General features: G+C 40.9%; 3 protein-coding genes across 4 annotated transcripts; 2 read left to right on the forward strand and 1 right to left on the reverse strand.

Annotated features, from left to right (window-relative positions):
• Positions 1 to 794: 794 nt before the first annotated feature.
• Positions 795 to 2,484, forward strand: LOC132794023 (alpha-amylase A). The gene is made up of 2 exons (XM_060804240.1): positions 795 to 1,017; positions 1,083 to 2,484. The coding sequence occupies exons 1-2, from the start codon at positions 841 to 843 to the stop codon at positions 2,388 to 2,390; spliced, it is 1,485 nt and encodes a 494-aa protein (XP_060660223.1). The 5' UTR covers positions 795 to 840; the 3' UTR covers positions 2,391 to 2,484.
• Positions 2,485 to 19,829: 17,345 nt separating this feature from the next.
• Positions 19,830 to 21,462, forward strand: LOC132790462 (odorant receptor 42a-like). 2 transcript variants are annotated; one of them, XM_060798991.1, is made up of 3 exons: positions 19,830 to 20,676; positions 20,741 to 21,098; positions 21,179 to 21,462. In XM_060798991.1, exons 1-3 carry the CDS (start codon positions 19,901 to 19,903, stop codon positions 21,269 to 21,271), a joined length of 1,227 nt encoding a protein of 408 aa, XP_060654974.1. In that variant the 5' UTR covers positions 19,830 to 19,900; the 3' UTR covers positions 21,272 to 21,462. The 2 variants fall into 2 exon arrangements, with proteins under 2 accessions (XP_060654974.1, XP_060654975.1); XM_060798992.1 differs by having other exon boundaries at positions 20,034 to 20,676; positions 21,162 to 21,462.
• A 184-nt stretch (positions 21,463 to 21,646) lies between these two features.
• LOC132790464 (odorant receptor 42b) lies at positions 21,647 to 23,837 on the reverse strand. Its single transcript, XM_060798993.1, has 3 exons — positions 23,066 to 23,837; positions 21,801 to 22,158; positions 21,647 to 21,723 (listed from the first exon to the last, which is right to left on the reverse strand). The coding sequence occupies exons 1-3, from the start codon at positions 23,830 to 23,832 to the stop codon at positions 21,649 to 21,651; spliced, it is 1,200 nt and encodes a 399-aa protein (XP_060654976.1). The 5' UTR covers positions 23,833 to 23,837; the 3' UTR covers positions 21,647 to 21,648.
• Between the last annotated feature and the right edge of the window lie 48,252 nt (positions 23,838 to 72,089).

Consider the following 72,089-nt stretch of genomic DNA (forward strand, 5'->3'; position numbering starts at 1 on the left):
TAGCAAAACAAAAATCCAAATTAAACATGCCATTGAGTCTATACTTCGCAGTAGTTAGTAGCTAGTTAGTATGCGTTACTTTTTTGCACCAACTGTGTTTGTGTGTTGAATAATTGGCGTACAAAGTGCGCCATCGATAAGAAGAGGCAATTTCAATGTTTTTCTTATTTCTTATTTTTTCCCCGCGATGGCAAATATATGACAGTCTTAGAGAGCTACTTATTTACTATATATAAAATATACTATATTTGTCTGTCTATAAAGAAGGTATGCGTGCAAATCAGCGCGAAAACATCGCGAGTTATAAATAATAAACAAACACTGTGACATGTCCGCTGATTTGTATGCTATGATTTGCAATGGACGCAGACCACCACAGACCCGTAATGCACGTCGGTGATGGCGATGACGATGACGAGCTAGTCATAATCAGTGTGGGCCTTTTATTGCCCACTTGTGTTAATCGAAAGTTCTCAACGAGTCAACCGGACCGTCAACAAAAAAATCAACAGACCAATGTTTTTTTTCTATATATTTTGATGATAAGCAAAACGGGGAGCACACGACTTCGACTTCCACAGTATCCGTATCTAATCTGTGTGTTAGACCCCACTGTATGAGAAGGAGTGTGCTGTTGGCCCTCCACCCTCTCCACACCCCGCGCACAATCAATCATTGATATTTGTGATAAGCTAAGAATTTGCATCACAAATCATTTTGTATACCTTCCGACCAAGTAGTTTTCATTCCCAATCATATTGTTTTTCGTTATAAAAGGTCTACTTGGTTGCAGTTTGAGTTCAGTGTGAAATTGTAGTCTCAATCGAACACAACACAAAAATGTTTCTGACCAAGGGTCTCATCTGTATTGCCTTTTTGGCGCTGGCCAATGCCCAGTTCGCCACCAACTATGCCAGTGGACGCAACGGCATGGTGCATCTGTTCGAGTGGAAATGGGATGACATTGCTGCCGAATGCGAGAATTTCCTGGGTCCCTATGGCTATGCTGGCGTGCAGGTAAGTTCAAGAGTTCAACACTTCGCAGCCACCAGATGCCTTTTAATTGGGCTACTCGATTGTAGGTGTCGCCCGTCAACGAGAATGCCGTGATCGGTGCCCGCCCCTGGTGGGAGCGTTACCAGCCCATCTCCTACAAGCTGACCACTCGCTCCGGTAACGAGGCGCAGTTCGCCAGCATGGTTAGCCGTTGCAATGCCGTGGGTGTGCGCATCTATGTGGATGTCGTCTTCAATCACATGTCTGCCGATGGCAACAGCTACGGTACTGGCGGCAGCACTGCTGATCCCAGCTCCAAGAGCTTCCCCGGTGTGCCATTCTCCTCCCTGGACTTCAACCCCACCTGTGCCATCACCAACTACAATGACCCCACCAATGTGCGCAACTGTGAGCTCGTTGGTCTCCGCGATTTGAACCAGGGCAACTCTTGGGTGCAGGACAAGATCGTTGATTTCCTTAACCATTTGACTGAATTGGGTGTTGCTGGTTTCCGTGTGGATGCCGCCAAGCACATGTGGCCCGGAGATTTGGCTGTCATCTACGGTCGTCTGAACAACTTGAACACTGCTCACGGTTTCAGCTCGGGTGCCAAGCCCTACATCTTCCAGGAGGTCATCGATTTGGGCGGTGAGTCCATCAGCAAGTCCGAGTACACCGGCATGGGCGCCGTTACTGAGTTCCGTCACTCCGATTCCATTGGCAAGGTGTTCCGCGGCAAGGATCAGCTGCGTTATCTGACCAACTGGGGCACCGCCTGGGGCTTCGCTGCTTCCGATCGCTCTCTGATCTTTGTGGACAACCACGACAACCAGCGTGGACACGGTGCTGGCGGCGCTGATGTGCTCACCTACAAGGTGGCCAAGCAGTACAAGATGGCTTCCGCTTTCATGTTGGCCCATCCCTTCGGCACACCCCGTGTGATGTCCTCCTTTGCCTTCGATGACACCGACCAGGGACCACCAACCACCGATGGCCACAACATTGCCTCCCCCGTCTTCAACAGCGACTTGTCTTGCAGCGGTGGCTGGGTGTGCGAGCACCGTTGGCGCCAGATCTACAACATGGTTGCCTTCCGTAATGCGGTCGGCGATGATCAGGTCTCCAACTGGTGGGACAACGGCAGCAACCAGATCTCCTTCAGCCGTGGCAGCCGCGGTTTTGTTGCCTTCAACAACGATAACTACGATCTGAACAGCTCTCTGCAAACTGGCTTGCCCGCTGGTACCTACTGCGATGTCATTTCCGGCCTGAAGAGCGGCTCCAGCTGCACTGGTAAGACCATTGTCGTTGGCTCCGATGGACGTGCCAACATCAACATTGCCAGCAATGCTGACGATGGTGTCGTTGCCATCCATGTCAATGCCAAATTGTAAGCGCTGTGCTTTGTGCTGTGTAAAGAACACAATGAGATTGAGATTACATTGAGATTATATACAAATATACAATACATATACGAACATAAAAGAAGACATCGACTTTTATTTGTTGTTGCTGCTGTTGTACCTGTTGAAGAGGTTGTGGTTGCTGGTCAAGTTAAGGTTGTTCGAGTGCGTGTCGTGTCCAGACATCCATCCCTTCACAATTAATAGCACAACAACCCAGCGAATTTATGTGACTTTTCTATCAAATTAATTAAATTTCACAATACACACACACAGACACACAAAAAAGACGCTCTCATAGATGGGTCTTTACCGATAAAAGTCCATTACGCAGCTGACAAATCCAGGTGAGCGAGAGAGAAAGGGTTGAGTTGAGTTGAGTTGAGTTGAGTTGAGTTGAGTTGAGTAGTTGGCAAGGATAAAAGGACAGCTGCTGCTTCGCAAAATGAAATGGGGGAATGCCAAGGCAATCTGGTCAAAGGATTGCAGTTGGTGACACTTCTAATGCTGATTTACGCAATGCATGGCCATAAAAACATACATAAATAGAACACATTATCCGGCAACTAACATGCCAAACATATCGCACAACATTATCATTTGTCAGCTTTCGCACTTGCATTCTCTCTCTCTCTCTTTCACTCTCTTTCTCTTCTTTCATCTCGATCTTTATACCCGTTAGCCATAGGGTAGATGGGTATTACAACTTTGTGCCAACAAATGTAAGTAACAGGCTTAAGGAGATATATCCGATCCTATAAACAATAAGTATTCTTGATCAGCATCAACGCTAAGACTACGAAGGCATTTTAATCTGTAGATAAGTACCTAAACTAAAAATTTAGTTTCCATCACATAAAAAATATAAAATTCGAAAAATAATCTGTGACAGGCAACTGTTCGGTTTTAATTGTATTCTTTGGACACAATTCGGTATATTTTGTTCTCTATATATACTTTGAATGGTAGGTATATTTGGTATCTGTTGGTATTTATAAGATTTTACTAATAAAAATAATATGGTATTTTTCAAATGCAATTGTTTATTTTGTCGGTATATTTTTAGTATTTGTAGGTATACGTATTTTATTTTATTTTTTAATTTATTGTGTTTATTTACAATCTATCTAATTGATAATAAGTAAATTTTATGAATAGGTATACGTATAGTGGTATTTATAATAATATGGTATATTTACATATACTATATACGGTATGTATGCCGTTTATTATGCTGCTATATTGGGTATATTTGTAGGTACATTTTACCTTTGCAATGTTCTGGATTTATTGAAAATGGCTAACGGGTATTCCACAGTCGAGAACATTTAACTACAGCTTTTGCACTTGTTTCCGACTCGTCTGGCTAGACACAATGGCAAGTCGAGTGAGCCTGAGTTTTGCCTTGCCTTGGCTTGTATTTAAATCTGGCAAACAAATACGAGTTTTCCTCTCCTGCAGTAATATGCATTTTCAGCAAGCTTTTGAGGTACATCTGCTATCTAGTTCCTCCCCTTCCACACCTCCACCCCCACCTACATGTCTTTTGCCCTTGGTAGGAACGAGTCGAATTGTGTTGCATAAAAATATGCACTCATAACTTGTGTCCAGGGCTTGGCTTGATATGAATGAATGTGTGCAACTCTATCAAAGGATTTTCATGTCATTTACTAGAGGTCAAGTGACTCTCAGTAAGCAAATACACACACACACACAGAGTGCACATACTAATTCAGACAGCAGTTGTGCTTTGTGTATATTGCAGAAACTTGGCTTGCATTTGGCTTATGTGTGTACAAAGTTGAGTTTCCTGCTACTTTAACTTCCTGCTGACTCTCGCAGTCTGTCTGTGTGTGCATATATGTGTGTATTGTAAATATATACAAAACAGCGCATAATTCTTAATAAAGTCATAAAATTGCAAAGTAAATCAGTTTTCTGAGCGAACGCAGCGCAGATAAACTCGACTTTTTATTACGCAAAAACGCAATTTTCATATGCTTCATGCAAGAAGATTGTGATTTAGAATGTCTATGTATATGTTTATGTGTGTGTGTGTGTGTGTGTGTGGTTTTTCACTGCTTCAACTTTTTGCATATGTGTTGTGTGTGTGTTGTGCCAAGGCAAATCCATCTGCATAAAGAGCAAAAAATTACAAGTCACATCAAACATTGTGTGTATAAAAGCCCGACCATGTCTAGATTGCGGTTTTCCCTCTTCGTTGCTTTTCTGTATGTTTATTTTTTTCTTTTGCCTTTTTGCTTTATTTGGGCACAAAAAGTAACGGAGTTGGGGCAGCCCCTGAGTTGATGTCTAACTGACGGGACCCCAGGCTCCACTAACAGGGCGACACAGAGAACGAGAGCTGAATTTGGCGGCTGCGACGATGTTTGCGGTGTTTGCCTCTAGTCGTAGCCGAAGCTTCTCGGTTGGCATGTACAAAAATAAAATTAATTTAAAATTGCTGACAAAGGAGAGAAACGTATTTCTCATATTTATGCAAAATATCCAAATATCAAAATATGAAGCGAGATTCTTGTCGTCCTTGCCGCTGACGTTCTTAATGTTTGTTGCTGTTGCTGCTCTGGATATTGGCGCCACTCACGTGTGCAGTCCCCAAAAGCCGACATCAAAAAAGCGGAGCTAAAGGACTGCGACAGCCTTTAAAATGTGCGCTTCATTTGCCATTGTCTGTGGTCTCGCAAATAGCCGAAACGTGTTCCATATTGTATATTGAATGTGTTCTTGTCTTCCCTTTTTTTTTCGAACATGCTTTAAAGTCATCAAATTTAACTTGACAGCAGCTCGTGTTTTCTTTTTGATTTGTTTTCTTTCGATTTCTAATTTTAAGAACTGTCTGTTGGATTCGCTTTGAAGCGAAGTATGAGCACTCTGCCAGCACATGCTTTAAATGTTGACGTCAGTTGGATAACATTGCAACCCTTTGCTGGTAAACATGCTCTGACAGCCTGTCAAACAAGTTGCAAAGCTGACTTTTAAATATTAATGCCATGATGGACGCTGCTAAGAACCTCTGCCATCTGCCAACTTGCACACACAACGACCAACATACCACAGACAACATACAACATACAACAACTCAAGAGGGGAACACACAAAATGATATGTGAAGTTTCAAGAAAAATTGAAATTGATTCAAACGTGAAGGGAGCGACCACACTGTGATGATAAGAGAGATTATATTTAATTGCCAGTTAGTTGAAAATATTGTTTCAGTGCTCTGTTGCGCTGCGCACATTCGCACCACATTCAATCAAAACTCTAAGGCCACAGCGCCGGAATAACAAGTGTGGTGCACAAAATGGACGCTGGATATTAGAGCTTTTAAAAATTACATTTACCGACATTTATCTTCAATTTTTTATGCGACTCCCCAAACAGAAACAGCAACAGAAACTGAGAGCGTACACAGAAAAAAAAAACAAAAATGAAGCAGAAAAACAATTTGATTTAGCTGCAGGCAAATATTAAATGCATGTACACAGAAGAGCAGAGAGGGAGCAAAGAGAAGGGAACGAGTTCACAGTTCAAAGTTCAGAGCGGGACAACATCAAAATCAACGAGCAACAGCAACAGCAGCAGCAGCAGCAGTAAAACCAACTGGCAACTGGCAACGGGCAAGGACGCGCCAGGATGCGGCCGCGAATTGTAGCCATGCTGACAGGCAGCGGAAAGCACATTTGTAACGATAACGTTCATTTATATTTCAAACTACGATGTGTGTGCGAGAGAGAGAGAGAGAGTGTGTGTGTGTGTTGTGTGAGTGCATCTATGTGTGACCATTAATTTTGAGCGCGTTTAACATGAAAACTACATGGCACAACTGATTTCGTGCACCCAGTACAAACATTGGCCAGCAACACACACACATAGACAGATAGACAGACAGACACACAAGGCAGATAGTTCATGCCCGCGAGCCAACAATGAAACAGTTATACTATAAATAAGTAAGCAAGCGGGCGAAAAAAAAACCGAGAAATAAAAATGGTTGCGAGGAAGAGAAAGCAAAGACAAACAAAATAAAACGAAATAGCAAACCAAATGTAATGGGAAAAAGCGCAAAAAGCGGGTCAGTGCGCACAAAATGGCAGCAATGATGACGGCGGATGCCGCCGCCGACGACAACGACAACGGCAACAGCAACAGCAAGAGCAACGGCGACGACTACGACGACGACGAACGGAAACTGACGAAAGAGTAAAAAGCAGCAGCAAGTATAAAATGCAGATATTGCACAGCAACCACTACACACAATTCCCATCTTGCTCCCCTCTTGCTGCAGCTGCACGACATTCGTACGTCGTAGATCAAGGCGTGACGCGTATTTTACGCAAAATGAAACAAATAAAAAGAAAGCGCAAAGAGGAAGAAACCCAAAAGCAAATGTGTGCAGACAAAATAATATACAGCATGGCCACAGCACACAGCACGCGTTGTTTTCATTGCGCACACACACCAACACACATGCATCGGCAACTCTAACTCACACTGCCACACACGTCGTATGCGTAACGTGCAAATAAATAAGCGCGCTTAAAAGTACGCAACAGAAAAGAGCAACAAAACATTTGCGTTCGTTTTTTTTTCTGCATTGTTTTGCACATTTGTAATTGAGTGAATAATGTGCGCGAAAAGAAAGAACAGAAATAGTTAAATCGCCATGCCCAATTTAGCTGCATAAATAAATGTTTCTAGTTAATTGTTTAATTGCCAGCGAAAATGACATGAGCTTCTTTAAGCGCCGCAAGCACAAATTGCAAATTCAATTCATCGTTTGTGTGTATGTTTCTGATTGCTACGTCTGTGTGCATGTGAAATGACAAGCTGATTGCTATTACGCCTTTGGTGTGTGTGTGAGTGTGCGTGAGTCTCACTGGCTAACATCAAAACCGCTAATTACCGCGTCCCGCGCCTTAAGGCGACAGTGTTCCTTAACACCATCATCATCGTCATTAGCATCTTAGTGCGATATACAAAGCGCATCACAGTAGCTCGTGACACTTTGCTCAACCTGCACTTGAGCTGGCCAACCAATTGCGTATTGCATATTGGTATTAGTGCAATGTCTCTTTATGATGTTCGGGTGCAACAGCTGTGCCAAAGTTAAAGACATAAATTTAAATTTTTGACAAGTGAGTTGTGAGGCAAAACTTTGGCTTTGATTTACAACGTGACAACGTTTCGATATTTCAGAGTATTGTTGTTAAAGTTAATTAGTTTGTTGTCACAGCTGTTAAATTACAGCATTACGTTACAACCTAAGGGAATGCAATGCAGCGTAGACAAATTACGCATACGTCAGGTGTGCGCTGATGCCGTTGCCATTGCCGTTGCCGTTACCGATGCTGGGATTGTCCCTCGGGCAATTAGGTCAGTGCTGCTGTTGCTGCTCTTGCTGCTGCTCATTGTGTGTTCAACAATTGAGGTGGCGCATTCGCACTCGTTCTCTCAATTGGAGATATATGGGCCTCGAGTCTGCTGTTGCCACATTGACAAACAGTCTGTCGGATCTGACTAACACTTTGGCTGCCAAATGTCATTGTCAACGATGGCAACACACACACACTCACACACACACTTGGCCACTTTTTCTGCTGCTGCTGATGTTGCTGCTGCTGCGTTGACATGCACGTTATTAGGGCGTCCTTTGGCAAAAGCCATTTCACATGCTGCATTGCTGATGATGGGACGAAGAGACAGACGTCAACTACTACGAGATGACTATTTGCTGATAAACAGCATTTCTCTGGCCTGTCCGACCAACAATGTCAATTACCAACGTCTCTACACGAGCCTCTCATGTCGAATTATCACTCAGCATCTGCCTCTGCAGCAGATTTGCACATCCTTTTTTACCTTCGAATTTGCTTTCGAATTTTTTTTCTCTGTGCTGTTTCTTCGTCTCCTGCTCCTTCTTCGTCTTCGTCTTTTAGCTATCTTTACTTCGAATGTGTCTTTCTATTTTAAGTGCTATGCAAATAGCTCGGTTGGCCCAAGGGCTGCTGTTGACGCTGCTGTTGCTGTTGCTGTTGCTATTGCTGTTACCGCTTTGCTTTGCGACTGATTTCGCCTTTTATTCCTTTGTCGACCCGCTTTTAACAGAAAGCCATTGCCATTCATTCAGGCCATTTCCATTGCTTCTACTCTGATGTGTATGTGTGTGTGTTTGTGTTTAACTTGCGGCCAGCTTGTGGCGTGTGCATGTGAATGTATGTGTGTGTCTGCGTGTTAGCCATTTACTTTTTATTGGTCAAGTTAAGCATTTTGTGTTTAGCATTTGAACACTTGAAATTGTTTGTCGATTTGTTTGCTATTTGTTCACAGCCAACGACGATGACTACGACGACACTATTGAGAGAAAAGCTCAACAACAGGTCTAACACCAAGGCTTGGAACTTTTGTTTGCGCATATGTAATCCATTCACTTGGAACAGACGAATTTCTCTGGTCAGATTATAAAAAGTTTATGTACTGATTTATGCAAAGAGCTTTCCTGTGAAAGATTTTTTCTCAGATTTTAATTTTGTGCACATGTTTCTATTCACTTAAAATAGTAATGAGCGAAAGTATTTCGAGGTGTTATTGTTTAGGGTTTTTAATAAAAGTTCATCAATTATTAAGAGATGTAACTTCGTATAGAGCTGTGAAATTAAAAGAAACACTACTTAAAATACAACCTTCGCTAAAATATTTGCCTTAAAAATTTGCTGGACATAACATCTCAATTTAATTTGTATTATTTTATAAAAAGGGACCTCAATAATATGTCAAAATACCATTAGTATTATTATCAGCAAAAAAATGTAAAAATAAAAAGTGAAACTAACTTTAATTTCGCAATTAATTAAGTTAGTTTCGCAATTAATTTCATATTAGTAAACACAAGAAGATTTAACTAACATACAGTTATATAATTGATGAGTTAAACATGCGAATAGTCTCGAAACGTAAAATACTTAATAAAACTCTTAATTTGTATACGTAAATGAAATTCAATTGGCCTGCAATTTGGAAAGCTTTTTATCTCAAACCGAAATAGCTCAAATAGCTGTCAATGCGGATTCCAGCAAATAATTTTGCTGTTTTTTTTTTCTTGATTCTTTAAATTGTCAAATACTTGCCCAAAGCTATGCATAATAGCAGATATTTGAGTCGCACATGCACCAGCATATAATACATATATCTGTATATATGTATGTATATAGTTCACTCGTTGTGTTTTTATACCTGCATAGATTTGTATCTAGCCTCGTTTTGCCTGGCGACAGTTGATATTCAGTTCGGTTCTCATGCCTGTCCTCTGCCCCACTTTGCGTCTCTCTCTTTGTCTCGGTGCACGGCAATTGCGAATTCCCAGAGGACTGTTATCATTTATTGCATTTCACGGTGCAGCAGATATTTTGCTTTATTATTATGCTCGTTATGCTCGCTTTTGGTTACGTTGTCAACACAACCAGCGGGCAAACAGGTTTGCTGCTACTCGCTGTTCGACAATGTAAATGTTTGCGATGTCGAAGCCGAAGCCCAGGACCAAAGAAATAATATATGCTTGCGCATAAATAAGCGCATTTTAGCATGCAATTGTGGAGGTTGTGTTTTTACTTTTTTGGTAATATTCTGCCAGGAATTTCAGCATTTCTAGCATGGAATGTGACCCAAAAGGTTTAGAGCAATTGCTGGCATAGAACGTTCGGTCAGTCAATCAATCAATCAATCAATGCATAGTGGCGTGAGTATAATTAATGCCAGCCACACTCATATAACGATCAGAGGCCATTTAAGTCGAATGCTCACCATTTAATCAAGTGCTCAATTTGTGATTTGTGTGAGATTTGTGTGCAAATCCACAGCTGACAAACTTGATGCGTTTGCTCAGCCCTGTTCTGCTCTGTTCTGGGCAGGTTTAACGTTTCGAAGGAGGGCATAAATTAACGCAAAAACCACAAACAATTTGAGTGGTTGAGTGGATGAGTGAGCTGAAATTGATTTGCACCTAATAGCTTACAGTTGTGACGGTCTTAGCTCTCAGCCGAGACAAGTTAAGTGGATTAGAACTTTGCCAAATGCTGCTCAAATTAAAAACTAGTTAGCAGCAAAGCAGCAGTAAAGACAGTAGCAACAGAGAAAAAAGAAATACACGAAGATCGCAGAAAAGAACCAAAAGCGGCAAAAAGAGCTAAACTAGCACGTCTGTTGATAAATTACTGAGACACAGACACAGACAAGAAAACAACTCTGAACTCGTCTGAAAACTAAATTAACCAGTGTATGAACTCAGCTCAAGCACAAGCTCAAAGCCCGAAAAAGCAAAGTCGAAGCTGAAGCTGAAGCCAAATGCAAAACTTTGCACCAAAAAGTGCGCAACAAAGAGAAAAGAGAGAAAGAAGAAAATAAACCCGAATGGAAAGAATAAAGTAATACGCCATTTAAATGCCAGCCACGTTTGCGAACGATGTGAAAAGTGGGCCTATTCTTTTTTTGTGTCTTTGTTCGCCAGCAAGAAAAGCGCAAAAGCCGCAACACATCATGCTAAATACCACAACGAAATATTTGCAACATGTGGCAAGAATCCCAGCAGCAAGTAGCAAGCAGACAGCAGGCAAAATGTTGCTTAATAAAATTATGAAGCACTTCACGAAAAGTTGATAATTTTTGGCGAACAAAAAAGAATAAATGAGAAACAATAGCAACAAGAGCTAAACACTTAAAGTTTAAGTGTAATTGAAAACGACAAAAAACTCAACCAAGGAAATGCTTCCAAACGCATCGCAACCCACTGTGTGTGTGTGTGTGTGTGTGTGTGTGTGTGTGCGTTTATATGTCAGCCTCAGACCAAGCATTAATTTAACTTTATGTGGTCTCGGTTCAAATAAACTTCGAGTTAAACTTTGCAAATTATATACATAAAAGCTGCCATAAGCCGAGCTGAACGTACATCGTATGTCGAAGATTGCAAAGAGAGCAGCGCAAACGCTTAAACATTTGCGTATGCAAATATTGCGCATACGCCACGTTTGACGCCCCCAGGTGGAAAAGTCAGTCAAACGTTGTGACATGCAAGAGTTTCTACGTTTACTTTGTACATTCACTCGAAATATCAAATTTTGTTCCTATAAGCGAATGATTTCTCTGAAATGAAATGAATCTTTCTCAACGTATTTCATCGATACTCGATATTCGCTTTAAGGATACTAAGGTTTTTATTTAGAATATAGAAATTATTGGTAATCTGTAGCACATGCTTAAAAATACATTTCTTAGAAATAAATAATTTAAGTCGTTGTATTTGCGGTAGAGAAATTCGATTTTTAAAATAAAATTCAATCCCAAATGCAACACAAAATATATTTTCATCTTTCAAACGTAATTATAGTTTATCAATATTTATTTATTTTTAATAATAATGCAATTGCTAAATCTAACAAAATGGTGATTTCATTCAGCAAAGTGAATATTATTTCGATATCCAAATATGTTTTGATTTCTTAAATCCTGAATTAATTGCATCAATTGAAATTCACTTTGAGGTATTAAGGTTTTTATTTAAAATGCATAAAATTGGTCAGAGAAATTATGGGTAATCTGTAGCCCATGTTTAAGAACACATTTTAAGTGTTTAAAATGCTAAGAAATTTGTTAAGGCAAAACGTATATTTTTTAAATTCGTTTATGCTATGAGAGCAGGAGTTTTAAAATCAATAATATAAACTTAAATTTTGTTGCAATTTACAATTTTTAAATTGTTGAGAGAATTTATAGTTCATCAGTATTTACATTTTACTTCTTTAGTTTTAAAGCAATTTACATTGAAATTATTTAAAATAGGTAGAGTAAGAATAGCTTAATATGAGTATAGATTCAATATAGCAAAATTCGTTTAAAGTTATTAAATATTGTATTAGCAATGTTTAGCATCGACCCGAGAAATTATAGTTAATCTGTTTCGCAATTCTGGTGCTCAATTTCAATGTGCTGTTCAGTGTGGCATTTCTTAAGCTGTCAGTGCTTGAATGTCACTTTGATTCTTGCCGCGTCAAGCACCTGATACATTTGCTAATACTCTGTGTGTGTGGGAGTGCGTGTGTGTGTGTGTGTACATGTGTGTAGCGCGCGTGCATGTCTCATTTCAGCTGCTAATACGTTTGACATGCCGCACATGCAAATCTTATCATCTAATCGACTTTCGCCCCTCAAAACTTCCTGATGTCAAATAACAAGAATTCAACGCTTCAACTTTGCTTTTACGCGGTCCCTTTTTTTTTGCTTGCTTTTGGCTTTTCTTTTTTTTTTGGTTGGTCTGAGCATCAGCTTCCGCTTTTGGGTTCGCCTAAATGAACTGCCAAAGAGCTGTTTCATTCGCTGTCAGACGCTGGGTGACAAAATTTGTAAATGGATTCGTTGAAAGCAATCGCGGAGACTACAAAAATACACTTGTGCCCTATGCTTTAATGCGATGTATTTATATAATTATAAATAATTATAATTAAAGAGTGTTTCGTCTTCGTGTTCAGGACATTTATTTTTACCTTTTGTTTCGACTTAGATTTGCAGACATTAGGCTTGTCATTGTTGCGAACAAATAATATATGTGCACTTAATTGTGGATCCTGTCAGGTAAGAGGCCTATGACAACGTGCGGGAAAGCTTTTGTCAGACTCGAGGGGAAAAGTTGTGTGTTCTGATGACCTTTTTTGTGTGCTCTCCGTCTTATCACACCACATTGTTAGCTGTTTTATTTATGCGCAAAGTTGTACAATCAAGTTGTGTTTTACTGCAAAATGAAAATAATTATTTCAAGTTGTTTCGCTGGGGGGTGGGCACTGCAATAATTTTTGCTCTCTGCGGAACATAACTCAACGAGGGCACAAAAAATAAATGAAAGAGAAATGCAAATGCAAATAGCAAAAGGCTGCGAAAGTTTGGCGGAACTTTTGTTGGTATTTTTTCATTGTCGTGACAGAATCTAATTAAAGGCAACATTCAGACGACAAGCATTGCTTGGCGTTTGTCAAGGACTTCATTAGCCTCTTGACTGACCTTGGTCAATCAATAAAGTATCGTTCTACCTGTTGTATACATATTAAAAATGTAAATTGACCATCAAGCGATATGTATTAAAAAGATCTATCAGGCGAACATAAAGCAGCAGCGAGCAGAAATATAACAATTTAAAATGCGCAATAAAAGTATGCTGCAAAATTTTAGTTGTGCAATCCAAAAAATAATACATCCTAAAAGTATGCCAAAATAAATGTTTGCAATTTCCAATTTCAAGTGCAGCAATACTACCAATAATTCTCATCCTAAAAGTATGATTTAAAATAGCATCGCCGAAATTCTGATATAGAGGTAAAAGTATGCTGCACGCAACATAAAAATTGTCCAAGATTAAAAAAGTGTCCTGTATTTCGGCAATTTGAATGCCGATTGTGGTGTCCTTTGACACAAGAATTTCTCGCATAATGACAACTGATGGCTGTACTTAAAAGTACCGAAATCCTTACGGAATCCTAGATAAAATGTATACAGAAATAAGCGTATATCTCGCTCCTTATTGATTTTCGCGAGTCCTGAATAAATCGAAGCGTACTCGCGATGACCTATACTCTACCAAATGTGGACCCGATCATTCCGATGATTCTTGAGTTATCCTCAATTTATTAATTTACATATTTTTGGTTTATCCAAAGGAACTGAAAAATTACAACAACAATCCGATTGAATAAAAAAAAACATGGAAGTTATTCACAAAACATTGCTTCAGACAGCCCTTCTCACTATTTCCTACAGAGCACAAATCGGTGTTGGAAAACGTGAGGTTCTCTGAGAAAAAATGGGAATTGCGCTAATTGTGTGGAAAAGGACAACTATTGATGGATTAAGAATTGATAACACTACAACATACAGTTGAAGTTATTGCTAATTTATGCTAACTTCATTTTCAAAATCCTTTCCAAAGTGAAAATTGTTCTTCAAAATCCATCTTAAAAACCTTTTAAAAAATTACAATTTTATTAATTATTTACATTTAACATATAGTACAAACATACGAAATTATTATCCATGACTTCATTTTTTTATTAATAGCTTTCAACATAAATAAAAGAATAACAAAGTTCACTGAAAAAAATATGCCACCTTGCCCGCGTGCTTTCGGATGCAACAGCTGACTTTACAGCTGTTATGCTCAAAAGATATATGTACATGTTTTTGGTATGAGCCATAACAGTTTGATGTTCTGTTAATGCATTGACATTCACATTTTTCTAATTGGAACATTTTTCAAAAACGCTTAAATGCCAGCTAAAATGAAAAAAAGCCCCGTAGTGCACTGTCACCCAGGTGCGTTTTGCTATTAATTTTATGACTGTTTGCAAGGAGTTTGTTCATTTCAAATTCAGCCAAAGCTCTCTCTCTCTCTCTCATCTCGACACGACAAAGAGATAAATATCACCGGGATTGCGATACACAAATTCAGACGAATTTTAATAAATGTCAAGCTCTACAAGCGCGTATGCTGTTTACTTGCAAAAGTGATTGATTTATGTCACAATATTTGCTGGCAAAGCCATTGCTATGTTATATATATGCTGACTGTGTATGTCTGTGTGGGGCTTAAGCAAACAGGTAACAATTCATTGCCCCCTATATGAAATTAATTTCAGCATTCTGCTATACAGAAAACATATTTATTTATATGTATGTACCTATCAAAAAAATAAATAAGAGAGAAAAAAACTGGAAAATAGTTACTCATCGGTTGCAGTTATTAAACTTTGAGCATGTCAAAATGTCAATTGTCAGACACAGAAACAAATTCGATTTGCGGTAGCGCATTTTGTGACTGCATTTGCAGTCAGTTTTCTCTCAGTTCTCGGTTACCAAAAGGCCAGGGCAAACTGTCAAAGCATTGCGAAATCTTCAAGCCAACTGTCATAAATGTCGACATCATTAAAATGTCATAAAGTTGTGCGGGCGGCACACTCTTTATATATATTATATATATACTTACTTTTATGTATTAAAGCAGAGTAGCGAAAGTGTGTGCAAAGAGAGAAAGAGAGAGGGAAGAGACGTTTGCTAAAATGTGCAAGAATTTCGCGCACTTCCGTTACATTTCGCATCCTTTTTGGCTGTTTATTTTTTGGCGGCACTTCCTTTAGACAAACCACTGCGGATGCAACCAACAGCCCGGCAGATCCAACAGGCCAACATCCACCATCCACCATCCAACATCCAGCGACCCACCGCAAGCTGAGGCAACGAAATGACAAAGCAAGTTGCAAAAACTATTTCCCTTAAAGAGCCACGCACACACACAAACCAATATACACTCACAGACTGACAATGAGCGTAAGAAGTTCATGAAATTTTCATTTGATGAAAATACTCGTACTCGTACTTCAACTTGTATTTTTATAGCCACTGGCTGTTTGGCTGTTTGCTGTTGGCTGCTGACTCAGATGTGCCTCAGATGTGATGGCATTTAAAAGTTTCGAGTGTTTATGGCATAACAAGTCTATTAAAGTTTACCCCTAATGGTCGTGTCAAATGAAGCGTTTACTGGTTGGTTTGTTGTGCTCTGTGCAGTTTCTCAACGTCTCAACGCACATTAATCATACGCACAGTGTGCGATTGCGGGAAATTAATAAAGAACGAAAGAAAGGATAATCGCAAATAAATCGAGCTACAATTCCGAAAAGCCATAATCGTTTGTTTAGACCTGGATCAATTCACTCAATCCAGTCAATAAACACGCTCAAATCGAAGCCATTAAAATATATTTTGAGGGCATTTTATTTTGAAAGCTAATTAAGTGCGGCCATTAGACATGGCGGGCGACGCGACGCGACGCAACGTTGTTGCCATGCCAACTGAGACTGGCTGGCTTCTCTCTTTCTAAGTTCGATTAATGAGGCGCAACAAGCAAGCAACACACACACACTCACACTCTGAGAGGTCAGAGGCGTGGCATCAACATTGAATTAAAGTTCAATTGGCCAAAGCACGCCAAGGGTCGTTAATAAAGCTACTAATAGCCGCCATGTCAGGACTCAGTACAGAGTACAGAGTACTCGAAGGCTGGCAGCGTCCGGCTGGATAAGACTTACAAACAAGCGATTTTATTTAGGTGCGGATCAGAGTTTATTATGCGTGTCATGGCTTCTGCTTCAATGGTGACGCGGCTTCGGCTGCTGCTGCTGGGTGTCTGCTTATCCAATTCAATTTTATCTGATAAGGATCGAATATGATACTTATTTATCGCGTGCAAAGTCCATTCAAAAGATTGCTAATAAATGCATAAAACGTATTGCGATGTCATAATATTTACCTTTGCCTGGTTGATGCTAGAAAAATACTTGCCTTTTAATCCTGGCTGGAGTATAAATAATACTTAAGTGAAAACATTCAAGCGCTGTTGGCGGGCAAATAATGAAAACTCGCGAGCGAAGGACATTCTGCCATAGCGTGAGTTAATTGGTGAGAAGCAAGTGAAAGACACAGAGCCCAACACAAATATTATTACGTTCGCCTCCAGCAGCGAGCTCGAGGATATGTAGCGTTCTCTCTCTCTCACTCTCTCCCGTTCTCCCTTGAACGAATAAGAAGCAGCTATGCTGCTGTACTGAAATGCGACTCAATGTTTATTTACTCTGAAGTCAAATGCTCTAGAGCAGCAGCTGCGCTATCGTTTTGAAGTTGACCCCAAAGCCAACTGTTGATTTGAGCCAACTCGAGTTGGCTAATATCAACATTTGGCTAGCTGTGCTGGTGTCGGTTTTGGCTGTCTGTCTGCTGGCGGCCTCGAAGTACTCCTGGCATCGACTGCTTCCGACTGCGCCTCCTGATATACTTACTTGTTGCTGAGGTTTCAAGTGCAAATGAGTTTGCTTTTGGCAATAAAATGCGCCACCTGTTGCCCTTCGGCCCGTCGCGATGTTCTCTCCACAAGCTGTGGCAAAAAAAAAAAAAAAACAGAGAAAAAGCAACAGCTAGAATGACAGTCGACTGAAATTAAATATTTGCGCGTCTGACATCCCAACTTGATGTTGATTGCTCATGCTCAACCTCAAAAAACAAAAAATAAAAAAACCAAAAAAATAAAAATAAAATGAAAAGCCAAAGCAAAAGCAGGAGCGAGCTGGCGTGTTTGTTTTTCAACATGATACCCTGTATCCAGTTGCAAAAGGTAATATGCCGACGCAATTTAATATATTCGTGATATTTTATATCTTTCATACATACACACACACATAAAAGCAACTGCATACACAACAATTCAATTATCGGTGCTGATTAAGCTGAATTGACATATTCAATTTTATTATTGGACTTTTATTGCCGCAACTTGAACCCTTATCAAAGAAGGTCAATTGATACCACAGCTCTAGTTGACATATTTATTTATGCGCACACTTATAGAGCTATTTAGATACATATCGATGCCTGTCATTAATATCATAATTCAATTTATAATCTGCCTACTTAGAAATCCTTTTTGCTGTTCCCAAGAAAAGAGCAGAGTAAACAAAAATAAGAAATGCTTGAGTCAGTTGCAACCTATTTAAAGAGGTAAAAAATGATACAGATTTCTAATGCTCACAATAATACAATTTAATCTTAACGATATAATTAGAATGTGATGTTTAGTTTAAATGCCAACATTGTTGCTTTAATTGATTAGAAAATGAGTAAGGAAGTAAGTGAGTAAATGCTCGACTGTGAGATACCCGCTACACATTTTGAATAAAAACAAAACAGTGCTGCTTAATTTTTAAAATATACTTTTCTACTATTGGTACTAAAAAATATCGAAAGCTTCATTTGGGTTATTGAAATACTACTACATTCAAAATATACCATAGAGTTGAAAATATACTGTGGTCGTATAAAATTATTTCTTAAATAACTTTTCAATTTTACTGAGACGTTACTGTATGTTCCAACGTCCTCTTACCCTACGGGTATAAGAAGTGGCTAACTGAATTAAGTTAGCCACGCTTTTTTTTTGGTAGCCCTTTTAAAGCATTTGACACTTGAAAACGAGGCCGAGCATTTAAAGTGGCTCATTAAAAAGTTTTCCGATTATGTTGCGACACCTTTTGCGAATTCTGTGAAGTTCGGGTCTGTCACAGTTTGTTAATTAAAGAAAGGACAAACTGCAGCTGATCCCAATTCACGCAATGACAATACCTATTGCTGTCCCTCGCCATCACTTGTCAATCAAAATTTGTATACGGCCACCACGCAGCAACAGCTGTTACAGGTGCAAAGGATTGATTGCCATTTGGCAATTTAAGTGCCTGCAGATAATTTAAAGCGGTTGGCGTAATCGAGTAACGTTTAATGATGGAAATGGGAATTAAATGCGTCTGAATAAATTATATACCAGTTTTTTATTTGGTAATTTAAAACATTTTCATTGTAAAAAAATGAAAAACTTAAAAAATATTAAAAATGTTACAAAGGTGTATTATCAATGTAATATTCAAAGGTAACATATTAAATAATATTGAGTGGAAGATGAGAAATTAATTAAATAGAGAGTCATGAGTTTACCATTAAAATACAATAATAACAATAATTAAAAAAATTAAAAAATCGAAATTTTGTTTGATGCCGTATTAAATATTTACATAAAAGTACTACAATCTCTCTACAATTGTTATAATTAAAATTGTGCGTCATATTCTATAGTTGTAGCACCTGAAGCAATGAGTTAATTAATCTGTGCATGATAGTAAAATAATAAGTTTAAAGAATACCTAAATTAACAGCTGCCAATGACATGTTTTGCCAGCGCTAATTATTTCCTGTTTCCGCAAAACGATTTTAAATAGTCCGCATTTGAAGCACTTTAATGAGGAATTTCAAGGAACTATCATCCGTATTTTTCTGTTAAATTAAATCCATTTAAGATGACAACAATAATCAGAAGTGTGTTTAATGCGCCATAATCGCATTTTTGTCTTTTAACGGTAAACACATACATATGTGTGTGTATTATTATTTTTGTATTTTATCAATTAAACGGCTTCCATTATTTAACTTTTTACGTTTGCGTTGAGCTGTCTTACATTTAATACAATGCTTTAACACATTGCTTTTGTTGTTGTTGTTATTTTAACTGATGTTTAATTGCAAATTGAGCTGCTGGCTGAAGGTTATGTGATACGCGGCGTATACGTAATTAATTGAAAATTTCATTTTGATGGCTCAGATAATAAATGAATAGGTAGAAAAGGATTCGCCACATCAATTATTCTGGCTGGCAAGTGTAAGCTTTTATACTTTTCTCAGCTGTGCTGTGAGCTAAGCTTTAATTGATTTCAAAGTGTCATTCATGAATTTTACACATAACAGACGCATTGATGAGTTTATAATCACACCTTTGGGCAACATGCATTTGCTCTATATAAAGCCTTTGAGCTAGACAGCAGGAATTTTATTGGCCAACTGTCAGTTAACGGGGCAAAATGGTTGTTCGCAAATACTTTCCGAGCATGTACACGGAGGAGGATAGCGCGCCCGCAAAGTCTAGGAATGCAACATTGTATTTGTTGCGGTGTGTCTTCTTGATGGGCATCAGAACACCGCCGCAGCGATTCTTTGTGGTCTACTGCCTGTGGTCGTTTGCATTGAATCTCTGCTCGACATTCTATCAACCGATTGGCTTTATGACCGGCTACATTAGTCATCTCTCAGAATTTACGCCGGGTGAGTTTCTCACATCGTTGCAGGTCGCATTCAATGCCTGGTCCTGCTCCACGAAGGTCGTCATCGTTTGGATACTTGTAAAGCGCTTCGATGTGGCTACCGAGATCCTGGATGAGATGGACAAGATGCTCACGAAGTCGAGCGAACGCAGAAATGTGCATCGAGCTGTTGCGCTGAGCAATCGCATATTTTTCTTTTTTATGACGGTTTACATTGGCTATGCCACAAGCACATTCATCAGCGCCATTTTCATGGGCCGACCACCGTATCAGAACTACTATCCATGGCTGGATTGGCGGGCCAGCAAATGGCAATATTGGCTGCAGACGGGTCTTGAGTATTTTGCCATGTTGGGCGCCTGTTTCCAAGACGTTTGCGTCGATTGCTATCCCATTAATTTCGTGTTGCCGTTGCGTGCTCACATGGCAAACTTTGCGCAACGTTTGCGTAATTTGGGCGACGATCCCGACGAAAGCGCCGATGAGCGTTATGCGAAACTTGTCAAGTGCATCAAGGATCACAAAGTCATACTGCGGTGAGGAGTTCATTGAATTTTCCTCTTGACTGCCGAAATACATATCCCACATTGTTATTTACAGTTTTTGCGATACGCTGCGTCCCATGATTGGCGGCACCATCTTTGTGCAGCTTTTGGTCGTGGGTCTCGTCATGGGCTTTACTCTGATCAACATTGTGAAATTCGCCGACTTTGGCTCTCGTGTTGCGGCCCTTTCATTCATGTCAGCGGTGCTGCTGGAAACTACGCCGTTTTGCACGCTTTGCAACTATCTCACCGATGATAGTCTCAAGCTGGCGGATGCGCTTTTTGAATCCAATTGGATTGACCAGGAGAAGCGCTACAAGACCACATTGACACACTTTTTGCATAATCTGCAAAAGCCAATTGTTTTTATGGCCGGAAATGTATTCACCATTTCCGTGGCAACGAATTTAACCGTAAGTGAATTAGCTGCCAAAAGGAAAATGATTAGAGAATTTACTCTCACTGTTAATTTGGAGTCATTTTATACTTGTAGGCCAGCAAATTTTCGTTTTCCGTTTTTACCTTGGTGCAAAATATGGATATAGCGGAAAAATTGGGAAAGCTCTCGAAGCCGCATGAAAATTAAACTATCGGGCAACTGCGTGAAACATGATTAATTAATTGGAATACTAATGCTATTGAGAATATTTAAACATGCCTTTTCAGTTGAACATAACATCGTTTTGGACTGTCGAAATTGCAATAGCAGACACGCAATTGTTTTTATATTTATTTTTCAACAAAATTTATTTCTACATTGTTTTGCTGTGGTTGTGTCTCTGTCTAATACATAAGCAGCTTAAACAATTTTAACAAATAATTTGATGTCAGAATATTAGATTGTTAAATTTAGCATTAGAAATAGATGCGAGTATTTATTACACTACGTGCACAGAGTATAACTGTTGTATCACTTTTTCTTAAGAGGCCAACAAATAAATAGCTGACTGCATCCAATAAATTTTAATCGGTTTTAAATTTATCTGCAATATTCATTTGCTTCGTGATGGTGATGACCGAGAAAGCGAATTTGGCGACCTACATTAAATAATGAATGCACATCATAATAACAATAATCGTTATCGGAAGCATTGGGCTTTTGTTTGGCGACTTACGCTTATGTTGCTGCTCATTGAGATTTGAAAGATGCCGCCGGCTATGAAAACGATGGGCTGCTGCACATTGTGTAGAAAATACAATAGAGTCGACTGGTATCGCGAGCCGGAATCTATCCAATTACTTTGAAAGATGGCGTGCGACAGCGCCGCACAGTCATCCATAATGAGGTTGCAGGTGTAGCAGAAGGGGAACGTCTGCAGCAGTATGGTGATGACAAACATGAACGATGCAATCCCCGTCCAGATATCCGAGAAGAAGAACACATTGATCAGCGTGAGGCCGAGCACAACGCCAATCAGCAGAAACTGTGTAAATATTGTGCCCGAAATAACAGGACGAATCAAAGCGCAGTATCTAGTTGAGGAAAGATTAGAAAAAATGATTTAATAAGTAATTTACCAGTTAATTTTAAGAAAGATCTTTTTGAAATAAGTGAAATTATGAAATATGCTTAAAAATATATTCTGCATATATACGAAAAATGTACCACAAAAATACTGAATCATGACAAAGATTATGCTTTCGGTATTTTGATATAGTACTACATTTACAATACTTTTGTGCAATCCAGTATATTTTAGTACTCTATAAATATACTATATTGTACAAAATTATTTCTTAAATAACTTATACAATTTTTATCTGATCACAACCAAACTTTTAGGAATCATAAATATTGTAATTGTTAGTGTATGTTCCAAAGGTCGATACAAGCTTTAAAATTACGCTTGTTATTTGATTTTCTAAACTGCGGGCGCGTAATTGGGCATGGCAAATAGTTGAAACAAACTTGTGTTGGGTGCAAACATTAAGAGGGCGGGCAAAAAAAAAAAATATATCTGTTTCTCTTAGGGTTCCTGAGATTTATGTAGGTGTTCATACGGACAGACGGACTTGGCTGTATCGTAAAATAAATATGTATAGATTAATTAAACATTATAACTTGACAAATATTCAATTGAATGAAAAAAAAAAATAATTTAAAATAAATTAGATATTATTATTATTGTTTTTGAAAATTGATAATTATAAAGAAATTTAGTTTAAAATTGATTGATAAATTAATCATTTTAATTTGAGAAACATTAAATTAATTTAAAATTAAAATTAAATTATATATAAAATAAAAATAAAAATAAATAAATTAAACATAATTTTATAAAAATTGTTCTTCTCAAAAAGAGAAAAATGACTGAGTAATCAATATGATTGAATTTAAATACACTTTAAGATAGAACAAGTTTGGAATTCATGAGCTCACTTCAAGATTAGCTTGTGATCTAGCACACAGTTGACCAGCGCCTCGTAGTTCTCCTCCTCGGTCATGTTCTCATCCGTGCGCAGTCTGCGAATGCGCTCTTTGAGAATATCGAGATGCGTACGTAAAATCAATGTGTAGACCAACGGATAAGTGTCCGAGAGCTGATCCTGCAGCACGGCTCCCGACATGACCATATACTCAAAAGTCGAGGCAATCCACAGCTTGAGAGTGCCGTCATGCCAGTCAATCAGTGGATTGTACAGTTGCCAGGGCGGACGACCGCTCAGCACCGAGCTGAGATACGTGGAGCCCGCATAGCCGCAGTAGACAAAGGTGAAGATGAGGAACGCATGATTGCTTCGGGCCACCACACGATGGATTTTCTCGCGCTCCTCATCGCTGGTGCAACGCACATCCAGTTTATCGAGCAAATCTCTGGCCTTGACCAGTCGCCAGAGCTGTGAATATGTGATGGCCACCTTCACCGACGATCCGTAAGCATTGATGCACACCTGCAGCGAGGTGAGAAACTCGCCGGGTGAAAACAACTTGATCTGCGTCATGTAGCTGCCGAGGAATCCAAGTGGCAAATATGTGGTGCACCAAATGAACGTAGTCAGTGTCCAGGTGAGATAGACGTAGCGCCAAATGCCCGACTTCGGTGGACGCCAGCCAATGAATTTCATCGCCCGATACAAGTAGATGCAGCCATCCTTAGAGTGAACTTGCTCCGTCAGCGGCGCTGGCTTAATGAGCTTGAAGACCATCTTAAGCCCGATTCCATATGCTTGTGACGCAGTCGAGCGAAATGCCAGCGACTTTTATAGAGTTCAAGTGATATTTTTTAGGGGCTACTTAAGTTTTCAATTGAGTGAAAAAGTTTGGTTAGTTGTTAAATTATTCACTTGAGAAATGTTTCGTTTGGCCCCGTTATGTTTAATTAACAAAGAGCGAAGTGCAGGCTGAAGCTTGATTAGTGCTGCACTGTGCGAGTAATTTGTGTAAATTCCACTAAACTCTCATGTATTTACACATGTTGGCTTTCCGGCCTGCATTAATGATGTGTTAAAAACGAAAACTTGTTAAAAGTGCGACACACACTGAGGAAAAAAGTAAAATTCAAAAGAATACTCATACGCAGCATGTGCCGAAGTGCAGAGAATATGCATCCAAAATTGTGGCAAATAAGTTTTCAATTTTCAGCTGTAAAAGCAAACGTCGCGTTTTTGCCTTTGAGCGAAACCATTTCATTTGCATGTGCGGCCAATAAACTTTTAAGGCGTGGCTCAGGCTTGGCCCAAGGTTCATTCTGCTGATATCATTAGCAGTCATCTAATATTCAAGGCTGTTGTCGTCCTCGTCCTGCGGGAATGCTTTGCTGCCAAACAATACAACATGATGAAATGGACGCTAATCGCTCCCAAGTCAAATTCGCATTTGGCTTTCAAGTTTTGGCGTTTTTTTTTTGTCGTCCTTCTTCCTCCTCCACCAAACTGCAGTTATTAAATTTGCCAGGATGATAACGAACAGGCATTTTGCATAATCAGTTTTAAAGCTAATAAATACAAGTGTATGCGTGTGTGTGTGGGTGTGAGTGGCATGTGTAATGTGTGTGTGTGTGTATCTTTGGTATCTGCTGCTTGACATTTCTGTGCAGCTTTAATGAAAAATATGTTCGCAGAGTGTTATTAATATTCCTCAGAATGTCTGGCGTTTGACACATGTTTTGTTGTCCTTGTCGTAGTCGCTGTTGCTTTCGATGTTGCTGTTGTTCTTTTTGTTGTTGTTGCTCATACCTCTAGTGTTTGCCACTGTGTACCGGCTGCTGTTGATCCTGCAACACTTCCACAGCTCTACTGCTCCTGCTGTCTTCGTTTAGAAGTTGACATTTTTTTTCATTACTTCAACGTTTCAATAGAAGCAACAGCAGCAGTCAGCTGCCTGCATGAGCATGTGCGATGTGTACAAAGAAATTGTGCTGTTGTGACCAAAGCAGCGCGTGAAGCAAGGGCAAGGATAATCTTTTGTTTGCCATTGTATAGCCTCACACTTCACTTCTTTCTCACATTCTACTTCAGGTAAGCATATGCTCTGAAGCTGAATCTGTAGCTATAGCTGGAGCTGCTGTTGTCGTTGCCATTTTGGGGGGTACAACATATATTTCTGTTGTTGCGAATATACATACATCCAAACACATATGGGGTTCAGTACACATTATGTCTGACAGCGCAGCTTACGTGCTGACGTGCTATAGAATTTGAACAGAATTTATGCAGTGTAATAAACCAAGTTGGGGGTTTTTGGCCAACGGTCAACGGGCCCTTGGCTGGCCGCATCTGTCTGGGCCAGAAATTAATTTTGAACCTCGGTTCGGCTCGGTTCATGGGTGAGCCTGAGACTCAGGCTGAAGTTGAGGCGAATCAATTAAGCCATTTAATGTACCGCAAATGGCTTTTGCCTATGTGTGTTGCTGCCATCTTCTTTAAATACCATATATATATATATGTCACCAGCTCTCATCTCTCTCGCTTTCAGAGCTTTAGTCTGCAATTCTCAGTTGTCAGTTGCTCTGCCTAATTGCAGTTGGCGTGTGTCTTTTTATACCTTTCATGTGTGCGAGTCTGTATGTGTGTGTATGTGAGATGGCACTGCGTACTGCGTGCATTTAATATCATCAGCGAGTCATTTATTATCGCTTGACGTATTTATTTTAATTAACGGAAATTAATGCCACACTGCGCAGCTGTGCGAACATGTTTGCACTTGCTTACACACATTTCGGCAGAGGAAGTACCTGCGTGGGTGCGTGGAGAGGGGGAAGACGGAGGCACATGACTTTTCTCTCATCTCATCTCTCGCAGCGTGAAAAACACCTGACGACAGCCAAGCAGACGCAACAGACACACACACAAACACACACATGAATGCACAACACTCTGACGCTCTAAAAGGATATCCACAGTTCGTAAGCAGAGAAGCCAACCCACGCACACAACCACGCAAATCCACACACACACACAAAGTGTCAATCTGTTTTTGATATGTTGCAAATTAATGGAGTTAACATTAGAGTCGTCTATGTTTGGGGAATACTTTATTTCGCAAGAATCCCAGCCTGTGGAGAATTCTTTTCCTCTCTCTCTCTCCAAACAACAAGCAAGTTATTTGTTTACCATTAGCTAATGTTTTTTTCAGACTTTCTTCTTTTGTTTTAACTTTTAAATAACTTTTAATGTGTTTGGAATACAAAAAAACTTCCAAGTTAGTGTCTATTTATATCGCTGGCAAGATAACAAGTTGCCTGCATTTGCATATAAGTCCAAAAGAGCTCATCCATATAACTGTGGCAAGGCGCAGTGGTTGCCTCTTGTCATTGCTGCTGCTGCTGCTGTTGCAAATTATTCAAAATCATGAGCGTGCAACTGAAATGTGCTAAAAAGTACCCGAAAAGCTGCAGTTGCGGAATGTGCTCATCTGAGAACACAAATTTACAAAAATATAAATATTTATGTATAGTAAAAATAACAAATTTATAACTGCAGCTATTTATGACTTAATAAATAAATAAAGTTTTTAAATTATTTCTAATTCCGTTTTAAAAAAGTTTAGCACACTTATTATACCCACTTTACATAGGGTAGAAGGGTATTATAAGCTTGTGTCTGCAGGAAATGAATGTAGCATATGCACAGAAAGAGTCACAAGGCATATCAATATAATAAATAAAGTCTTCGGTATATCTCAGTATTTTTCGGTATGATAATATGGTATATTTTAAGAATTATACAACACTGTTCACCTCCGAAACGACAAAGTATAACAATATATGGTATATTATATTAGTATATTTAATACCGCACTGTTTTTCTTTTATTCAAAATGGGTAGCGGATATCTCACTGTCGAGTTCACTCGAATGTAGCTTTCATACTTATTTTTACTTACTTTTTACAAAACTTAAAATAAAATGTTACATAATGCAGAGCATAAGTATAAAATGCTTAGAATAATTTTGCAGCCAAGCATTAAATTAATTTTTGTATTTTTTCCGACTAAACGTTAGAAGTAAAAATATACAACAAAACACAAGAAGAGAGCGAACGAATGAAAAATATAAAATAAAATAAAAACATAAATGCACTTTAGTGGGCTGCTGCTCCTCAACATAGTGTGAGAGTGTGTGTGTTAGTGTTGCGAATAAAATGATGATGAACAAAATTCCCCAAAGCAGAGAGCGACCCTGAAGTACACATACACACATACAAGAAGATGGAAATGTTAGAGTGCGTATGTGTGTGTGAGAACGAGTGTAGACCAGGGTCATAAATGCCATTATTATTTGTAAACATTGCGACAGCGAGTGCCCCAAATTGTTAACTTTGCTACAAGGTCGCGTACATACACACACACACAGACACCCGCACATACAGATGCAGGAAAAACAACAACAAACAAACAGAGAAACAAACAACCAAAAAAACAAAAAAATAAAAAAATAACAAGAGTGGCGCATAAAAATCTACACGCACACAAACACATGTGCAACATTATGCTAGACAACATACAAACTTTTAATTATTTCTGCGTCTGTGCGGCTCGCGAGTGTACGTATGTGTGTGTGTGTGAGCATATGTCTCCCCTTTGACATACATAAACAAATAACAACATGAACATTTAGTGTCGCTGTGGTGCCAAAAATTGCTTGACCCAAATGTAATCAGGTAATTTGTTCGGCACTGTCAATATTTACACAGCAGACTCGCTTCGCTCTCTCTCTAGTATATTTGAAGTTCATAACCATTTTGTAAGTTATTAAATACACACACTGACACACATTGCTTCCCTCTATTTATGTGTGAGTGTGTGTGAAAGCACACCTCAGCCTGGCACTGATTTGCCCCAGGGCGGGGCATTGACTGCTGCGCAAATATTGCATGCTTAGACTGAGCCTCAGTGTTGGCTGCCAATCAGCTGCCATCCTTCCTCTTCCCTTTCCCCTTCCCCTTCCCTTTCCTCACCCCACTCACTCACTCACTCACTCAATCAGTCAGTCAGTCAGGCCGTCCCTCAGTCAGACAGCCAGTCAGTCAGCAGTGAAAGTAGTACAAAAGAGCAACAAACAAAATTGATTTAATAGACCTACATTATGCGGGCTACCCTCCACATATGAATGCATAGTAAAGGAATCGCCTGATGATATGATGGAGGAGGGAGCGGAAAAAGTATTTGAAAATCATTGTTCAACCTGTCAATAGGTTTCTGCTTGTTGAACTAAATCAAACACAAAGGCGAGCTCCATCACATTGGTAACTCTCGCTCTTTCTCACACAATTATAAATTACATTTAAATCGTATTAATTGACTCTTTTGTACAACAAGTAAATATATTTGTAACCACACACACATGCTTGTATTATCCACTTGTTTAATTTGTTTCTCCATTTCCATATCAACGACTTTGATTTCACGAATGCTTTCTATGCCATGACATGATACAAATTCATTGGCATGTGAATTGCATTGTATTTCATTTGCCTGTTGTTCGTTCTTTGTTCTCTGTTACAAATTACGTATACGCAATGTGTGTTGTACAGCCAACAATTATGTCACTTAATTGAATAATGGATATCCTGAGTTTAAATCGGTTCAACTTCTAAGAGTATTCTACAACTTTTTTTTTGGGATTTTCTGTTATTTATTTAATGCATAACTTGGCAAGCTGCCAATAAGCCAACCTGTTGTGTAGCTTGGCAAAGTCTTGTATGGTATTATCAAGTGAATTAATTAGCTGTATTTTATAAACTCTTAAGCAAACAAAAGCACAGCAGTCCTTCACTTCTTGTGGCTCATTTCATGTACATATGAGCAAAATAATTGCTTTGTAGATTTTCGTAAGCAGCAAAATGAAAAGTAACCTTTGCTGACAGAATTTCTTGTGGTTTCACATGAATATTGCCAACAATTAATAGCTAGAATCCATTTATGTATTTATAGTATATAGAAATATGCATTAAGTATATTTATTCTATTATTAAAATGAGCTCTGACTTCAATTTTAGTTAATCTGAAGGCTGCATGACTGACAGCTAGCTGCGGCGTATTATTCGTTCGTTTACTTCCATTATCTCACATACATAGAAAGAGAAAGAGAGAGAGAGAGGAAGAGAGCAAGAGATATGACTGGGCTTGGCTTGCTTCGAGCCTGACAGTTTGTTTCCTGTCCACTAACACGTTTGTACACAATTGCTTTTGGTCTTGGTATTGGGATTTGTGTTGTACATACAGTTGTATGTTGTAGTTGGAGCCTGGCTGCAAAAAAGTAGGCAACATTTTTCAATTGAAAAGAAAAACTACATTCAGTTACAACAAAACATTACACTGATAGTATCGAAGGGGGCCTCCAAGGTGCAGGCGGCGGCGGCGGACACTGGGATAGCAATAGAAATAGGGATGCGGATGAGGGATGGGGAGGCGTCAGACACGAAATGATTTCGAACGTGGCTGACGACAAAAGTTAAACGAGGTCAAAGTGTATGAATCCGATTCCAGCATATTGACCGTTCACTGAATGGCTGGCAAACATGCGAGCCAACAATCGCCAGCAACAGCAATAGCAACAGCAACACTAAGAACTTAAAATGGGATACAAAAGCGGTGCCAACTCTCCGGCTGTCTGGCTGTTTGGGTGGGATTTGTATCTGAGAATTTGTTTGCATTTGATTGTATGTTGGCATTATTTATTGAGCAGCAGCAATGATTAAATTTCAATGAAACGAAATGAAAATGCATTTTGAGTGACTGGCAAATTGCTGGCCCATTATAATTTCCCATCTGTTCTCCCCCTTTCTCCCCCCGCGCCAGTATTTCATCCGTTGCCTGTGGCAGAACTATCAATGTTGCAAGTTTTAATACATTTTACGTCTTTGCCCAATTCTTTTGCAATCGCCGCAGCTTCCTTTTTACGACTACTTTGCTGTGTCGTCGTCGTCGTCGTCTTCGTTGTGGTCTCCTTGCCCGCCAAAGCGCTCATGCAAAAGCAATTTCCTGAAGTTTTTACTCACCACACATATACACACATACATACACTTACTCATACAGATACACAGACAGACAGTGAAACGTACGCGCACGCAGGACGCGACCTCACTTGAAACGCATTGGCCAACTTGGTTGGCGTTGACTGCACGACACTCGACAGCATTCGAAAACCAATACGACTGCGATTATGCGGCTCTATGAGCGTACGTGTGTGTAAGTCCGTCTTCGTGTATCTGTGTATGTGTGTGTGTGTGTGTGACGCGTCCTGCGCGCATACTCAAACTTACAAATTGCGCGCTGTAAGTAAGAAATCATTGAGGTTGGTCGCCACACTAATGGAAAACGACAAGCGGCATGTGGCCAAACGTTTTGCCGACCTCCGCCCTCCGCTCTCTGCCCTTCCCCCTTTTTATGGGACTTGCAGTGCACTGCAATCTCCTTAGTTTTCCATACCCCACGCTCTGCTCGCACGTAGCCGGATGTTGCCGAGCGATAGTTGTCGTTGTCGTTGTCGCTGTCAGAGCTGCTGTGGGCTCTGTGCGGATTGCGGTTCAAGTTTACTTCACGTTTGGGTTTGGTCACCGCAAAAGTTTAGCTGCCCGCCCACACTTCGTCCTGCCGCGTGATGCGTGCTTCTGCTTGTGCTGCCTGCAGCATTACACAGGATCAATTTCTTTTGAGCACTGATTTGCTGTCTCGGGCAAAGTTGCTCAACTCTTGCAATAACCGCTGCCCCGCTGTGCGCTGGCATCGATGCTGAAATCTGTCATTAATATATGCCTTTTAAATTGCACAGAGAGCGAGAGAGCGAACCTGCGACTGTTGCAGTCGTCAGGCTGTCTGCTTTTGTTGGCTTAATTAAATGGGTAACGCAATAAGCACGTGACATTAGCAAAGTAAACGCAATTTAGAATTGTGACACACTTTGAACGCATAGTTCAAGCGCATTCTTCAACCAAAGAGAGTGCCGAGTGGGTTAAAAGAGCAGGCAAAGAGAACTGGAATTGAGTGCGCACTGGAAATTTTTGTAGCCTACTTTGTGGCGCGCATCAGCTGTCGACTGAAATGAAAATGAAAACGAAACCTGACCTGCAAAGCTTGCAAAGCTTTCATTCTCAACTCTCTCGCTCTCTCTAGAGATTTACTGCGCATGTCGCGTGCTCGCTTCCAGCTGTCAGACAGACACACGAAGCTTGTGCCTGTGCCACACGGGCGTGCACCGTTTTGGTCCGTTGTTGTAGCAGTCGTCGGCCTCTTCGTCGTGTGGTTGTCATCATCTTCGTTATCCTTAGCGCCATCATCAGATGTGTGTGAGTTACACACTGAGCAGAGCGGAGCCAGTGTCCTTTTCAGTTCACTTCGTATACTCGTTGAAAGCTGTACACGCTACGGAAGCGACGGTGTTTTACGTTCGCCCCTTCAACTTCAGACAAAACGGTTGGCATTAAAACAACAACGAGTTCAACAACAATAATAACAACAGCAACAATTTAAAACAACAAAAAGCACTTCCCACAGCACAATAACAAGCGTCTTTGCCGCCGGCGAATTCTTATTCAGTGTGAAATACAACAACAACAACAAAGAGAAAAGAAAAATCGCGAAAGCAAAGAAAAGCTGAAAATAAATTTCAATAGAGCCGCCAAAAGTTCATGCTCCAAGTTCAAAACAAAAGGCGGCGCGTGTACGTGCGTGTGTGTGTGTGTGTGTGAAAGTGGTGTCGATGCGAATGCTGGCGAATATCCTTGTTTATCCTTGAAAACGCATTTGTGCGCGTTGAAAAATTACTGTGCATGTGAAAGCCAGCAACAAGGCGGAAAATTCGCCAACGCGTCGTCGAGCGTCTTCTGCTCTATCTCCTATGCGTGTGTGTGAGGCATCCTGCATCAACTGCACGCAGAGAGACTGAAAGAGACAAGCAGGAGGCTGCAACAGCGCGTCAGTCTGTGCTTTAAATGTTGCCGCTGCCTGCTCGAGAGATTGTCAGGGCAACAACTGTGTGAACGCAACTAAAAAGTTAGCAGTTGGCAGCAGCGACAAAAAGTGAAAGCGCAAAGCGAAAGCGAAACGCATTACCGGAAGCGGAAGGAAGCCGGGCAGGGACCAGAAGGCAACGCGGCAACTGAACGGCAACTGAACGGCATCTGAACGAACGTACATCAGGCAGGCACATAGTCACCAAGCGGCAACTGCAATGTGCTGCCGCTGCATTGTTGTTTTGTTAGCACTTTGACCCAAATCGCATGCAACGCGCGTGTCTCGCACTTTGTGTTAGTTTGCGTGTGTGCCTGTGTTTCTATGTGAATGTGTGAGTAAAATGCATGACCGATAAGCGCAGGTGTCATTGCCGTGTGACAAAGTTCCGTGTGAACAACAGATAAAAGTCGCGCCAAGCGCTCAAACATAAAACAGCGGAAAAGCAAAGAAATCCCCGAGCGGAAGAGGGAGAGAGTGTGAGCGGGTGAAAAACAAGGATTAAAGGATACTACGTAGATAAACAAAATCTGTTAAATCAACTCTCTCGTTTAGTGCGTGTGTCCAAAAGTTGTCGCCGCTGACACGGCCACGGCTACGGCTTAGGTGCATCTCGCCGACGACGAAGCAGCTGCCACATTTTGAGCCCGAAAGGAGTCACAGACAGCTTCTCACATGTGAGTTTGACACCTGTAAAATGTACGACTTTTATTTTTGCAGCCATCCTCTTACTCGCGCGCTCATCCCTTGGCATTTTTATGAGAGATTTGAAAGTTTGACATTCGTTAGTTTATGGCCAGCGGCAGCATGTTAACTTGGCTTACCTGCCACACAGCCACACAGCCACTGCCACAAACACATTTCACAATTTACATTTTATGCCTCACATTTACGGCAACATAAATAAGTGACATCTCATGCCACGTTTCTTAGCATTTATTTTCATTGCCGCACAATTTGTAGACTCAACAGCTGAGGGCCATAAAAATGCTTAACTTGCTTGCTATGTAAATTGTTTATTTTTTGAAATTATTTCACTATCGAATATCAATTTACCAATAGCAAACATTAAAAGCTATAAATAATTTGCTTTAAACACATGCTACGTTTCTTTTCGGCCTGTTTTTTTGTTGACCTTTTTCTTAGACTTAAATCCTTTTTTGGGTCAGTTATTTATACGCTTTTAAGCCTCTTGATGTTTTTGTCAAATTGCCCAAAAATTTCTTTCTTATTAAAGTTATTTGGTGTACCTTTTGCATAATTGATGATATTTAAAATATCTTTGAATATAATGAATGGTTATTGATTGGCACTTATTAAATACTTATGAGCTTATTCAAATCACGCCAAGCACGCGATTTTGTATATATATAATCAGAACTGGAATGACAAGCCATAAATTGAGTTATTACATTCTAATTATTTGCCAATTATTCGTATTATTTGTAAGCCATTTATAACAGATATTTTTATCTATATATACAATCTCGTTGGCAACGACACAGCCTCAGCGCATAAATACACAAGTAATTCTCCATTTAATGAAGACACAACGAAAGAGAGAGTCTTGAGACAAGCAATAATTTGAATATTTGAATACTTATGTTGAATTTTGAGTGCATTTTGCATGATAAATGGTGAGAATTATTCAAGTTGCCATTCGCAGTTCATCAAAATCAGCAACGTTTGCTTTGGCGTTTAATTATTTTGGTCGAAACGTGACATAAACAAGGCCAATGCGATTATGGCGAACTTAACGCAGAAACAGCCGCACGACTAAGCGCCATTTAGGGGCGCGAAGGTTGGTCTGCGGGATATGTACGCGAAAATGCAGAGATATAGGGATACACATCTATCTATGCTACGAATACACATAGATACATACATATATAGCGACGGCTTCTTAATGAAATGACAAAATGAAAACACGGGGAAAATCGCTGGGAAAAAGCCAAATATTTGCGTATGCCCAGGAGACACAACGCTAATGGCAAAAGTCGTCGCGTCGTGTGTCGCGTTGTTGATGGCGATGGCAACTACGTGAGAAGTCGAGATCGTTGCTGGCAGCGCGACAGTTGCGATGAGCAAATCCACCAAGTGTGTGTGAGGATGTGTGTGTGTGATTGTGGGTGAGTTGAATGTGGCAGCTCACTCTAGTATGTGTGTGTGGCAAGAAAGCAATTAAATATATTTCCGCTTCGATGTCAAAATTAATGTGAATTTGATATTTGAAAGCTTGCACGCACAGGGACACGCACAGCGAGGATGAGCAGGTGGGGAGGGGGCAATGAATGAATGAAGTAGGTGGATTGGGACATGTCTGGGCGTGGCTGGCTGACAAGATGCCTGGCTATGTCAACGCTTGACTGTCAGGCATTTAACGAGGCCATGCAGTAACCTTTCATTGAAAATGGTCGACGAAGAAGGCGTCTCTCTCTCTTTGCTTTCTGTCTCTCGTCCCCACTCGTCTCTTGGCTGAGCAGCAAAGCGCTTCAGCACCTTGAGGGTTCACCACGTTAACATGCTAAATATGGCGACGCCTTTGGGCCATGTCGGATGCCGTTGTCAGTTGTTTTTGTGCCTGCTGCGCTCCGTTCTCTGTCTGGACGTTGACACAAATTTCTAGTGGCATGCCAAGCCATTCCCATTGGGGTAGGTAGGTAGGAAGGTACTTTGCGATGTATGCGTGTGTCGAGTGTCGAGTGTCGGGTCGGCTCATGTAATTGCTAATGAGTGGGCCAATAGGCGTATGCGTAATATGGCGTTCTACTCAAGTATGTGCCTTAAACGTCGACGTAGACGTCAACGTCATAGATTAAGCTCAAAAAGTCAACTTTTGCTGACTAAACATCTTTTGGGTAACTATTTAAAATTTGACTACTATAAAAAGAAAACAAACATTGAGCACTTTTTGCTCAACTTCTGCACAGATTGTTGTCTTTTTGATTTGATTGTGAGTTTGCTCTTGTGTGTGCGTGCGTGTGTGTGTATTCAGGACAGTTGACAGTTTTTGCCTAGTCTAGTTATTTATGCAAAATATCTACAAGCATAATAACAATGGCAAATAAAAAGCAAACAATATTTAAATAAAGGATTATCAAGACAGGCCAACTAACTTTGCCTGCAGCAAAAGCATCCATAGCGATGGCAATAGCAACGACAACAGCAACAGCAACGACAACGACAGCAGCAACAACTCAAGGAAAACATGAAAATGGAAAAGCGTTTGGGACATTGCTTATGACTGTGTCGTTTCTTGGCTTCATTTGCCATGGCTAGCTGCCTGTCACAAAGTCTCCTCGCTCCCTCTTCCACTCTTTGTGTCTTTCTAGTCTCTAGAAATACGAGCAGCTGTATCATAGCCAGTGCGTAGACTGGCTGGCAGCCTGCTGCGTCCTGTGTGTGTCTATGTCGCCGCATATTTTATACACTCTCTCTCTCTCTGTATGCTCGCATTTCCCCTCAGTCTAGCTCCGTCCGCCGTCTCAGCTATTGTTTCTGTTTTGCTGTTTTTAAATTCATTTTTATTCATTAGAATGTGCTCGCTTATTGCACGAGATGATGTCATGTTAACAACGCGTCTCGCCATCGTCGTCGACGTCGTGCACGTACAAACAGTTATTATGCTAAGCATATGGGTCTCAACTCTCTCTTTCTGTCTCTCTGTCTCTGTAGCGTTGGCATTCAAGCATAAGATCACACATGAATCTCATCCTGTACTCGTATCATATTTTATTCAATTGCGCCGCCCTTTGATTTGCTTAGCCTGCTTTTAGGACGACTTTTAGCGCGTTAGCGTTATCCTTTCGAATTTCCATTCGAATTGCCATTGCCACCATTTCCACTGCAATTTCAATTTCCATTCCATATGCATGGCTTGGCCCTGCCCATCGAGATGGTCACTGTTGCAGCTTTTCATTTTCATTGCGATTGCCAACTTTTAATTTCCATTTATTTTTCGGTGACTTTTGCCAAACTGATGCTGGGGCTTATCTGCCGACTGCCGAGCTGCATCCATTTGGCCAATGGGCCATTGTGCTCTGCAGCTGACGCTAACTGGGAGCTGTGTGCAAACGCCCGCATTGTGCCTGGTCTTGGTACTGATCCTTTTGCAGATATATATCGCTAGCCTTTAATGTTTTCCATTTGATTGGTTGCAGTTATATTCTCATGACCATTTTTAAGCTCCTTCTTTTCCCTTTTTGGCAGACTTATCGAGCGTGAGAGTTTACAAACGCTCGTGCACTTTAAATGTCCATACAATAATTTATTTTATACACAATTGAAAGCATAATCGTGTAGTCGACGGTTTTAAACGCGGCGTATACTTAATGTCCACTTAGCAGCAAGCCAGCGAGTCAATTAAAAGTGCGGCAGCTTACAAAATGTACAAGTACAACGAAGAAGGCTGCCAGGCTTTTATGACTCGCTTTTGTGAAGTGAAAGTCTCTCTCGCTTTAGCATTTCAACTATGCCATAAACATTTATAGAATAATGAGGCAATTAAATTTACATCGCGCTTAACAAATTAAGCTCGTAATAAGGAGTTTGCCATAATCAAGCCGTGTTGCCCAGTTCAACTATGTATATATTATATAGAGATAGATACCACAGAGAAGATGACATCTAATCGATGGATGGGATCTTGCCTTCTCGTTTTCAGTGTGGCCTTGTGTTGCCCTCTGTCCTCTGTCGTCTGTCCTCTGTATCGAATGCAGGTAATCAATCAGGATCAGGTCGAACGGGTCGAAGAGGTTGCAGCTGGTGCGTGGTGTGGCGTTGTTGTAATCCATTTAACATTTACCATTTATGTTAGGCTTGTTTGACAGTCGAGTTTTGTTTGCGATTCAGCTTAATTATTGAATATCAGCTAATTATGCTAAGAGCGTGTCGCCGTCTCAATGTGATTTATTTCCATTTGTATCTCTATCTGTAGTCTGTATGCCTTTGTGTTTTACCTTGAAATCCGAACATTCTATTAGCACAAAATGAATTATTAATAAGTGTGTCACTCGGGTGGTCTGGCTAACAAGGTGTATGTGTGTGCCCACTACGCACATAAAAGGGGGCGTTTACGTAATATACAAGCTTGTGTACAGACTGTGCAAAGTCATTAAAACCTGTGACAGACATGAAAATAGAAACAACAGGACAACTTGGGGTTTACCTTTAACAGACGCACACACACACATACACATATGCTTTGCTATGTGGCACTAAAACTTTAGGCTTGTTTATTTAGGCGTTAGAGTTACAGAAGGTGGTCGGTCGTTCGGTCGGTTGGTTGGTGTTGAGCTTTGCGCTTAAGCAGAAAATCATTAGTTAAAATACGCAAATATCTCTAACGTTTTTATTAGCCGAGCAAAAAGTAATTGCCCACAATTAGGGCTTAAATTGTATGGCCATAGAGAGACAGCTAACTGCATTGCCGTTGTCCTAAGCACACAGCACACAACACAACAGCAACAAAGTCCTAGGCGGAGGCGGAGGATGAGGCGGAGAACGTTGCCAGCTCCCTGTCCCTGGAGGATTAAGCAAAGCGTGAATACGTTTCTGCTTGCTCGTTAACTAAGAATTACCCCATGTAGCAGTAGCACAAACACACACACACATTCACATACATTTTTCCATCTATATGCAACGTATTCTTCTCTTTTTTTTTGTTTTTTTCCCAACCTGACTCCTGGCCAAAACACTTTGCCTTCTATGTGTCTTTGCATTTTCGTTTACTTTGTGTTTTTATTGAAGCCATTTTCGGGCAAAGCAGAACAAACGACAGAGCACAACAACTGAAACTGTCTCCCTTTTGCCATTTCCTTCTAGCTCTCATTTCTACGCTCCCTTTTGCCATTCTTTTGTTGTTGCTGACAACGTTTTACATACAAATGCGTCTTGGATTTTGTTTTCAGCGTCCAGTTCAGTGAAGCAAATACTTATAAAGATGGATATGCTTATATAAGTCGCACACTCCTCTGATTGACACTGATTTTCTCTTTATATACATATTTCTTTATATTTTTTTTCCACTATATTTATAATTTTGACTCGCCAAGCGGACACACATAATGGCATCGGCATCGTGCTGATCATGACTCGTATAATGTGGCTTATGGCTTTGCCTGTTCGCTCGTGCGTAATCGAGTTTCTCTGCTAGTTTTGTGTTGTGCTTTGCATAAAATGCTGCAGAAATGAATTTGAATTTTCAATTGAAAATTTACGGCACAGCACAGCGACACTTGACAATTATTGTTGAGAGCAGCATTCAACAGCAAAATGAACTCTTCGCATCGTATCGCATGTCGGCAATTTTTGGCATTTAAAGTTTTGCCAAATTCAATTAAAACTTACAAAGTAAATCAGACGTAATGTAACACACCCACACACACACACACACACACACACACACACACACACACACACACACATTCACAGACAGAGAGAGCTATTGCGAGACAGTCAGTCATGCTCGCACAACATTTTTATGGGCACTCAGAAAAGTACGTAAAATAAATATGAAATATTTGCAGCCCACACGCTTTTATGACTCTCACTCTAGTTGCTGTTGTTGTTGTTGTTGCTTCTGATGTTATTGTTGTTTTTGTTGTAACTCGTTAGCGCCGCAGCGAGTTCAAGGTCCTGTGCCGCAAGGATCAAGTTGAGCGAGAGAGGCGCGCACACAAATAAAAACATGTAAGTGCCAACAATAATAAAAACAATGCCGAGCCAAAATGAGCACAACATCAAGATTTTAAATTCTACTGTTTTGCTCCTTGTTTCCTCACACTCTGCTCGAAACGTCGCGACGCGGCGCGACAAAAGAGTAGAAAAAAGAAGCATAGAGAAAGTTGCCACATGAAGTGGCACAAATGAAATGCATAGAAGTGAAACTAGAAGGAGAACGAGAAACAACAAAAAGAATAAGCGAGTACTCTTGCCTAAAGCACTTGACAATCAGGCAGGTGTGACTGGGCGTAATGGGCGTGTCTCTTTGCCAGCCCAGGGACAAGTGCAGGGCACATTGAAGCTGTGTTTGTGTGTGTGTCGCCTCATCTTTCCATTAAACAATTTAACAAAGCTGGTAGAGAGAGCTAAGTTAAATTACGGAAATAAACATTTTACACGCTGCAGCGAGGCCTTTAAGATGCGCTGACGTCGCAGCCACTTCGCAGAGTGCGATTCATTTGCTGTTATGCGATAAGACTAAAAGCGAAGCCAAAAAAGAGATAGAGAGAGAACTTTGCCAACAACTTTGCGAGGGTAGCACAATAAGTTAGTTACAGAAATGCCTGAGCTGTTGGAGCAATTAGCTGCAGCATCCTTGAACATCTCGAACGAGTCTCGGCGACACTTTTTGCGTCTATCAAAAAGGCGTCATGTCAAAATGTTTCTTCGCTCTTTACCATTTCGGCTGCTGCCGCTTGTAATGTGAGCTCATTACCATAAAAGCGTTGCTGAGAGCGACAGCACGCACATATGAACGAATGGCTAAAGTAGCTGAAAGAAAGGCGCAAAGAAAAAAAAGTAAATGAATGGAGAGAAAAGGAAAAAACCGAAAAGAAGGAAGAAAACTTATAGATGTCTTCAATTTCAGTAATAGCACTTTGGGGCATGTGGGATTTGTATAGAGGAGAGTCTTAAAAGAGACCCCTTTGGCCCAAAGTTTTTTAACTGCTGCCTGGTGGATTTTAAAGTGTGTTACAGCCGTCGGGCATAGCAAGTGAACTGAACTGAACTAACTCAGTGTCTGATCAGCAGTGGCAGTGATGATAGACAGACATATCGTGTTATAGTAACTACCATATATAACATACATATACAAAAGCACAAGCAAAGGCTTAAGAAATATGGCAAATGGCTGCCCGCTGGGGCATTGGCTATTAAGCTGAAGCAATAGAAAACATTACGGCTACTGTTGGCAATACATTTGAGTGCCTCTGGCATGTCTATACAGCACACATACATGCCAAGAAAGGAAGGAAAGCACGCAAAGGAGCAGAATATCAACACATCAGCATCATGGGCATTGGTTTCGTTATGCAGCGAAATAAACTGAACCACCTTCCAGCCAGCCAGCCACATATACGTATGAATGTATGTAGTACTTCATGCAATCGGCAAAAGTTTTCAAAATTCAACAAAACCGACAGCAGACGACTTGTCGAGTCGAGTTATCGAGATGCCAAATGTTGATGCTGCTGCTGCTGTTGGTGGTGGTGGTGATGTCGATGTCTTTGCCGGATTTGCCATGTCCCTGTTCATCGCCATCGTTCTCCCACTTGGAAAGCTATTTCGACTGCCGCCTGAAAGTATGCTGTGGAACTTTGCAAATATGCGAACTGTGCCTCAGAAGCGTTGGCGTTGGCGTTGCCGTTGACGTTGGCATAAAGATGCTATTGAGCGTATGCGAGGCATGCCAAAGCTTTTTGGCATAAATACGCTGCCATATAATGCACAGAGTATTTCAAACACTCACACACACACACATACACACACTCGCACACACACGTGCACAGTTAGACAAAAGCTTAGCCGGATGAGTTTGCTTTGCACGCAGTGGAGTATGCCACTAGACCAAGAAAATTGAATTTGTGTGTGCGTCGTGCGTTGCCTACATCAAACCAAAGTGTGAAGTGTGAGCTCTGAGTTCGAGCTGTGAATATGTAGAATGCTATTGCAAGGGTCCTGCACCACAACTCGTCTCTCTCTCTCTCTTAGCAGCATTGTTTTGGTCCACAGCCAGACCGCAAGACGTCAACGTATTTGTGGGCTTTTATTCCCCAGCCTGTGCCATACATCGTTGTGTAGTCAGGAAATCGGTTTTATCTGATCTGCTGGTCTGTTTGTTTGTTAGCAGTCGGAGCGAGCAGTCGGCTTTGGCATTCGGTTGTCCTCTGTCGTCTACATTCTCACAGAAGTCGTCGTCGTCGTCGTCGTCATAATATTTGCCAAGGAATAACTTCATTCGAGATAAAAGCGTATATCATGTGCTTATGCCGTTATCCTTTTATGTTGCATTCTTTATGCTATCATTTTATTATCTCTGTTTCACTTTCAACCTAAACTGATTGCCATTAGAGTGGACCCTTGCATAGAACCTAGGCCTGATTTTATGTACTGGAAAAAAATAGAAGCACGCAGATAAATATGCTACTACACCGCATAGTTGAATGGCCAGTCGACCAGCCCATAAACAGCAACAGCAACAGCAATAACAACAACCAGAACATTTAGAACGACCAACGAAACGAGCATTGTTGTATGTGCATGGCGTATAAATCATTTAGGGCGTAGCATACTTTTCAGCTGGCACTGTTTGCTGTTGTTGTTTAGCGGCCCGCAGTGCGGAAATTAATTTTGTGCTTTATTGCAACTAATTCGATTATGAGCGGGCCACCCACAGCGAATGCTAAACATGCACATAAACAAAACCAGCAACAACAAATAGTGCAACAACAACAACTCGTGTCCTTTGCGCATTGTTAAATTGCATGAGTGTTGGCTTTTCTCTGGCACTGTGCGTAATTCATTCGCCATGAAATAAATCAAACAAAAAGAATAAAGTTCTATATACATACATATACAGCAAATAGTTCTAGCGCATTATTTTGTTATTAAACACTGAGCTCCAATTTGATTTATGCTTTTATTCTAGCGCCCTTGCGTCCCATCAATTTTTAATGACTGGCCTGGGCATTAAAATAAAATTCGAAATTGAAATCCATAAACGCTGAAAGTGACGTCACGTGCGTCTAATTAATTAACCGCAATCGAAGCGGGGGAAAAGTAGTTGATGGCAAAAGGGCAAAGGCAGCTGCCAGAAATTTACACAAAAGGAACCTATAAATGAATTTTACAATTCGCAAAGAGGCTCGCCGACTGGCTGGCTGGCAAATGAGTCGGAAATCGCAATGCTCAGCCATAAACGACCCCGTTGTTGCTCGAGATGCTCACGCAGCGAGAATTTCATTCTCAAGCGATTTGTGTGTCTCTGGAAATTATATTTTTATTTTTTTCCGCTTTCATTTGGGTTTCATCGATTTGCGCGCTGCTGATGACTTTATCAAGAAACGTTTGTCCTGGTCGCTTGTTAAGCGCCACAACACACACAGACACACATACAAACACCAATATACATGAGAGTCCTTGGTGCTAGGCAGATCCTTGGCGATTGCCTGCAGTGCATGTTTTTGGGCTGCGCATTTAATGTGCGCTCAGTTCAGTTTTTTTTTGGGGGCGTTTGTGGCATTTGCACGCTTCATTTGACATAAAGAGCAAAAATAACCGCCAGCGCTTTTGTGTGCGGCAGCAGGGCGAGACTCGCCGACTGCCCGACTAAGGGCAGAACCATGACCGTTGCGCAGATTAAGTATACGCCCTGTATTTGCTTTGTATATACATATTATTGCGAGCCATCGCACACTACGCATCTCGCTGGCATTTTATTTGTGCGCTGAATTGTGGTCAGAGCTCATAATGTGCATAATGCGTAAGCAAAGCTCAAATTATTGCGCATATATAACACACATTTTGCTCTTACAATTGCTGCAATTAGTCTCTTTCCCAACAACAATTTGGCAATTGTATTCAAAATTGACTTATGCATGCATATTTTGAGCTCAATTACCAGACAAACCTGGCACCAACTGATTGCAGCCTGCGGGATGTCTTCTGTGTCAGTGTCGATTGTTTAATTGCAAAACCATAAAATATTTAAAAATTTTATGGAGTCCATGAGCATTTCACTAGAATTGTGAAGAAATTATTTGTTGTCATTGATTTTCGATTAGCATAAATATTGAATATTACGCTGATGCTGCGAAATTAATTTCAACAAAAATTCATTAAACATTTTCCAAATGTCAAATAAATTGTGCATTGAGAGCGCGCGCTGACAGTTTCACGTGGCGTATACGCGATGACAGACGCGTTTTAATAAGCTCCCGCATAGTTCGATATCATATTAAATATAAGTATTTTGTGATATAAATGTGTGTAGGTTCATGTCAGATACGTGGAACATTTATTAAATTTAGCCATCAGTTATAGTTGTTGTTGCTTGCGATGTTGTTGTTGCTGCCGCTGTATCAACGTGTCTCATTTCAAATTGTTGTACGTGCCAGGGAAAGCAATAGCTTTCAGCAAAATTAAATTGACTTTTCATCGTTGAAAGCGTTTGCCTTTTGCCTCCGATCATGTGTGTGAACATACAATATGAATGTGCACAGTAAAATTAATTTTCTAATTAAAATTTTTGACTGTGGCTCAACTAATAATATCAAATGCCTAATCCATAAATATCTCTCTATTTTTTTAGGTAAGTTCCATAATTAGCAAATTGGCTGTGACAGTCAGTGACAAAGTGAAAAACTAGCGTAAGTAATTAAATGTAATTTAATTAATCAAGCAACGAGTATGAATAATAAATGCCATTTTAATATAATGTATGAGCAAAGTTTGTTTTGCTGCTCAAAATGAAAAGTTGCAGTGTCCCTTTTTGCGCTTAGGAGCTCCTTCTTCTTATTATATGTAGTAGTTGTGTCTTTCTTTGCTGTTGCGCCCAAGTCATGTGCAAAATTTATGTGTGTCATCTAACAGTATGGGAAAAAGCCAGTAGCCAAACGGTGCAGAGATGGGGGATGGGGGAAAGAAAACTGCACAAAAGAAAATCCAAAGATTAAATTAAATTGTACACGTCCCAGTTTTAAACTAAACAGGCGGCAACAGAGAAGAGCTCAAGCCAGCTGCTGCTTCGACTCGTACATCATAAGGACAGGCACGACACACAGACACTACACACACACATACACACACAGAGAGGCTTCTATGTGTGTGTGCAGTTGCTGGCCAGGAGAGTTACTTGCAAACGCTTTAGAGCAATAAATCACAACATTTTCAGATGCTTACACAAATGCCTTTTTGATCCTTAATTTTCTGATCAAATACGTGACATTAAACACGGCCAGCCAAAAGGGGGGAGGAGAGTGGTGGGCGGAGGGCGGTGGTGACTGGCAACTAACAACATCGTAAGCATGTTGAAAATTGAATGAAAAGTACTGCGAATGCCTGAGAGAGCATTGTGACATTGTGTTCTGAGCTGCTGCTTTTGCTGTTGATGCTGTTGTTGTGCGAGTGTGCGATTGTGCCGGGTTACGAGTTTGTGAAATATAAAAACGAAAACGAGAACGAAAACGAAATGAAACGAAACAAAGCGAGAGAATTTTTCAATCGCAGCTGCCCACATAAAGCCATGCCAAATGTGCGACAAGGATTTGCTGTTGCTGCTGCTGCTGCTGCTATTGTACTTACTATACGAGTATTTTACAAGATGGCATTGTAAACTTACCCATTTACGACTGTCTGCAACTGATAGTCGCCTGCCTTGGCATTGCCTACAATGTTGTGCACTCCATTGTTGGCTGTGTTTTACGCTTGCTTACTTTTCAATTTATTGCTCAGCATTAAAACAATAACTACTACTACTACTAGTCGTAGTACGAGTAGTTGTTCACAATGCTCGTTCACATATGTTCTTCTTGTGTGTGCTCTGCGCCCTTTGACAAAATGTCAATTGCAATGGCAAAGCATTAAAAGCTACACTTACTCGCTTAGCTCGCACAGCATTCGTAGATTATGGAAAATTAATGGAAAATGTTTGGCAATCACAAAGAATTTCCGAATAAGTGCTATTCACTGCAGTAAATCAAAGTTGAATCTTGTGTATTGATTAAATACTATATATGAAAACAAGTTGCATAGTTTGTTTGTTAATACCATGAAATGGCAATCATATTCACCAGATCGTAGCTTAATTGAAAATATTTGGGGCTTGCCAAAACGGAAGGTATACAAAGGGTAAAAGCAATAAAGAAACATTAACTGAAGGTATTAAATGTACTTGGAGCGAGATTTCCTTGAACTTCCTTTTATGAAGGACTGGTTATATAAAGTTATTACTAACAAAGGAGGCAGCACTCATTACTAAAATTATTATTTTTTATTACTATTTAATCTAATATTAACACCCACTAAAAATGTAAATTAATAAAATGAATACTTCATTTATAAAAAGTCTAAGTGGGATTATTCTAATGACCAAGAAAAATGCATCTTATTTTGAGTAGAAAAAGTTTGAAAACATTAAATTTTGTTAAATGGATATAATTATTTTAATATTAGAAAGTATCATTAAATACCAAATACTTAATAAATATTCAACAAATTTTAAATTTTATTTTAAAGTAAAAGTGCGTCTAACCTAAGACCAACAGTATCTAAGGAAACAAGTTTCATAGTTTGCACTGCGATTGTAAAGCAAAGATAATAAAATATTTGCTAAAACACTTGGAATTACTTTGGCCAGTTTAATACTGTTAAACCAGTAAGAAAGCTACAGTTAAGTGTGCTAGACTGTAAGATACCCGTTACAGATTTTGAATAAGAGCAAAACAGTGCGGTATTATTTTTATGATATACCGAATCAATATACCAAAAAATAATATAAAACTATAAAGGCCTGTAGTAAGTAGGCGTTTAGTCTATATACAAGTACATCTTCAATAATTTCTAACATTTTTTTCTGATCGCAACCAAGTTTTCAGGAATCTTAAATACTATATTTATTATTGTACGTAGTAAAAATCTATCTAGCTCAAAATTGTACTTATCGGCGTGACAAAAATTTGATACAATCTTGATCTGCAAGCATAACAAATGCTGTCAAAAATCAGCTCTATATCTTACAGTCTCTCAAATCTAGTGTTTCATATGGGCAGACAGACGGACATGGCTATACCGTCTCAGCTGTTGACGCTGATCAAAAATATACATTATATATTTGATGGGGTCAGAGATGCCTCTTTCTGCCCGTTACATAGATTTTCTGCATGTACACAGTTATAATACCCTTCTACCCTATAGATAGCGGGTATAAAAAGAGAACTGGAGCAAGTGTAAACTTTAAGCCAGCTGCGATTAATTTTTATCTTAAGCACACGCTTGCCTGCCCAAAAATGTGTAGAAAATGCTTAAAATGCTGTTGTAAAAGTTTTATCCAAACAGATTTGAGTACAATAAATCTTGTGTTGTTGCAAGTATTTCAAGGTATTTTCGTGTCATATATTATTAAAGCGTAATTTATACAGACTTATCTAGATTGCTCTAACTACTGCTTGTAAGCAGAGTGAATGGGTGTGTGTGCAAATGCATGTTGCAATAATCTGCTTTAAGGTCAAGCATACATACATATAGTACTCGTAATTTAATTTGGGGAAAAGACTTTTTGGTGATTAGGCCAACATGAATATGAAATGAATATGCTTGGGAAAGTCGATAACCAAGTGCTTGGCTGCTTTCTTGCAATTTTAATTATATCAGCTAGCAAGCTAAACATAAATAATTCACACAAAAAACAAGCGGGTGTGTGTGTGAGTGTGCGAGTGTGTGTACAATTATTGAGCTTGTCAAGCAGAAAGTGTGCACCGCACGCACTTAAAATTGTTCTAATTTTCATTAAAATTGTTGAACATGTAACTTAATGATGTTACCCAAAGAAACGCACCGAGCATAATCAACAGTGACTGGGAAGAGAGAAGTGAACGGTAACGGTAACGCTAACGGTAAACGGTACCTGCCACGCATCCTGCCACAAATATTTCATAAAGCTTGCTTGCACAACTTTTCGAACCCGAACAGAAGAGAACTTTGTTTGCGTCGCACAGCTGCCACAACTCGAGCCAGAGTCAGAGTCAAAGTCAGCCCGCAGCCCGCAACCAGCAAGCGGGTCTCAGCCCTCTCGTTGGTCTCAGAGCTATCAGCTAAACATGCAAATATACACACAAAATTATAATTATTATGAAATTTTGGAAAATACTTGGGCCACATAGAACGTGGCTGGTTGGTTGGTTGCCTGGATGGCTGTCAACGGCAGCGGCAGGCCTTCAACACTTTTACCACAAAGCCAAATGCCAAACGGCAACATTGAGAGGAAACTCCTCCTCGCTTCAAGCCATCACAATTCCCTGCCACAACCTGAGAGGAGAGCAGTAGAGCCAATGTCAGCAGCCAGCAAACACTTGCCGCATTCTCACTTTGAGTGTCGAATCTAAGGGAGGGAGGCGAAGGACAGGAAAGGGGTTTGACTTTCGGGTTTTGCGTTTGGCATTGCCTCATTCGCACGTGCTTCAAAGTCAGCCATCCTCCAAAACGAATATTTAAAAAAAATACAACGTACAGAAAAAAAAAGAAGTGAAGAAAAACTCATTTAATAACGTTTCGAATTGTGCGGCCAATTTGACTTAATTAGGCAGCTTGCAAACTCAGCAAAAGCATTCAATGGAGCAATGGCAAATGGCGAATGGCGATTAATAAACTTGTCGTTAATTACGTGACCAACATCAACATTTAGCCAATATCAAATCAAGCTGAACTGAGCTGAAATTGACTCAATGACAGACTGCTGACTGGTTGACCGAGGGCAAAGCGAGAAGCGAGAAAGCGAGAGAAAGAAGTGTGCAAAAAGCAATCAACACAAAATTAAACAAGAATCTCAACTCATTTGGGTGCAAAATTAAAAATACCTCGGCAGCCAATTTGTTGGCTGGCGCTTTCGCTCCAGAATGAATTGCGTTAAGCGTTTGTCAATTGTGGGCCCCCGAGAAGCTCAATACCATTAGCAATTTAGCCACCCACTTCCCACATCCCCACCCCCCTCTTCACTTTACTTACTTGTCTCCTTTCCTGCTGCTCTTACGCTCTTCCTCTTCCGCTGCCAGCACAATAATTTGTCTATTTAAACTTTTCCTTTTGGCGTTTTGCATTCGCTTTTGTTGTATTTTTTTGTTATTTGCATGTCATTTATTTTGTTAATGTTCGTAAATAAACAACAAAGTTGAGTGGCATTCGACGGGGGACGTGCGGGAAAGTCTCCCATTTAGCATTAGCTGCGACAACTCAAAAGCAATCGAAGCAGCTCCAGCAACAACATCAATTTCAATTTTCACACTTGAGGAGGAGCGGGTGGCTCGCTGTGGCGGTGGCTGCTTTTGTCTCGGTATAGTAAATATCTTGCGTCATTCCAGAAATATGGCAACAATTTATAAGTGATTCGTCATTGTTTATTGGCTTCATCGAAGCGCGAATGAGCCATGCCAAAGAATTATGGCTGACAATTTGGCTCGCCTTATTCGAAAATCAACAATAACAAATCACAATGGCCACATTCTGGGGTATCATTCTCTAACGCTGCTGTTGTCGCTGCTGTTGTCTCTTCATTAGCTGAGTGGCTAGTCAGATTTCTGTTGCCTACTTTTCAGCGCTGCAGCAAATTGACCAACATGGTGAAGAAAAAATGGCCACCTGCTCGCTCGGCTTGTATGCAATGTAATTTGAGAGTCACACACGGCTAAGCTGATGAAAGGCGGAGAAAGCGAGAAGAGCAAGAAGAGAATAAGACACACATACGATACACTTCGCTTTCTCTGCAGTCTCTGCTTGTCTGCGCGCTTCGGCAGCAATGCGAATCAATTTGAAAGCAGTTTTCCAACGCTTTGGCAGCTCGCTGATGTGAAGTAAAGCAACTGCAGGAGGTATCTGTGCAAAGCGTTGCCTTCAATCACGCTTAAGCGCCTAAAAGCAGGCGCTGTGACACTCAAGCGAGACATAAGCTCTGCAACAGAATGCTTGCCTTTCCTCCAGTTCAATCTCCTTGTTGTCGTTGTTGTTCTCGTTGTTTTTTTGGGGCTGTGTGTTGTCCTGCTTTAAGGCATTTGGCAGGGGGTCCAAAAGTTTGCACACTTTGCAAATGCAAATACGAAACTTAAATGAAATGCAGTTTCACATGGCCCGAAAATGTAAACTTTTTGATTATCAACTCGTAAGAGTAAGTCTCTCTGTATGTGTGTGTACGTGTTTTTTGTATGTGCCAAATAAATTCCATGCACAATATTAAGTGCAAATTGTTTTGCCGCAATTGTTGTCTCTCTCACTCTCTCGCTCACTTTTTGAAATTGTCCTAGGTTGCGTCTTTTATATATTTTATGCACGCCACGGCGATGGAAACGACAACAGCTTAGGGCACAGACTGCCAACTTGAGGCATGCGGCATGAGGCAAGCGGCAGGCAGGCGAGCGTGCAACGTCGACGATGGCGACAATTTTTGGCAGCCAAAGCGCTTTTCTATTAAAATTTTCATTAAATTGAAAGCAATTAGTATGAGACCCAGGCAACAGCAACAGCAAGCTGACATGGCTTCAGTTACGCTTCCACAAGCCTCAAAACCAAGCATAGCTGTTGCTGTCGTCGCATATTGTTCCCTTTTCCGTCCCGGTCCCCTCTCCACACCATCAACCGTTTGCTCGATGTTGCTGTTGCTGTTGCTGGCATTGCTGTTTGTGTTTTGATTATTGTCAAAAACCCGAGGCAGCAGCTGCAATTTGCGGACACATAAACGAGGAAGCGAGTCCTCGTCGTCATCGTCGTCCTGCGACGTGCGTTTGTTGGTTGCTTGCGTGGCGGCTGCCATTCAATTTTCCATGAGGCGCAAATTGCGTTGGCGATAATACAAAAAGTCCGTTGCCATCAAGATCTTGGTCGAGGGTTGCCTGGAGCAGCCTTTTCAAGGCAACTCGGAATTAATTTGCTTGGCCCCCCAACCACACCATACAGCCCGAAACCGCAACAAAATGATTTCGTTTTACCTTGATTTTTGGTCATTTTAAGTGGTGCTTCTCCAGCTGCGCTTTAGATTCTCTCGTCCATTTTTATTGTTCATAGCACTCGCCATTTTGAAGAGCACTTTCGGCTGCTTAGATCACTCAACTAGAAATTGATAGCGCTGCATGCCGGCCATTACTTTTGATGGTCGCCTCACAACATCGAACAGCGCCGCCCAAAAAAAAATGCCGCACAGCATTTGGTAGCCTCTTTTTGGTGGCTGTCAATGTGCTGACAGCTGCGGTGCTTATTAAGCAATTTCCGCCATTTGTTTTTTTGTTGTTGTTTGCGTTTTTCATTCGTTTTTGGTGTTTCTTTTACAGGTTGCATAAAGTGTTATTTATTGATATTCCGCAACACGATTTTATGCGCTGCGTGCATAAAAAAAGAATGCTGAAACGGCCTTTGATTTAACAGCAATTGTTGTACGTTTGAGTGGTTCCATTAAACGGAATCAGATATTAATTCACAATGCATCCACACAAAGATACACACAAATACACATATATACACACACAGAGATACTCTCATAGCGACGAAGTATTGTCCTGGAGCTAGAACGAAGCTTTCACAGTTTGTTTATTTCTTTGCATGACTTTGACAGCATAAATATTGAAAATGTGCCAAGGCACAAGAAGAGCACGAAAATTTCTAAAAATATTGCCGAGCCAAAATTGAATTCCTGGCAGGCAGCAGCAGCAGCTTCAACAACAGCTCTGCTCTGCATACCCTGTAGTCCAACATGTAAGGTGTAGTATGGAGAGGAGAGAGAGAGAGAGGGAAAAGTGACCAATTGTTGAGTCAGTTGTAAATTTATAAATTTTATTTTGTTATTTAACAATCCCTAAGTCGAGTTACACACTTTACTTTTATTTTTATATTTATGTATAATCAAAAAAGAATTTGCTTAGGTTTTTAGACATTCTTAAAGTGTTGGAAAGTGAGACTAAAGACTACCTTACCTGACTAGGGTGTCTTTCAGTTGCGCAATTTCCTTTACAAGTGCTTTTCTTTTTTTGTGAAATACTTGTCCGCATCTAGAGTCCAAAATTTTTCAATAAAAATAGCCGCAGGCCCACAAAATACCAAAAACAACAACACCAAGAACAGCAACTGCGGCGACAACATAAAGCAAAGCCACGTTGTGGCTGAGTCTTGAGCATTTCCTTTGGAGTTGAAGTTGCTGCTACGTGTTTGTTGTGATTTGGAAAATTTTACTGCCGCTTTGCGTTTGAACTGTGGGGGCGGAAATTATTTGTGTGCCATTGATTATAGCGAGCAAAAGGAAAGCCATGTGCATAGCCCCTGGGTCTTTTGGGGAATAGGCACGAGTTTATTTGCTATATACAATTTTTACATACATTTATATTTGATATATTGAACCAGCTGAGGCACGTGTGAGACGGGTTTTAAAGTTGCCTTCAAGTTATTTGTCCTTTTGCGAGTATGTCTAATTCAAAAAGAGGGCTACACACTCGCACTCCCAGCCACAGACGGAGGCAATAGCTTCAGCCGCATAGCCACATGAAAGCTGAGAGTATGCAGCATAGCTGAGGGAAGGCAGCCACGTTCCACACGCATTCCTTTGATCAATTTTGGGCAGAGGGATAAGGTAGGATGAAGAAGAAGGAAGAAGGCGGCTCTAACCGACGGCAATTATGCGAGGAAAGGTGTGTAGCAATAGTTGTTGTTGTTGTTGTTGTTGTACCTTGCGTTCGTGGCACGCACCTTGACTTTCCGAATGGTCGCTGTGGATGGCGTGCTGCTTTTTTTTCTTTTGAGCCCTCAGCCCACCAAGTCGCATGTCGCAAGTTTTTCTTTTAATTTTTCCGCGTGCCTGTTGTATTTGTTGTGTTGTTTTTATGATGCTTAATTTCTGTCACCGACTCCGTCCCCCGACTAGTCACAGCACCAAATATGCCATTTGCATATTTGATAAAGTTTTTTTTCGTCTTTGCAGGGGAGCGTAGACGACATAAATAAATAAATTGTGCGTTTAGCGTGGGAGTGGGAGAAAAATTCAAAGTTTTGTTTCCTGAAATGTTAACAAATATTTGTGCTGGCCGTGACTGTCTGTGTTCGGGCTCTCATGATTGTTGTCACTATTTTTATTGTTTTGATGTGCTAGAGCCAGGACATCAAGGACATGCCAGCTGACAACTGACAACCGTCAACTGACAACCCATACACATACACATTCACATTCGCATTCGTTCAACAAACTCGAAACACACACATCGTATACTCATAGCATGTGGCTTGGCATATTTGTCTTTTGGCCCTCACGTGATGACTTTCGCCCCGAGAAAAGTAGGCAGGCAATTATTTTTGCTTTTAGTTAGTAAGTTTATTTTTGGCCAAAGCCAAAAAAATAAATAACTCAAATGCAGACACACACCCGCACACAGCAGGTGTCGCTGACAAGGCGACCAAGATAGGGAAAAAGAGAAAAAAGGGGCCAAAAAGTTATCAGCGGAAAAGGCCTTCGGATTTGCTAATGGCTTTCGTTGCACCGCACTTAATTTATCAACATCTTTGCGGTTGACAGTGACATGTACCAGCAGTAGCAGTAGCAGCAGCAACAACAGCAACATCAGCAGCGACAACGACAAAGCTGTCGCAGAGCTTTAATTGAATTTTGCGTTTCGCCATTTTCCAGTTAGCGGGTTAAACAGCGACAAACACTTTGCGTAAATTATGCGATTAATGCGTACGCGAGGCCATGCAAATGGCAATGAGATACTTCCTGACTGCCTGCGCCTGGCGAATGACAAGCACCATCAGCAGCATAGCACCAGGAAAATAATAGTAATGAGAAGGTGGCCTCTCGTCTCTCAATTACGTCGCTGGTGCGGCGCATATATCAACTGCAGAGCGACAAGAGCGACTCAGAGTCAAAGAAGAATTAGAGAGGTATGGGATTGGCATTGGCATCAATTATGCTGTTGCCTGGCATCGTCAGCATTTTGTCGGCACTAAAAATGATGGCAAACGACACTCAGGGCCAACGTGAAGACGTGCAGCAATAAATTAAAGCGCTCTGGCCGTTAAAGTGCCACCAAAGATGGCATAAAGTGGCAGCCCAGCGCATAAAATATGACAAATAAAATGCTAAAACACAGGCCACGACACTGAAAGTGCCAGAGAGAGAAACCTCCCATTCACTTATGCATATTATTGAAATTTATTCATGACTTTTGCACTTGCAGTTGGTCAAGAGACAGCAAGAGCACCCCATACTCCTTTAAAGGCCATGTTTAACAGCACTCCATTAGCGGAACTCTCACTTATCTGTCAGCGAGTCCAGCGAGAAGTTAAGCATACAGCTTAACGGGGAAGCAGGGCTATAAAATAAACTAAACCAAAGCCGAAGATTTCCACTGAGACTGTTATACTTTTAGAGCCGAATTTGACTCTTTTAATTTGTTACAATACACTTTTTGAAAAAAGTACTAACATGCCCAGTCGAGAACATTACAAAATATACTAAGGTATATATTTAACATACCAATATACTACTGCGTTAATAATATACCACATAAACCACATAGCTAACCAATAGAAGTACAAGTTATTTGTTACTAAGGATTTTTAAATCATTTAAAATATATCGAATTTAATTAAAAAATCGCATCTGTGTGTTTTATTTATATTATAGAATACAGTTGATTTTTTTTTATTTTGTTAATATTTAATATTAATTCTGGAAGTCGCAGTAAAGCGACCACTAAAAATACTTCATTTAAAAACTAAATCTAAAAAAGGACAAATTGCCTTCATCGCTTGTAACACACAACATTATAGTTTAACTATATTGTTGCAAAGTTAAGTGCAAATTAATGAACCAATCTCTGGCGTAAACAATTTGCAATAATTTCTGACTTTGCTGGTGAGCCATAAAATTGCATTAGCGCTGTTTGGGCCATCATAACAATAATGCATAAGATTGCGATTGCGAGTACCCAACAAAGTGCGGAGCAAATTGCAGCAGCAGCAGCATCAGCAGCATCAGCTTCAGCTAACGTGGCTGAAACGACTAAAACGGGGCCAAAAACGAAAGTTCAAAATGTCGACAAACGAACAAACAAAATTTCATTTGCAGCGCATCGTAAATTGAATGCACATGTGAGCATAAGTATGTGTGTGAGCGTGTGTGCAAAGTGTGTATAAGTATTGTGTGTGAGTAACACAAATGTTAGCATTTGTGTGTTTGTTTGTATGTGTGTCAATGCCGTTGACGTCGAGTGAGCGTGAAACAAATGCAAGCTATAAAATCTCAACAGCTACAAAGCGTAATGCCAGCGGGGCAAAGTAAAGGAATGTCAAGGGAGACGGGCAGAGGCAGAATTGAAGCAGAAGTAGCAACAACAGCAGCAGAAGAAGTATAAGCATAAGCAGGGCGACTGTCAGGACTGCCAGTGCTGTTTATTTGTATTTGTAGCATAAGCAGAGCAATGGCTGCCAATGGCAAATGGTGCAAATACTTATACACACAGATACACACACACTCTCATTCGCATACTCACGCAGTTAAGCTGTGCAAACAATTTCATAGCGGAGGACGGAAACATTTCGAAAAGCAAATTCAATGTCTCGCAAATTAGCGAGTGCAGGAAAACTTGTGAAAATGATTAAACATAATTTCACATATGTTCGCAAATTGGCAACCAAAGCAGAGTTCAATTAAATAACTTCAACTTGAATTTTTGTAGAAAGCTGCGAGCATGCAGCTGTGAGATATTCGCCAGTCATTGTAAATAAAAGGAAAATATTACTGTAATACTCTGAAAATATACCAAATACCGAAAAATTTAAAGAAAACAAAAAACAAAGATAAAACAAAAATGTATTCTTAAACTATGCCAAAACTGTATAGTTCAAATATACCAAATTAATATACCACAAAAAAAAGGATATATCATCTATATTAAGATGCCTTCATCTTACTGATTCATAAATTTCGTCAAGTCACAAAGCTATAAACTTTATAACAAAATAAATCCACTTTATTTTTACCTCTTCAAAGAATACAACTAGAATCCGCAAATCTCGCCTGTGTTTAATTTATATTTCACAATCATTTCGACTTTAATTCAACCTAATTTATTGCAATCATTTTGATCTTTTGTTTTAACATATATTATAACGAAAATCCCTTTATAATAAACTGCGTACTTATGCCGTAAATTCATTAATTTTCATTTTGTATTACAAGTTGTTGCTAAGCGTATTGCGGATAACTTTCGCATAGTCGTTGTCTCGTTCTCAAATTATCCATGTTGTCGTAGTTACCCCAAAATGTTTATCTCGACATCTGATGTCAGGAAACGAAACGAAACGAACAACAGCAGCGACTTGACTTTAGCTTCTCAGTTTCTTCAGAGCTGAATATGGAGGAAGTTTCGCCAAACAGCTGAACGGCAATCATGTAATCACTTGTCATGAAGCTAAGCTCTGACCAGCCTTCACAGAGCACCCGGAATCCGCAATCGCCGCACTATTACTACTAGCAGAGAGGGAGAGATAGAGAGAGAGAGAGAGGGAGGCAAACTCAGCGAGTTTTGTTTATTTGTAAACACTCGGCAGTTATTGCTTTGTTGCTCAAGACAAATACAAAGACATGCTCCTCGTACTACATTGAAAACAAATGCGTCCTTCTGCTGAACCTGACAGTTTTCTTTTTCGAAAATATTTTGAATCACAAGTTGTGCAATTTATTGAGCAGATAAATTTTCTTTGTCTTCTTGAGACTGTCGCTCAAAATGTGAAATTTATATGAAAAGTTCGTTCGCCTGTCTGCCAGTTTACCAGCAGGATCAAAGTAGCAAAATAAATTAACGACCGATAAGCGACGCTTCATGGCAACTTTCGCGGCTGCTATCGGAGGGAGGGGGCGAAACTCCGAACAACAGCTGCGGCAGCTTAAATGCGTGTCGCAATTGCTGCTGGGGTGGCATGTCCTTGGCGTGCCCTAATTGGAGACCCACGAATGTGCATAATCCACGTACTTGTACATAAGTAAAGTCAAAGCGCAGGCCTCCTAATCCTGGCACAGGAAGTCCTGCAAGTCCTGCCTTGACTGCAATTGAGTTATTGCATGCCGCCAGTTGCCAACTGGCAACGTTCGTTCGCAATTAGCGACACGCTCATTAATTGAAGTGACACACACACACACAGACACACGTACATTGCATGCACCGAGGTCATGGGGCGGCTACTTAATATTTAAATCAACTCGTGGCAATTGGCTTAAATCAGTTTGTTCGCATTGAATTTATGGAATTATGACAAAACGCTGGAAAAAACTTTTTAGTTTTTTTTTATGTGCTGCAAACGCATTTTTAATTGCGATAATGAGTCATGCTGAGTCAACTATTAAGCCAGTTTCATTTTTTCTTTCCTCCTCTTAGCTGGGAACAAAAAGTTGGCACAACAAATGTTGCAAAGATTGAATTGACTTGATATGGCAATTTTAGCAAATTCATTTATTATTTACTTGACTCTTGTTTTCCTGGAAATTGAATTGAATATTTTAGATTTCTGAGAAATCGTTAAGCTGAAGCGGCTGTAAGCAAAGCAACAAGAGTCAAGTATCGATTCAGCAAATTGGCAGACAATAAGGTAGTAGAATATAAGCTACCAAATTAAATTTAGAAAATTTCAAATTAAATGAAGATCAAAATTATTTATATTCTGCGAATTAATTGGTAATTCAAGCGTTTACATCTGCAAATGCCTCAAGTGTCTCTGCTTTTATCTTACGATAAACAGATACATCGGATTTCTGGTTTGCTAATTGAAAGGATGTCTTCATACAGTCAGGAGGTTAATTAGAAGGGGGAAGGGAGCGCTGTGCTTATTGTGCATGCTTGCTCATGTAGCGGAAATTGTTAGCCGATAACCCGGGTTTTGTTGACCATTAATTAGGCGGGGGCTCTACACATAATACATAAATAAGCCAACACCATTGGCTTATTGTTGTTGTTAGCTTTTTTCCGCTGTCGTTGTTGCATTACGAGTACAATCTGATGTCCTGACAGGCGGCGTAATAAGCGCAAATATTTGCACATAATCATAATCATAATCATCCCTTTTTTTTGGCTGTTCTGTTATCCGGAGAGGGGAGAACACACACTCGTGCACGGACATTTTTGCCGTTTGCTGAAATGCGGCCCATGAAAAGGTTTAAATATTTATGAAATTATGCCAAAGTTTCAACAAGTCATAAATCTCTGTTGATGTTTGACTTTTTATGCAAAATTTATTTCATTTGCATAAAAATGGCTGACAAAATATTTTGACAGGCACGGCCAACAGCAGCAGCAGCAGCCCACCTCCACCATCAGTCCAATCCCCAAAGCAGCCCCATCAGGTGGTGGTGCACTCTGCCCGACAATAGCCAAGCACACAACCAAAAAAAAAGATACACGAAATTCAAACAATAAACCTTAACAGAATGCCTCAACCCACACATACATACATATCTCTGCTCTGCCCACTCTGCCTTCTAATCCCCTCTCGCACACCTGGAAGTTTGCCTGTCAGTCGGATCACTTCCAAGGCTGTGTTTTTGGTTTTTGCCGCTTTGACTGGCTTGTCATAAACATGGAATGGAATTTGCCCAAAAACTTTACCACGTAATCAATCACGCTTCATTTATTGACACGCACAAAGGATGATGGGCCTAGCCGGCGAAGGACACACACACACAGACGAATACTACATAGATACATAGCAGCTACTGCTGGCTGCGCATTTGCTTGTCTCCTGGTCAAATGGTGGCAAAAGTTTCGCATGCATAAATCCGACAGAGACATAGACAACAGATAGAAAGAGACGAAGACAGAGGCAGACACAGAGCCAGAGGCAGAGAGGTAGGCACAGACTGTTAGCTCTGACAGCTCATTTGCGGTCCCACTGCTAACTCTGTCCATTCGGGTTTCAGCCCACCTGGCCGCAAGCTCTCACTCGCTGGAAGCGCTAGAGAGGCAGGCCAAAAAGTGTGAAGGATTTATGACAAAAATTTATGAGCGTCAGCGGCAACTCCGACACTCATACGCCATGTGGGTTATGGTTGCACAGCCGCGAATGAGCTTGACAAATATTTACGAGCTCAAGGACACACCTTATCAAATGGCAGCCACACTCTCACTTTGCTTTTGCTTTTGCTTCTGCTTATCCTTCTTCTATTTCTTCGCGTGGAAATTAATAGAGCCAAGGTGCAAACTTTGGCAATTTACCAATAAATAGAGCATAAAACCCATTCGCCATGGCTAGCCAATTTGTGTGAAGACTGCGGCCGTCAGCCAGCACCACCACCAAAAAAGCTGAGCTGCCCAGCTTAGTGGTTTGCTTAAAATCAAGCAAAATCTTACCCATGATATGCTTGCTCATTGCACATAGCTCACTCACAGTTTTGCGGTTTTAATAACTCTCCGCCTGTCGGTAGCAGATGCTTTCTCTCTCTCTCTGAGATAGCAGGGAAGTGTTTTAAATCCTCATTTTGATTGGCAAAGACTATAGTTTTTATTGATGTACAATAAACTGCAGCACTTGGGCTTTAAATGATGATAAATGAGTAAGTGAGTGAGTGGGTGGGTGGATGGGATTTGTTGGTTTGCTTGCTTTGAGCTCGGCTGTCAGTTGCCTGGCATCGGGCCAGGGACATTGGCAGAGACAGGCAGAGAGAAGGCTTTCATTTTTCTAAAAGTGAAATTACAAAGCCACATTTAAACATGGCATAATATAAAAGCCGCTGTCACAATGTCGGGGCAACAGGCTGGCTGGCCCTGTCCAACACTGTGGAATGTAGCACAAAGGACGTGCAATTAATTGCATACGCTAGCTGGCTGCAGCAGCATCAACCAACAACCAGCAACCAGATGAAATGCATTGCATTCAAGTGGCGGCCAGGGGTCATATTACTGCGGCTGAATGCCAAATCATCCACGCCTGCCACGCCTACACGCACCGCAAGCCACAAAATAATGCGTAGACCGTGCACAAAGCAACGAGAGAGAGAGAGAGAGAGAGCTAGGGGCACCACTGGAAGGTGGGGAAGGTGGTGCAGGGTTTATATTGGGTCTATTGGTATCCCAATGAATTCGGGTCTTTGCCTCTGTCTCTCGCTCTCGGCCTGCCAATTCCATTACGAATTGTTGTTTAAACGGATTATGCAAAAGGGAGCAGGGAGCATGATGTATGTATGTGTGGGTATTGTGAAAACGCTTGCTCCACACACACTCACACGCATACAGATGTAAAGTGTTGTGCGTGACAATTGACAGGTGGATGGAGGCACGCTTCAGATTCAGATTCAGCTATAGCTACAGCTACAGCTTTAGCTTCAGTCGCCTGCTGCCAGTGGGAATTCGATTAATTTTTGATGAATCAATGTCAACTACTGCTGCAAATCTGTGAACTGTCAGCACGCTTGTGCGACGCGTCGTGTTCCAGGTGGGTCAAGCTGCCTCTTGTTGGCCAAACAAAAGCCACTGTCGCCGTCGACTGACATTGACGTCTGCTTTCTCTCTCTCTCTCTCGCTCCATCTGCAGACTGCCAGTTTTTACCCCTTTTCGCATTTGGAACACGTAATTTTTGAACACACACACACATACATGCACATATCAATGACATTTGTTAATACAAGCACAAAAGGTGTGCCCCAAAAAATATGACAAGCAAAAAAAAAAAAAACGAAACCCCATACACACACAGAACTCTGGCATTACGTGACTTTGGGACGGCGGCTGCTGGCATCGGCTGTTTTCTTATTTGACAGAAATTGGCATATCGCGCGTCGCATTTTTTACGCATCAAATGAAAATGTTATGCCCCAACAGAGTGAAAAGCTTTCGCCGAGCAAGTGGCGAAAAGTATGTTCGATATTTTTCAATCAAATTTCCGTAAATGTATACGCAACGTTGCTTCGCTATACTTATTAATAATGCTGCCTGTGTATGCCGCCCCACAGAAAGCACTACACAACGATGAAGTCGAGCAACTAAGAAAGATACACTCGACAAAAAAGATGATAACATGAATGAAAGGATCTCTGGAGTTTTCCACTATCCAAATGGATAATGAGTTTTTGCCATCGATTGACCTAAATTTTAGCTGGAGTCTAAGGTGTGTCATCATCTTTATCTTTTCCCAATTTTAAACATTGAATTCCTTCAGTATTTTTTCCTGAGTGCATTAAGTTCCAGGAAACGCACACATGTCCCTGTCTGTGTGTGTGTGTGTGGCATAGCAAGGACCTTCGCTGTGTGCTTCGCCGGGTGGTGTCCCATTAAACTTCATTCTTCTGTCGTTGTCAGCGTCTGTTGCGACATTTATGCCCATTAACAGAGTTTTGCGCCCTAGCATTTTTGGCATCTTTTGGCGTTGCGTCTGTCGCGTAAATTTTTGATGAACTCAAAATTGCCGATGACATTGAACTGTGCGAATTTTATAACACAACATAGCCGACTTTTGCCTTTTGCATTTCTTAGATTTTCGTATTTCGGATAATGAAAATTAAGGGGACTTCTCGACACTGGCACATATTTTCAACTTGTTTACGTTGGCAGCAGCGGCAGCGGTAGCTAAATATTTAACTGCTTCCAGCAATTTCATTAATAAATATTTCAGTCGCTCGATTCATAATTTATGTGGGGGAAAAAACATGTTAGGTTTGAGCCAACTTCACCGCATAATTCAAGCAGTTTATACGGCTGAACAAACTGTGCTCATAGAAGCGGAGGCAGTGCGCAAATATCTGGCAAATTAGTCTATATATTATGCTTGAGCTGTATTATGCATGCGCCACGAAGTATGCAACATATTTCAATTGCTGCTTTACGGCATTAAAAGAAACCCTCAAATAAATTGTGTGTGTGAATGTGTGTGTGAATGAGAAGGGTGCCACAAAAAATGCCTATCTCCACTTGACATCGGAGCAAGGGGAGCCATCAGCACCTTTGTCATTTATTTATAGTTGTAGGCGTGTCGCTTTCTCTTCTCCCGCTACACAAACAAAATCTCACTATCTTTCTCGGTGTGTGTGCGTGAGGCTCGTAAATAACCACTGCGAAGACACATGCCACTTTATGTCAATTATTTTGACAGCAAACAAGCGCAAATACTCGTCTGTATGCAGCCAGGTCGCAGTTATAATATCACACTCAGTGCGTCCATTAGAGGCGGGTCAGAGACTGAAGACACGGCATAGAAATGCCAAGAACTTTCCCCCAATTATGTGTGTACATGGTAACCAGAATGAAAGGCAAATTCGATGCGAAGCGTTTTGAAGGCAAAACATATTACTTGATTAAGCATGGAAGTTGAAGAAGCCTTTTTGTTTAAATAATTAAGCCGTCTCATTAATAAGGATTTAAAGTGAGCTCAATTGAGGCGCATGCAATGCGAATTAATGATGACCACAGACACAAGCCCAAGTGGTTTTTAACCCATACTCATATATCTCTCTTGCACACACACACACACTTACCCGACTTACATGCATTCAGATTGAAGTACAAAAGGCCGAAATCGTAACGAAATTATGTCATGGCCCAAACAACGAACAACGATCTCAGCCGTGGTCAACATAGCAACCAGGCAACTGGCTGGCTTTCTGGTAGCTGGCATGCTGTTTGGGGCATATCAAAAGGCGATTTAATGAAATTACAGTCAATATTAATCACTGTCAAGGCTAATTGAGTATGAAAACAAGCAGAAGCGCCGACGACTGCACACAAAAAAAAGAAAGAGAAAGACAAAAAAGAAATTCGCTGCTCTGGTCTCTTCCCCTCACTCATATATGCGAAATCGCGAGGGAAACTCCATGTGAAGCGCTCTTCTTGTGAATCAGTGTCATCGTTCATTAGACGCGGCCGGAAACAAAAACTCCACTTGACAGCTTAAAAGGGTTTCCCACCCGCCCTTCAGCGTCTTGCTTCCCCCTCTGGTAACACGTGTGTGTCAACGCAACTTACGCGTAACCAAACGTACGTTGTGTAGGCAGAGTCAAGTGGGGGAAGGAGCAGCTGCTGATGAATCGATGCATAAGTGTCTCCCAGTCTCAAGTCGGAGTCGCAGTTCCCAGTCAGAGTCACAGTTTGTCTAACAGTTTGTAAGCATCAGAGACTTGGCCTGGCCACCACGAAGCAGGCGACCCCTGTTGCTATGACACGCGCATAATTTGTATTATTTTTGATGGCAGCCGACTGTTGCTATTGCTATTTGCTATGGGTGTGTGTGTGTGTATGTGTGTGCAGCCCTCATTTGTTATGTTCCAGCTGGCATTGAATTACTACGAGAGTACGACAACGAGAGCGCACTGCTTCATTTGAGAGGCGAGCCTGGTGCCGCACATCGTTTGTCAATCGTAAATTGTGTGCTGACAAGGACAAATGGCATTTGAAGTCGATTTTATTTGCTGCCGATTGTGGCAAATGAAGTGGAACCTGTTTTTTACGACAGTCCAACTGAAATTATTACCACAACGTGGCCTCACTTACCAGTCAGTCCTCACAATCTTTTTGTTTTTTTTTTTTTTCTTTTCTTTTTTAAGTACTGCAGGAAGAAAACTAACTGGGAAAGCACAAAATTTTAATGGTTAATGTAATCAGAGCTGATGGCAGCAGCAGCAGCAGCTGACTCGCTCTGGCCATGGCCACATGCAAAGTCAAATTAACTGCAATTGACAGCGGGTCACGTTTCGGGCCAGCTTGCAGCTGTCAATCAGGCGACGAAGCCGGGCATTAACTTATTGAATTTTAGCCAATTTACCAGCGAGCACACTTAGCTGATCACACAGAGTGAGAGAGAGAGAGAAAGAGGAAGAGGGAGATGAACAGCGAGGAAGAGTGAAAGAGTTCAGGCACAATTACCCGTGAGCTATGGATATGTTGCATGTCCGTGTACAGACTGATGTTGAAGCTGAAGCTGGACTCTCTACTCTTTGCCACGGTGTGGCATGTCAAGAGCCGTCGACGTTTTGTTGCGCTCCAATTTAATGTGGCAGCTTTGGCCGGGCAGTTGCAACTAAACCCAACTAAATCAAGCCGTTCTTTCTAGCTAGCTGCCTGGCCACCTGTCAAGTGCATGTAGATAAATTTCCAAGCTAATGGTGCCGAGCTCTCCGGCTAGCCGCAAAGCAACGTGCTCAGACCAGGCAACCGATGTCGACGTCGACGCTAGTCGGCAGTGATTGGGATTTGGGTAAGTGGCAAGTGAAGAAAGAGGGAAGAGGGGCAGAGTGCATGTTGCACGTTGCACGTTGCACATGGCAATTGCAGCCGGCAGCTGTTTAAACTGTTACAAAAATACACCACGGCTGACAGGAGGCGTCTGCCACACACTCTCAACCAGCCCTCAACCTTCACTGGCTCCACTCACTCTTGGGGCACTTGTTCAGTTAACTTAATTGAAAATCACAAAAATTGGTCATTCCGGCACAATGAGCAAAGCAACTTGGCAGCCGGCAACGATAAATGTTGCCAAAGTGCAGAGGGAAGGAAGGAAACATACAAAAAATACTAAAACAAAAACACAGCCCCGACAAATTCAATTCTCCCCCGTGCTCCCGTTTCGTATGCTTTAAGGCCTTGGCCATCTGAAAGCCTTTCACTTTGCCATAACAGACAGACTGAGAGTGCCACAGAAAGAGTAAGAGAATGAAGCAAATTGAAGTTAAGTTAAGTAAAGTTTGCTAAGCAAAACATACTCGCACTTTTTACTTAACTCCGCCTGTTTTTTCCGGCTGTCTGCAAATTTATACCAAAAAGCACAAAAAAAGGCAGCAACAAAAACTTTTTTAAACACATTTCAGAGCGAGTTGAGATGCTGCTGCTGCTGCTGCTGTTGCTATTCCTGGCGCGGCCATTTCGCCACGTTCCGGTGTTGATTCCGGCTGCGACTCGAGCTGGTATGTTGTGTATACACAACGCTCCCACTCTTGCTCCCGCTCTCGCTCTCATACTCTTACTCTCGCCACACATTAATTCATTTAATGGCTGTAACGTAAAGTAAACAAAAGACCAAAAAAATAGCTCTAAAATAAATAAAAATTAAAGCAAGAGCAAAAGCAAAAGGCGAATGTGGCAGTCGCAAACGCCACTCGCAGTAGAGCTACATACATTAACACGACGTATACGTAACATAGAAAATCGATGTTGTGTATACGGCGAGTGGTTCAGCTGGCTTTAATGCTAGCCTTAGCTTTGGCTAGCGCAGAACATACAACATGCAGCCAAGTGTTCATAATGCCATTACAAACAATTTTCAAAGACACAGAGCAAAAACGAGCATAAAATGTGAAGTTAACTCGTCGCTGATTACATATAAATAGCACAACGTGGGCGGTTGCGGTTGCCCTTTCTCGAATGTTGGTAGATGGGGGCGGGGGGCAGCGAAGGGGTATATTTTTAATTTACCTCGCATTTCAATAGCTCGACAGCCTTTATGTCTAATAACTCTCTCTAAAGCAACGAACGAAAAAAGGGATGCAAAGCTTCGCCTAGTTTATTGCACAGAAGTGAAAGTCCAGTTAGAAAACCCCTAAAAAGAAAATATAAACCTTCAAAATGTCCGAAATGTCTGAAAAGTCTTAAAGTCCGGTCACGTAAAATTTATAACCCAGTTCGCAGTGGCAGTCAGTGGCAGTTTGAAATCTGCAAGTATTGGCGAATTTATGAGGTCAAAAATTGAAAACATAAACTTGTCAGTCACACGTAGGCCCATAAATTAGCCAAGAAGCAAGCCCCGCAAAACCCAAACCCAAGTCTGCGGTTGTCATTCTTCTTCAGTACAAGGGGAGCCTCTCAGCTCGGTAATCCCAGCTCATAAAGTTCAATAAACTCCGAGGTAGGCTTAGCTGCTTGCCTGCTGCCAGCTACAATAATTTTGAGTTGGCCCCGCTATGAAATTCATGCAGGAAGTGCACTAATTTATGACCCAGGCCTCAATGTATAAGCCTCCGCACTTGGACTTGAACCGCTATCTATTTTTGCAAACCTTTTGCCTTTGCCTTAGCATTGGGCGTGGCTCGACATAAATAAGATAATCACACGCATTTCAAATATCCTCTCGACCAGTGGTCGAGTGGCTGCCAGGTGCTGGAGGCGGCGGCGGCAGCTGCCGAAGGGGAGTAACAATTCAAATTAAATTGAGCATGCTGCTGATACGAATGGTCAAGGATCTGGTCTGGTATGTCCGGGCTCTGTTACGGGCTGCTCCTTTTTTAAATAACATTATACTCAAAAGTGCGCTCATGCGTGAAAATTAGAAGCCGGCCATGGAAAGCACACTCATTCTTCCACACTTCTCTCTCGAATGGGGGACACATATTTTTTGGGGCATCCTCAAAGCAAGTATGTGTGTGTTAGTGTATGTGTGTGGTCAAAGTTTGGCAAGGACATGATGCCGCACATTGTGTGTTATTTTGAATAAATTAAATTTCTCTGCAGTTCGGCATAATAAGCACTTCTAAGCGTGTGTGTGAATGTGAGTGTGTGTGTGTGTGTGTGGGGGGTATGTGCGACAGTCTCACGCTCCAATAATTTTATTACACTGACAACGAGCACTCCCAGAAAAGCGAGGCATTGGCATTGGGGTCAACGGAGCCCGCAGCTAATTAGGCGTTTTAAATGTCAGCCAGAGCCAGGCTAAAAATTCTTGTTGCCAACACATATGCTGCATGCTGTCAGTATGGCCAAAAAAGCCACCCGAAAAGGAATTGCCAACGTCTCCTACTCCTACTCCAAATGTTGAGTCTCTGGTTACAATATGGCCACAATGCTCAATATGCTCATAATCAACAGAAAGATACAAAGCCGGCCATTAATTATGCATATGTAGTGTCCGAGTGTGTGTTCAGTATGTCCTGGCAACATATGGACGGACGAGCATGAAAGATAAGTAGAAAGAGACAGCAAGAAAGTAAGAGAGAGGAATGGAGGGTTATCGAAAGCGCTGCCCATTTAATGAGCTTAATTAAATAAACAAATGGCAACGCGTTTTTGCCAAAGTAGCATTAAAAGTTCATGAGAAATAAACTAATACACATGTCGCATATACATTTACACATTCCACGCACACACTAAGGTAAATCACACCGACACACATACTCACGGGATTATCAGACTGCCAATTAGTAAGCATCTTATGGAACTGTAAGTGTAATTAAAGTTGGAACAAAATAATACTCTTAAAAATGTCCTTCTATAGAAATACATAAAAATTCTTTAATCTTATACTTTTGCTTTAAACTATATTTAACGATAAAAAAGTTAAATAGGATAAATATAAGAAATTGCCATAGATTACACCAAATGTGTTTATCTGGGTGACAAACTCTAACTACCCTTTGTTAGTGTATATAAAAACTGTGCGCATCCCCTGGCTGGCTACTGCATAATGGAAAAGAAATAAAAGTGTACACATAATATTAATGGATTTGAATTTATCAGTAGGTTTAAGTGCGCTTTGCACTTTTGTCTTTGTCGTTAGCATTTCCATTTCCATTGCCATTGCCCTTTGACTTCTGCTAATCGAATATTTAATTAGTTTAATACGATTGCAAATGAACTTGAAGATTAGCATCAAAATTGTTTACAAAGCCAATGGCCGAGATTTCTGATCGGGCAAGCAAACAAAGCGAAAAGGCAACAGAAACTGAAACAACAACAGCAAATAGCAACAGCAGCGGCGGTTATTGGGATAGGTCGACTTTGCACCGCCCGCTTCGCCCACGTTTGGGGCTCAAAATGACCTCAAATACAAGATGGAGAACAAGAACTAAATTTCTTAAGTGCTTTCATGTGCCAAGTCCGTTCAAGAGACGTCCTTCTTTCTCCGTCTCAGAGTCAGCATCAATTGGCAATGCCTACGACTGCCTATTGAGAATGACGAGCAGCGAGCGACCCTTCGTCCTTTGCTTTGCTTTATTACACTCGAATCATTTTGAAGAGTCAACTTCGGCCCTCCCAAAAAAAAGGGTTGGAAAAACAATTTTGAAAATTTATTTTCATTAATTTTAATTCGTTGCAAAAGTTTTTGCGTTCCCCCTGCGCCATTTGTATACATCCTTCGTGGACGTGGACACAGCTGAGAACTGAGAAGGAGAAAGCGGGAAGCTGGGCATGGTCCAAATAATTACTTTTTCAGATTTGGCCAGCTCTCTCGTCCCTTTTTAATTATTTGCAAAGGCTTGTCGCTAAACTTCACTTCCATTTCTCGGCCAGCCAGACGAGCATAATTAATTTATTTCATTTTTTTTGCTTTGTTGTGTAGGCCTAGAACATTTCCAATAATTAATTGAAACACTCGCTTCAAAAAAAAAGAAGAAATCGTTAATATTTAATTAAAATTGCGGACGTTGCTAAATTCAAAAGATTTGTTCATCTAGGCCGAGGTCTGAGGTTGAGTCAAGGGATTAACCCTTTACTCCTTTATTCTTCTGAGACCCCGCCCAATAATGCTGACATCACAGACTCCATTCAAGTTTCCCCGGATGGCAGATGATGATGATGAGACTGAATGTGAATGATGGGCATGATGAGGGCGTGACGTTGATTTAGTCTCGTGTTCTCGTGACTTTAGCAGCGTTGATTGCACTTAAGCCACGGCAAAGGCGCAAAACAGATTCACATTCAGATTCCGAGATTTCCCGTCTCTAATGTCAATAACATGCGATCTGCTGTTGATGCTGTTGTGGATTCTGATGTTGATGCTCCAGCTGTAGCTGTTGCTGTTGCTAACTCGGCTGACTCAGCAGGCGGCAATCAACGAGCTGTTCTCTGTTCAATGTCAATTGATGCGTATGTGATGCGAGGCAAGGGGAGAGTGTCTGTCTGCCCCGTAGGCACAGCTGGAGATACAACATCAACAAACAGGCAGGCATGTAAAGAGAGAACTTGGCTTTTATTTACGTTTTTAGGTCCTTTGAACTGTTGGCAAATTAAAGGGCATATCGTCTAGCCTTATTGAATGCACACATATTACTAATATACATGCCTTGAAAACATGCTAATAATATACTTAAAATTTTCTCTTTCTTCTTGTAGTTATCAACATTGACAAAGCTGACAGCAGCAGCTGTGACGGGTGAGTAGTACTTGTAATATAAATCAGTCTGTAGCTGGGCATTATTTTGGCAAAACAACCATTAACCATTAGCCCGTATTCAGGCTAATTGAAGTTGAAATTAAAGCCAAAGCGGCGCAATGAAAATGTCAGTTGAATGATCTAAATCATGATTGACAATGCCAGATAGCCTGATAATTGTATCTGGCTGCGGTTTTCGTACAAATTGTTAGCCACATTGCGCATACGCCCCGCTTGCCACCTCCAGGTGGGGTCCATCCACCATCCAGGGCACGTCCGAATTGTCGTCGCGCGTGTTATTCGGTCGTTTGCATGCAATGACTCTTGTTTTCTCTCTCGCTTTCGCACTCTTTCCCTGCTGATTCTGCTGTCTGTCTGTCTGTCTGTCATTAGGTTGGGCATTTTGCAATTAATTGCAATACCATTGTTAATGAACTAGTTGAGCACCAAAAAAAGAATAATAAAATGAGTAAATAAAAAATGGAAACACAATTCACCAACCTGGGGGAGAGGTCATGACATGGCCATGGCGCAGATAAACAGAGAGCAGGCAACGCTAGCTAACACAGAAAAAAAGGACAATTTGCAAAGTGACGTCAAAACAATTACGTGCAGAAATACGCTTGATAATAAAATGAAGTGAAGCTCTGAGAAGGCGATGGCGGCGACGTTAGTTCTCTTACTCTCAAATGCTGAAACGTGCTTAAGTGTTGACTTTTATAAATTGTGCTGTCGTTTTTCTTACCTGGCCGACCAGCCAGCCAGCCAGCTCGAGTCAGCTCACCTCCTTGCCAGGTTGCCAGGCTGCCGCCTGAGTTGAGCTGATGTGGTGTCCGTGTGCATGAGAATGTGTTTGGCTGTTGGCATGTGCTCAACTTGGTCAGCAATTAATTACACACAACGACTGACACTCCGACAGAGAGAGAGAGAGAGAGAGAGAGCGAGCGACAGCAGTTCATCAGTCGTTGGACAAGTTTAAAGGCGCATTTAAGGCAAATTTAGTTGGCCCAATCAGGCGGCGCCGACGCCGACGCCAACGTCGAGCTTTGGGCTGAGCTCTCAATAAGAGCAGACCGTTGTCCTTGCCGCAGATTTATATTTGCCTGCCACACTCCACTGGCTACAAATGACAGTTAAGTGTGAGCTTAACAGCCAAACAGCACAACAGCAGCGATACACGAGGCAACAGCGCCAGAGGGGAAGAGGGAAAAGGGAATTGGAAGACTCGGTGCAGCCAGTGAAGCTCTCTCGGTCGGTTAGTTTATCTCGCTGGCTGAGCGTTAAAATAATTTCAGGCTTTCTTTTCATTTGGCGCTCATTCTTTCCACTCTCCACTGTCCCCTCTCTACTCTCTAGCTGTTGTGCACAATTTGGCGTGCTAGCGTTGCGGTTTTGCAGCCTTTGCCGCAATTAATGCTAACAGATTAATTATACGCATCGCTGCATAATTTGCTGTCTGTTTTTCAAATTTATTTTATTTTCATTTTTCTTTTTACGAGCTATTTTGCCAGAAACGTGAAGCAATGCAACAACAACAAAAACAGCAACTTGAGCATTGACAACGCAAAAAAGGGACAATAGCGTGGGACTTGGACTGGCTCTAATGAGTGCACATTAGCTTGACTTTGGCATTAAGAAAGGGCCCCAATTTGTCGGGATAATCAAGCTGACAACAGTCCCACAGCCAGCTCGGTATACTATTTTGTGTGCGATATACAAAATTAGTTGCTGTTTTTACAGTTTCGCTCTGGCACTTTTTAAGTGAGTGCAATTTGGTATTGATAGGTTGGCTGATAAAGCAATTTGGTCAGGCTCGGGCAACAGCTGTCACTGACCTATTATTTATATGAGTTTGTTTAGTTTGGGCAGCCAACTTTTTTGTACTCTTTTCGCTCGTTGCCATAAATCTAACTGCGTTGCCTGTATTAATGTGTCAACTACACAAAAGTAACGAACACCCGCACACACACACACACATACTTCAAAGACCTTCAATCAGCGCCAGGGGAGCGAAGAAGAGAAGACAGTTGGGCACTTCATGCGAACTTTGGGGGGGAACGCACACATATGCGAGTATGGCAAGAAAGAAAGGCATTGGTCCGTGATAATTATAACTCGAAATAGGACCGAAAAGGATAACGGATAAGGATTGGCATTCGGTTGGAGTGTGGCGCATGAAGAAACAGTGACATTCATGTTGATTTATATGCCTTGTGGGGCACATGGGGCGTATGATTTATGCCGCAACTGTCGCTCTATATTTATGAAAACAAATAAATATGTGTGCCGAGCTGTCATTAAAGTGTACAAAGCACATTAATTGCATATTAAAACGTATTAAGGATACATTAGCCAACACTATCAGCGTCCCCCAAAAAATGCCATAAACAGTTTCCTCTATTAAAAGTGTGCGGCCCGGAAAACATTGTAAGCAGCTGCCAGAAGGCAGATGCCAGCAGCCAGTTGCAGAGGCCAACTGCCAGCCAAGGCGACAATTTGCGCCAAGAGTATTTGCTTTGCCATATTAAGTAATAAAAGCGTTGTAAAAATCATAAAATGAAAGTACAAAACTGTGCAAAGTCAACTGCCTTTGCTGCTGTGGCCTCTCGTAGTCCTATTAAATATTATAAAAGGCAATTTGCAAATCTCATATAAAAGCCACACGGCATAGACCGACATCTACATGCTAACTGCCAAACACACACACACACACACACACACCCCCTGTCAGGGTAGAATAGAGTTGGGGAAGGGCGATGCCAGCAGCCGACTGGCGGCAATCATTAGCAACAAAAGGCCGTAAACAAACAAAACAAGAGCCGTAACAAGTAAACAGTATGCCTCTGCCGTGTTGTTGGGGGCAACCGCAACCTTATGGCCCAAAAACTGCCTTGGCTACAAGCTGTTGCCACGCCCTAAGAGCGACCAAGGCGAAAACCAAGGCCAAGACGAACACACGAACACGAAGACATTCAATTGCATATGCCAGAAGCGTTGATAATTGTGCTAGAATTAAAAAGATTTAGTAGCAAAGCTGCTGCTGCCACTGCTGCTAAAGATAGAGCTGCTGCGAGTCTCTTTAGACAGGATTTGTTATTTCTGGGTATTTTTTTTCTTTTCTTTTTTTTGGCACTGCTCTAATTAAAAGAGCTTTTTGTGCCTTCGCCGACGCCATTTTCATTGCCATAGCGAAGACATTGTCTCGGGGTTTTGTTTACCACTCATTTTGATGAGTACAAGAACTCTCTAGGAGCATCTCTTCTGTTTCTCCGTCTGCAGGTAATTAACATTTTTATGTACTTTTTCTCAGTTGAGCGCCTCATCTCTCTGAATGGTCGAGGTCTTGGCTGGTAGTCTTGGCTGCCACATAATTAAAACGTTGATTTATGCAACAGATAATAAATTCAACAATGCCACCGTGCATCTCCTTCCCCTCTTCCGCTTCCCTTTCCCCAACCATCTTTTTTATGCATGTTTTATTTTTATATTTTTATTTTCGCATTTCTGTCTTTATATGCCGCACTTGATGTTGTATTTATTTTATCGCCGTTTCGATAACGACGCTTAAAAGCATTTTTTAATAATCCAATTTCTTGCTACATGCACACTCACACACACACACATACTTCTCGTACTCTACGGAAGACAAAAACCATAATGAGAATCAGATAAGCGGCTTGCAGAAAAAAATATACTCATATACAAGCACTTGAATGATTATTATTTTTTCAAGCTTACAAGTAATTTATTATTCCACATTTATTTATACTTCATTTTGATTTTTAAATGTAATGTTAAAGTAATCTATATATTCGAAAAAATTTAAAACAAGTAAGAAAACTACAGTCGAGAGTACTTGACTGTGATATACCCGCTACTCATTTTCAATAAAACCAGATTCTACAATTATACCACAAATATACCGCACATATATAAAGAATTTGGTATATCGAAGTATCGAATATGAAAGTCAATTCATATTCAACAAATATACTAAAAAATGCTTCTCAATAATACTAAAATATACCGAATACCAAATTTGGTTTATCAATACTGTACTGCATTCAAAATATTCCAGATTACCGTTCTTTTTTTGGGTCATACAAAAGTATTTCTATATAGCTTCTACAATTTTAAATTTTAATTTAACAATAAAAGAGTATAGTCTCTGAAATGTAAGTGTTCATACTGATGGACGGGCAGACAGACATAC

The sequence above is a fragment of the Drosophila nasuta genome, chromosome 3, assembly GCF_023558535.2.
Source record: "Drosophila nasuta strain 15112-1781.00 chromosome 3, ASM2355853v1, whole genome shotgun sequence".
Lineage (NCBI taxonomy): Eukaryota > Metazoa > Arthropoda > Insecta > Diptera > Drosophilidae > Drosophila > Drosophila nasuta.

Coding starts and splice junctions, on each gene's coding strand:
- LOC132794023 (XM_060804240.1), top strand. CDS start 841: ATGTTTCTGACCAAGGGTCTCATCTGTATTGCCTTTTTGGCGCTGGCC. Junction 1,018..1,082: donor ATGGCTATGCTGGCGTGCAG/GTAAGTTCAAGA, acceptor ACTCGATTGTAG/GTGTCGCCCGTCAACGAGAA.
- LOC132790462 (XM_060798991.1), top strand. CDS start 19,901: ATGGTTGTTCGCAAATACTTTCCGAGCATGTACACGGAGGAGGATAGC. Junction 20,677..20,740: donor GATCACAAAGTCATACTGCG/GTGAGGAGTTCA, acceptor TGTTATTTACAG/TTTTTGCGATACGCTGCGTC. Junction 21,099..21,178: donor CCGTGGCAACGAATTTAACC/GTAAGTGAATTA, acceptor TTATACTTGTAG/GCCAGCAAATTTTCGTTTTC.
- LOC132790464 (XM_060798993.1), bottom strand. CDS start 23,832: ATGGTCTTCAAGCTCATTAAGCCAGCGCCGCTGACGGAGCAAGTTCAC. Junction 22,159..23,065: donor GATCACAAGCTAATCTTGAA/GTGAGCTCATGA, acceptor TTCCTCAACTAG/ATACTGCGCTTTGATTCGTC. Junction 21,724..21,800: donor CAATGAGCAGCAACATAAGC/GTAAGTCGCCAA, acceptor TATTTAATGTAG/GTCGCCAAATTCGCTTTCTC.